The sequence below is a fragment of the Globicephala melas genome, chromosome 9 (assembly GCF_963455315.2).
Source record: "Globicephala melas chromosome 9, mGloMel1.2, whole genome shotgun sequence".
In the NCBI taxonomy this organism is placed as follows: domain Eukaryota; kingdom Metazoa; phylum Chordata; class Mammalia; order Artiodactyla; family Delphinidae; genus Globicephala; species Globicephala melas.
Window position 1 is genome coordinate 35,116,458 of NC_083322.1, and position 72,089 is coordinate 35,188,546.

Below are 72,089 nucleotides of genomic sequence, written 5' to 3' on the forward strand. Positions count from 1 at the left end.
TGTATATTGCCATATACTGTGAATTTTTTTGTTTTATATTTATGTGTATGTACGTGTATATGTATGGATGTATAGGTGTTTGGTTCTGCCTCTGATCCTTAAACTAATCTTGTCTCTAATCAGAGGAAATGTATAAGATCCTAGACTCGTAGCACAGAGCCTTAAACTTGTCTTCTATTCTTGACACCTTCAGGTCTTATACCTAATTTTAGGGATGGAGTTTTTGTCTCGTGATCTACTTCCAGGACCTTCTTGTCCCTTTTTATTTCCATTTTGGCTACATGGGCAGCATTCCAGTTCTGCCTTTTGCATAGTCTTCTGCTATGAAATTAAAGTATTCAAGTGTGTGAACTCGAATCTTAAATATGTGAATCTTCCAAGTATTCAAGTTTACACAAAGCTCAGTTTGATCAACCGCTCTATCATGTGAGAGAATAAATCTAAGAAACTTTTCCAATGGTAAGACCTACCAGCTTTGGTGACTGATTGCATTGGGTGGGGAGAAAGTACTATCTACATTGCTACTATCACTTTCTCTCTAGCTAGATAGATGGGATATTGACATGAGCCTGCTCCACATTTCTGGCCTGAATTGTTGGATGAACGTTGATGCCTCCATTTGAGATACAGAAGGAATAAATAATAGAAGATGAGGCCAAGAAAAGGACTAAGAATGAAGCCAGTCTGCTGACTGGCTGGCTGGTCGTGCCATCAACTAACTAAAATAGAAAATCTGAAAGAGAGAAATGTTTGGGGAGACTGTAGTAAATTATGAACATAATTTTGGACGTAAGTTTAATATGCCTTTGAGAATGAAGGTAAATATATAACTCTTGACTTTAGGAGAGGGTTAGTATTAGAAAGATATGGGAGTTATTCACACATGATTTTATGTGTCTACAGTGGCAGTACCACTGAATGGCTTGAGGGAGGGAGAACATATTAATTCCCAGTAATATTTTAAACTGTTTCTTACATAAAAATATGGTTGACTCTCTGCATCCATGAGATGAAGAAACTGTTGATACATAAAGCCGACTCCAGTATGCCATATGAAACTCCAGTATCGTCGGATTTTGGTATCTTCGAGGTGGTCCTGGAACCAATCCCTTGCAGATATCGAGGGACAACTGTAATGATAATATTTTTCATGTGAAGATTTGTGTTTTCTTAAACTTATGTAAAAGCCAAATAAAATTTTATAAAATATTCATGTTTTTATCCACTATAATTAACAACCCAAATAAAAGTAGTGTACTTGCTCTGCAAATGGAACTTCAACACAAGATCCTTGGCTTAACCAGATTTCTGTCCTAAAGCCCCACTTATGTAGAATTTCAAAGCCACCATTGATGGTGTTACATATAAATTTCTGGGCTTCATTTTCTTCAAGATATTCAAGACTTTGCTGGTTACAAATTCAGTATAATTTTTTTTTTTTTTCGCGGTGCGCGGGCCTCTCACTGTTGAGGCCTCTCCCGTTGCGGAGCACAGGCTCCGGATGCGCAGGCTCAGCGGCCATGGCTCAAGGGCCTAGCTGCTCCTCGGGATCTTCCCGGACCGGGGCACGAACCCGTGTCCCCTGCATTGGCAGGCGGACTCTCAACCACTGCGCCACCAGGGAAGCCCTAAATTCAGTATTTTTTAAGAGGAGGTTCTACTTTTATTTGCTGTTGAACAGTATATGAGATAATTCATGAGGACGGTAATTTCTCCCTAAAGGTATGGAGTCAATACAAGCAGAATACAAGTACAGCATTATTTGTTTCTGAAACCCAATCTTGTCCCCACCAGTTGCAGTAATGATGAAAGTTATAGAATGTCATTGATTTAAAAATACTTATAGATGATAATTTTAATACTTTATTGGTTGGTTGATCAGACAATATTTGTTTTCAGTCATAACACTATTACTCTATAAGCTAGTTTTTCTACCTGCCTCATTTCCATTTATATCCTGTCACTTTGTATTCAATAAAATACATTTTACATAAAAAACAGTATTATAGGTTAAGAGAATTTTTACTCAATAAATGGAAAATGATTATTTACATATTATACCTTCAGAATTGTATTTTGTGAACTTTTCTTACAATGTTATGAAATTAAAGAATAATGAGTGCAAACTTATAAACTTAAAAATACCTATTGGACAGGTGATTAAAAGTCTTAGTGATTATTGTAAATAGAATTTCAATAATAAACATGTGTGCCAAAATATACCCTATTCTACCTATAATCTTTCAATAAACTTTCCTATACTGGTCATAATCTTCCAGCATGTTTCTTCTCATGGAATGCAAGGGAGGTACCATCTGTGACTCTCTGAACAACTGGATAGATGGGACTCTGATAAAAGGATTAGTCCCGATTTTACTAGGAAATACTTGACTTTCATCATTTGGAAAATTATTTTTTAACCCTACTCAGTGATTACAACTCTTCTTCCCTTCTAAAATGTGTGTGCTGCACTGCAAGCTAAGCATTTTCAATAGTATGCTTGTATGTTGCCTGATAATAGGGAGTGTGTCTTTTCCATTTTTGGTAACACCTGGCACAATTCATAGATGTAATAGGTGCCTTATAGTGCCTGTCAACTAATGGAAGAGTTTTTTTTTTTTTTTTTTTTTTCAGATTTATTGAGTTTGATCCATAATTGTCAAGTGTTCTTGTTGCTGTTGCTGCCTATTCTCTGGTGATATAAAAATGTGCCCAGTTTAGACAAAACCCATGGTTGTGCATTTAAACTGAGCCGATCCTAAAAATATTTTAACAAATATTCCTTTCTTCCTTCTAGATTCGGCACAAAGGTTATCTCTTCTGGGAAGCATTTTTAAGTCAGAATCAATCATTCACCTCTAGCTACTCAGCAAGAGTATAATAGGATCTATATGTTGATTTATTTACGTGGCTTACTCTTTTGCCTTTCTGAACTATATTCCACCAAAGAGATCCTTCTGCTTTGATTTGGTTAAGGTTTCTTCCAAAAGGAATGAAAAGATACAGTTTGAGATAGTAATAAAGGTTCAAGATTAGAATTTGTAGCAAGGCCATAGTCTGGAGCTCAGTGATTGAGAACTGGACTGTCCAAATTTCATTATTTATTATTAGCATAGACTTAGGAACTTAGTCCATAGATATTTACATAAGCATTCTAGACAGGAAGAGGATGGAAAAGAAGGCTGTCCCTTTCAAATCTTGGAGAAATGTGTCAGGAAAAGAGAGATGTGGGAGAATATGATGAACAGATCTATCCTTTCTATGAATGAATATCACTGGGAGCAGCGTGAGGCCTCACCCCCATCCCCATTTGGGACTTTGGGTGGAGGGCCCCCTCATACTTTTCTTTGTACCATCCTGTCGGGGACTCAGCCATAACAGAATTATTTTAAAGGCACAACTTGATATTTTATTTTTCCAATTCACTTTTACTCTTTCCTGTGTAGCACAGGCCCTTGGATGGCTAAGAGAAGTGTACTTCTGTGAGTGGACCACCTAGGCTTGTATTGAATGCGACATTCAGCTTACTGTTTATATCAGCAATATGGGCAAAACTGAGGCTGAACCCACTAAGGGAGCAATCTGTACATTGTAGATGCCAAAAGAATGGTTCACAATTTTCTTGCTCACATTTTAGCACTGGAGGCCCATAGAGCATCCATAAACTGGGCACTCAAGGAACACCACCAGGAGGCTGGAAGAGCCAGACTACTTCACCAAGAGAACTTCCCACCCCTGCCACCCTTACGCCACACCCAGATGCCCTGTTGGAGATGAACCTGAGAGGCAGAACAAAGAGTAATAAGTCTGAGAGGCTGATAACAGTTTCTTGGAGTTCCTGAATAGTACCCCACTGTATTACTTCAATTGTTGGATTAAGTTTTAGACTGGATTAGACAATTAGTTAATGCTTCTCTCAATAAACCAGAGCGGGGGGGGGGGGGCCTCTTGAAGAAGACCATATCAGCTATAGACAAAAGTAAAAAACTGCATGCTCTCTAGGGATTAAATTTTGTAACCCATCTTCATATTTTTATTAGAAAAAAATTAAATTTATTCTTTCCAGATATTTGATTTATACATCTATTCTTTTCATATTCTTTTATAGAAAATGATACATGTATCTGTCTTTGCACTAGTCTTCAAAGCTGCCCTAAAGAATACCACAGACTGGGTGCCTTCAACAACAGAAATTTACTTTTGCACAGTTCTGGAGCCTGGAAATCCAAAATCAAGGTGTTAGCAGAATTGGTTTCTGGTGAGACCTCTCTCCTTGGTTCCTTCTCACTGTATTCTCAGATGACCTTTTCTCCATGCATGGACCCTCCTGGTGTCTCTTCCTTTTCTAATAAGGACACCAGTTGTATTGGATGAGGGCCCCACCCTTATGATCTCATTTAACCTTAATTACCTCCTTAAAGATCCTATCTCCAATACAATCACACTGAAGAATAGGGCTTCAGCATAGGAATTTGGCAGGGGGTGGGGGGAACACATTCAGTCCATAGCAGTCTCCATTACTATATTAGTTATCTGAAGACAGGGACCTTATCATTATATCTCTAATCCCTAGCTGACACATTTTAAGTGCTTAATAAATAATGAATAGACACAAAGGAAAGTAATACATGCAAAATGCAGTATAATGTGGTGATTAAGGACACAGACTTTTGAGGCTTTTCTTCAAGTTCCAGCTATACCTCTTATACAAACCCAGTTTTTAAATCTGTAAAATAGGCATATATAATGCCTCTCTTTTTTAATTGTTAGAAGATTAAAGGAGTGTGCTGGTAAATTACAAATGCTCAATAAATGTTAGTCGTGATTGTTATCATTTAACTGTGCTTCATTTGATCAGCCTATTTTCATTTGCATGTCAGCTAAAACCAACATCGTTCTTGTCTGAAAAGCAGGATCAGAGCACCCTAGGTTGTAATCAAGGGCTGCAGACAGGAGAGTAGAGTGAGCATGTCACAGAGCCATCATCCTGGGCAGTCATTCTCCAGGGATTGTTTCTGTCTGCTTGGGGGCGATACTTCAGCTCTTGTGATGGGTAATATTCTTAGTGTTTTCAGGCAAAGTTAGGCTGCATTAATTTTAGAACTGACCCACTTACATATTTTTAAACTTTGGGCTACGGCAGCTGAACAGCTAAGTTGGACAATTTACAAACTGTATTATGGCTTATATGGGGCAGGCCACTCTCAAAATAGGACCAAGAGGCTCGGGAGTCCAAGTGAGTGTGGTTCTTGACCAATTCAAAACATCAATTAAATACTTAACCCTTAGTTGTCTGCTGGAAATCTAACACTTTGGAGGAGGAAGTAAACATGCTATAGGCTGTTTGAGGAATAAAAAACAAACAAACAAAAAAATCAAATCTAGAATGTCACAGAATTGTTATCAAATAAATATAAATTTGGACAAGTTTCAATTACACTGAACTATATTCACTTGCCAAATTTTGATTTTAAAAGTTGAATTAACGTTGTAAACCTGCAGGCTCTTCAAGTGTTCAGGGAATGATATAAGACTGATTGTCAATGTGAAAATAGTACTATTTCTTCAAAGAGCTGAGACTTATATAGAAAGTTTTATCCATTTTTCTTAGAAAATATATTACAAAACACATAACCATACAAACTTTACATGTCTAATATCACAAAGGACTACTATATTTAGAAGGAAATTTAAAGATATTAGAATTTTGTCTCATCAATCAAACTAAAGAATAAATTTACCTCATATGCTAGGATTTATTTAATGGCAAATAGTTTCTTCCTGTCAAAATTCTATTAGGATCTGATTTTCTAAGCCTATTAAAAATAATAGGTAAATCAATAATAATTTAGTGAACAACTTCTTTCCACTTCAACATTCTTCACATAAGATGAATAAGAACATTCCATTTGACCACTTATTGAAAGAGGGATAAAATCATAATCTATTGACATAGAATCAATGTCTCCTGTTTGCCTTGGACTTGCTATTTTACCTAAAGCAAGGAGATATTACCTTGTGAAAATATTTTGGTTTAAGTACATGCATTTTTTAATTAATTGGTAAGCCTTTCTAGTCAACTAAAGAAAGTCATAAAAGGGACACTTTAATGATGCCAACATTTTGCTAATAGTGAATACTGTTGTCAAAATTCCTGAAGTTCTCAGTGTTTATCAATGGCATTGGATTAATATCTGATTATGGATCACATTTTGATAGTATGTTACTAGTAACAGCTGTACATAGTTCTTCTAATACAGGGAAAGAACAAATTGCTTCAAAGACATGTTCATAGTTATTGGAATTTATTGATAGGTATTATCTATATCGTGTGAGAAACACTTCCCAAATACTTACCAATATAGACTAAAACCATTAATCACTAATGACTGATGGAGCAGATTGCCTAAAAGCACTTTTCAGTGACAATACAAAAAGTCTATAATTAATAAATGGAAGTATAAATGCCATTCAAATTTAAAATTACTGACAAAGTAACACAAACCCTTCTGCATGTGGAGGCTGTTTTCATTCTTAATGGAGAAATCATGGGATAATAATTCACTTTGTTAGACCTGCGCGGTCTCCTAGGAGTTTCGACTCGCCCAGGAAACAACAAGAGTCGGAAGTCGATGCAAAACGCAAGAGGTTTATTGAAGGCCGGTGCACCGGGGTTCCTTGGTCCTCACGCAGGAGGTCGAAGAAGGAACCCTTTTGGGCGCGAATATGTCAGTTTTATAGGTTCCCACTTCCCCGTATGTAAATTATAGATTTGGTTGTGTTCTCCTGCTGATTGGTCCCGGCTTAGGCTCGGACCAGAGAGGGAACTTGTCCCCAGCTGCCTGATTGGTCTTTGACAGACACCTTTTTTACATTTTGTTATCTCCCTCCTTCTCCCCAGCTGCCTGATTGGTCTTTGACAGACACCTTTTTTACATTTTGTTATCTCCCTCCTTCTCGAAAGGGGGCCGGACATCCTGGAAATTCACCCATTGTCTAAGAAGCCCCTATTGTCTGGAGAGTTCTTAATCATTAGCTGGAACAATGTCCCTCGAGTCCCACAACTTCTTCATTAAAATATCAGTATACCACAACTTTTATCTCCTTTAGAAAAATAACTTTGAAAACTAAAATCACATCCGTTCTCAACTTTGTGTTTTTATTACTGTTAAAAAGGAAAAGTGCTATATTACTTGGAAGCTTGATGAAAATTTTAATCTATACCAGCTGTAAAGTTGTGGATGATATTTTTATATTTTTTTTTAGGTAAATGAATTAAGTGTATAAAAGACAGAAAGATACCAAAGGACTCTAGAACATCAACATTCAACTCTCCTCTGCCTTGAGCCCTGCCTTGTTTTTAGTCCCAAATCTGTTTTCAGTTCTTTCTTTGCTCTTAGGACATATTTTGAACTCCATATGAAGACCTTACAGGGAGTCCAGGCATGGATCATGACTGCCACATGCTGGGCAAATAGAACCCACTGTAATTATCTCTATTTTATAATGGATGAAACTGAGATGCAGAAAGGTTAAGCCATTTGTGAGAAACCACATATAAGTAAGCATTCTTTGAGATGGAGATAGAAACCTTTAATCAAGAAGAGGTTAAATGTCACGATTCCAAATCTGAAATAGATGGTCTGAAATGGCAGATTCTTAAGAGAGAATAATTAAATAAAGGAGTTGATGACTCATTGTCTTTAACGATATTCCTTGCTGTTCCCTCAAACCATTGAACAGATAAGAGGTGAGCAATAGGTTTCAAGCTGATCTTTTGTGTCGCTAGATAATTTAGACAAAAGCTCATAGGGATGGTGTAGAAAGTAAATTCACCTGCCTGGCCTCCAAACTCCTCAACTTTCAGTAGAGGGTGAATGAGTGACACCTGGACACATAGAGGAGACTAAAATGACTCTAGATTTTTATTTCCTTTTTGGTATTTGCAGTGTTAGGCCACAGACCATGTATGCTGATTGTAGTAACTTGAATCCTGGAAACCGAGATTGCTATGCCACTTCTGAATTTTAGACTGGGCAAATGAACTTTATTCATATTCTATTTTCACTTCACCTATGCTCAGAAGACTTAACCTATAATTATATAAGATGGTTAATCCTTATTCTTTGCTGCAGTAATTATAATTTCTGGTGTTTAAGGATGGAAAAAAATATTGCCTTCCAAGTAAGCTAGGACTTTTTTTTTTACCCCTCATGTCTGGGAAAGTTCTGGATCAGAAACCTTGTAAACCTTCCCACCTCCAATTTAAGTTTTGATTAGTCCCCTGGGGAAAGGAAATGGCCAGACCTAAATTTAAAACTTTTACAATCAGGTGGAAGTAGTGACAGTATGTATTTATCACATCTTCTCTAACGATTCTAATTCCCTAATGTCACTTTTTAATGGATCATTTCCTTCACATCTTTATATTTTATTTAAAACTATACTTGAAAATGATCTAATGTTAGTCTGCTTGTCCATGTATTCATAATTCTGTTTTCTACTCTATTCTTTAAAGTTTCTTTTATCTTTTGCGAAGTCTATATACTACATGATGCAAATTTATCCCATAGGGCTTCTCATATAAATGAGTATGGTAAATAGCTTCATATTACATTAACACATGCTTATTGTTCTTTTAAAAGGATTTCTTCAGAAAGATAAAAAGCACTCTCCTTTAGACTCCAGATAGGCAGTGGAGAAATCGCCTCCAAGTGAGGATAAGCAGAAAAATGATGACATATCAGTGTTGTAGGAACCCTTTATCAATTGAGGAATCATCTTTGTACTTTCTCACTGCACTGGAATTTGATAATTATCCCAGTGTGGTTTACTTCGATTAAGAGGCTAGATACCACTTCCATTAAGGGGACTTGATTGATTCTCAGAGTTCCATTTTATAGACCATCCCTGTCTCAAGTATGGATACAATAAAAATATCTAGAAAAGAAGGGTTCAGCTGCTACTGATCTGGAGGACTCCTTCAGGAAAGGCACAGGGACACATTTCAAGCAGTCCTCTTAATTATTAAACAAGATCTGCTTAATGAGTTTGAGGGAAAGACCATTGAATTGTGAGCCAGCTGATGAAGTGCTGGCTTTGCCTATGCTGCTAGTGCACTCATAAAAGGAGGGGGGAAATTCCCTTCTCTCCTATAGACCTGCTTCTTTCCATAATAAAATGAAGCAGAGGATCAAAATGCTCTCTAGAATCCCTTCCAGTTTAAACATGTTCTAGTACACAAACATCTTCTAGTAAGGCTCTGTACTTGGAGCTGTGGGAGACATGATATCATACGAATGCTTTTCCAGCCCTTCAATAGCTAGCTCTCACTTCATCATATGTGAAAATGATGGAGATGAACTGAAATTTTGAGCCAATCCTATAATACTATGCAAGTAATGGAAAAGAGCTCATAATGTTGTCTGATCTGAACCTAGTGACAACTATGATACTATCTTCATAGTCTGTTTCTTGGATATGCAGATCTCCTAATAAGAATAAAACATCATTCACCACAGCAATCCAGTGTACTTCAACCTGATGCATATTTGATGTAGGCAACTTACCTAAACAACGTGTGGAAAGCTATGCACTAACATTTTAAAAATTAAAAGAAAGTCACAGGCTGATAAACTTTTAAGGAAGTAAAAGCATGAACTCTAATGATTGCACACAAAAATATTTGTCTAATTCACAATGGAGAAGTTATTTAAGTTACATTTTCTGTGATAAATTGTGGTGCCCTTGAAGGCAAGGGCATGTTCTTATTCACCCTTTCATGAGGTTAGAGTATCAATAAATATTTACTGAAGTGAATCTTATAAAATGGAAGTCCTGGGGGTCAATCAATAGTGCCTGTCCCAGCACATACATGTACACACACAATCAACAAATTGGCAAAATTCAATATACAGGTTTAAGCACATTGCAATAAATTTCATGGGGCATAGAGTCAGAATCAGAAAATTAAAAAAGGACCTTGGAGATCAACTAATTGTTTTATGATAGTGAAATTTTGTTTTAATGAGAGAACATGATGAGGAATCACATTCTCTTTCTGTGGGAGCTGGGGATGAGAAAGAATTTATATTTATCCTTTCTGAGGGAATTATCAAATTGAAATAAGTTTAAATTCCAGAAGCGTAAAAAGGGTAGTATCAGAGCCTTCCTATCCCCACCTCTTTACACTTTAGGCCTGTAGGAAGTTCTTGTGTTCTGTTAGGCTATTTTGGTGTGGTTTGAGAGTATAGGTGGGTGTTTTTCAGATGGGCTGATGGGATTTGGGAGTGGAGATAGGAAGATTGGGACTTAACATCTTCAATGAAACAAGATACAATAATTAGGACTCTTCTTCTATGGTTGTTCAAGTACAAATTAAGCACTACAAGTTACTGTCTTTAAACGAAAGCTACACAGACAGAAACAGAATAAAATGTTATAAAAGTGATAATATGTAATGAATATTGTGCTTTAAAAAATGTAATATTTTTACACGAGTTTAAGGCAATGGACTACCTTACTTTTATTTTTATTTATTTATTTTTTGCGCGGGCCTCTCACTGTGTGGCCTCTCCCGTTGTGGAGCACAGGCTCTGGACGTGCAGGCTCAGCGGCCATGGCTCACAGGCCCAGCCGCTCCGCGGCATGTGGGATCTTCCCGGCCCGGGGCACAAACCCGCGTCCCCTGCATCGGCAGGTGGACTCTCAACCACTGCGCCACCAGGGAAGCCCAAAATTACCTTATTTTTAATTTCCTGTACATTATTGCTAACTGAACACCGGCTATGTGCTAGGCACTGCGCTTGACCTTTAAAAAAAACACCTCATTTAACATTCATAACAGTATAGTTATCATCTTTGTTTTACATATGTAAAGAAAATGAGAATCTTTAGAAAAGTTAAATACTTGCCCAAGTTCACATGACTGGTAATATATGAACCATAGTTTGAACAGAACTTTCCAGACTCTAATGCTCTTTTCATAATATGCTGCTCTCTCCCCAGTGGATTTCAGCTGAATTGAATTTATTGTAAAGCAGTGAGCAGATAAAAAGTACTAGCTCTGGGACTAATGCCATCCTTTTACTAACTAGCTGTGATGGGGTCAAGATATGCCGTGTACCTGCCCTTTAATATCTACATCTCTAAAAAAGAAGGGTTTTAGCTAAAGTTCTTTATTGCTCTAGAAATATGTTCTATTTAATTTTTTTCAAAGACTTTCTTGCTGGAGACCATCTAAAAAACATGGAAATAGCTTTTAAGTTTTTTTCTTTTTATCAGAACAATCTCATAGATCATCATTACTAGTTTACTGGAAGTTTGTACTTGTATGGGTGAGGAAGTTTGGAAATATTGCACCTATAAATCTATAGAGAATATAGATGTTAGAAAATTGTATCCTACCTAGGAATGCTTGTTGTAACAAAGCTGAATGCTATAACTAATACGAAAGCTGGATGCTATAGCAGATGAAAGAAGCTGACAAGAATAATATTATCTTACATTTAGGTTCATAAAATCAATTACACTAATACACATTGAGGGAGAATTGGTATATTTAAAAGACAGAAAAATTAATTTCCCTTTCTGTTACGATGCCATATATCTTGTGGCAGACTAATTATCCTGCCAAGACCAATGAGAAAGAAAGAAAAATGGTTATCAGACATGGATTTTAAAATCGCTGTGAACATAGTGTGAGAAAATAGGGCAAGATGGAGAATTTCACCAGAGAATTGTATCTTTAAAAATTGAGACATAATTCACATATCTTCAAATTCACTCTTTAAAGTATACAGGTTAGCGAGTTTTTAGTATTTTCACAGATATGTGCAACATCAGTATTATATAATATTTTCATCACTGCAAAAAGAAACCCAGTGCCCATGAACGGTTACTTCCCATTCCCCTTACCCTCAGCCTCTGACAACCACTAATCTACTTTCTCTCTCAACGGATTTGCCTATTCTGGACATTTCGTGTAAATGGAATTACACAATATGTGGCCTTTTCTGTCTGCCTTCTTTAACTTAGCATAATGTTTTCAAGGTTCATCCATGTTGTAACATGAACTTCATTATTTTCTATTGCCGAATGGCATTTCATTGTATATACCACAGTTTCATTGTATATACCACATTTCATTGATACACTGCAGTTTGTTTATCCATTCATCTGCTGATGAATATTTGGTTTTTTTTTTCACTTTGGGGCTATCATTTATGAGTTTTTGTGTACATAGATGTTTTCATTTCTCTTGGGCATATACCTAGGAGTGAAATTGCTGATTCATATGGCAACTCATATTTAACCATGTGAGAAACTGCCAAGCTGTTTTCCAAAATGGCTATAGCATTTTACATTCCCACAAGAAATGCATGAGACTTCGTATTTTTCCAAATCATCAACAACACTTCTTATTGTCTGCTTTCTGATTATAGCCATGCTTGTGGGTATGGAGTGGAATCACATCGTGGTTTTGATCCATATTTCCTTAATTACTAAGGAGGTTAAGCATATTTTCATGTGCTTATTGACCATTCATAAATCTTCTTTGGATAAATGCCTATTCAAATCCTTTGCCCATTTTTGAATGCGGTTATTTGTCTTTTTATTGTTGAATTCTAAGGGCTCTTTATATATTTTACATATGAGATCTTTATCATATATTATTTGCAAATATTTTTCTCTCATTCTGTAGGTAGTCTTTGCATTTTCTTGATAGTGTCTTTTGGACACAAAAGTCTTTAATTTTGATGAAGTCCAGTTTATTTTTTTCTTTTATCATTTGTGCTTTTGGTATCATGTCTAAGAAACTATTGTCTAATCCAAGCTCATAAATATTTATGCCTATGCTTTTGTGTAAAAGTTTTCTAGTCTAAGCTCTTAAAATGTAAGTCTTTTTGAATTAATTTTTGTTTATTGGGAGGTGGGGTCCAACTTAATTCTTCTGCATGTGGATATCTACTTTAACCAAGGTTAAATTTCATACTTGATGGTGAAATATTGTAATCTTTACCATATAGATGAGACTTACACAAGGATGCTAGTTACAGCCACTACTATTGAACATTGTACTAGATTTTTCTTTTTTCCTAGTGCAATAAATCAAGAAAGTAAAGCAACAGATAAAAATATAAGAAACTAAGAAATAAACTTCCAGTATTCACAGATGATGTGACATTGTACACATAAAACACAAAATAAACTAAATAAACTACTACAATGAATAAATGAATTTAGTGAGGTCACTAGCTACAAGGTCAGCTTACCAAAGTCAATTGCATTTCTATATACCAACAAAAGGGAAAATAGAAAATAGAAATGGAAAAATAGAAAATTAAATACTTAGAATGACATTATATACACTAGCACAGCAAATTAAATACCAAGAAATGAATCTAATGATATATGTGAAAGGACTCCTCACTGAAAACTATCAAGTATTATTAAGAGAAATTTTAAAAGAGCTAAAAACATAGGCCACACAATGTTTACAGTTTGGAAAACTCAGTATTGTAAAAGTGTCATTTCTCTTCAAATTCTCTTCAAGTAACCTATAGGCTCAATGCATTCCAAATAAAATCCTAGCAGACAGAATTTTTTGTAGAAATTAACAAACTGATTTTAAGGTTTAAATGGAGTTACAAAGGGTCAAGAAAATTTTGAAAAAGAACAAGTTTGGATTCACTTTAGAGAATATGAAGACATTATGAAGCTACAATAATTAAAATGTGATATCAGCACAAAAATAGTAAGATAGAACAGTTTTCTTTTTTTTAAAGATTTATTTATTTATTTTTGGCTGCATCAGGTCTTAGCTGCGGCACTCAGGATCTTCGTTGAGGTATACAGGTTCTTCTCTGCGGCGTGCGGGCTTCTCTCTAGTTGTGGCGTGTGGGTATTCTCTTTCTAGTTGTGGTGCACAGGCTCCAGGGCACATGGGCTCTGTAGCTGTAGCATGCGGGGTCCAGAGGCAGTGAGCTCTGTAGCTTGTGACACACGGGCTCTAGTTGAGGCACGCGAGCTCAGTAGTTGTGGTGCATGGGCTTAGTTGCCCCACGGCATATGGGATCTTAGTTCTCTGACCAGGGATGGAACCCGCGTCCCCTGCATTGGAAGGTGGATTCCTTACCACTGGACCACCAGGGAAGTCCCTAGAACAATTTTCTAGATTAGAGAGTACAGAATCAGACTCTCACACATATGGTCTCTAATTTTATTACAAAAGTGACACCATGGTGTAGGGAGAAAGAACAATCTTTTCAATAAGTTATGCTGCACACACTGGATATTTTTATGCAACAAAAATAAATCTTGATTCTCCTACCTCATATTGTATCCATAAATCAATCCCAGATGGACTGTAGATTTAAATGTGAAAGGTAAATCATAAAGAATTCACCTCAAGGACTGGCAAATGAATTCTACTTAAAATAAATTCCATGTATCAAAAGACACCACTAGGGCTTCCCTGGTGGCGCAGTGGTTGAGAGTCCGCCTGCTGATGCAGGGGACACGGGTTCGTGCCCCGGTCCACGAAGATCCCACATGCCGCGGAGCGGCTGGGCCCGTGAGCCATGGCCGCTAAGCCTGCGCATCCGGAGCCTGTGCTCCGCAGTGGGAGAGGCCACAACAGTGAAAGGCCCACATACCGCAAAAAAACAAAAACAAAAAACAACAACAATAAAAAAAGACACCATTAAGAGTGAAAAGATAGGTCACATAACAGGAGAAATAATACACATATAGACATGCACACATGTATTTATGACAAAAAAACAATATCTATCTATCAATCGATCTATTTATCTGACTTGAACAGTCACTTCACAAAAGAAGACATCCAAATGTTCAAAAAATGAAAAGATGCTTTACTTCATTAGACATCAGGGAACAACAGTAAGATACCATTTTATAACTACCAGGGTGACAAAGAAAACTGTTGACAATGCCAAGGGCTTGCAAGGACTTCAAGTAACTCAAACCCTCATACATTGCTGTTGGGAGTGTATATTTGTCCCACTGCTTTGATAAACTGCTTGGTAGTACCTATTAAAGGTAAATGTACACATATCTTAAGATCCAGCAAATGCACTCCTGGGTATATACCTAACGGGTGCATACACCTGTGCACCAAATGACATATACAAGAATGTTTACAGGATAACTGTCTTTAGTGGTTCATCTATTAACAAACCCATGTCTTTCAACAGTAGAATGAATAATAAGTTATGATCTATTCATAAAATAGAAGAGTATACAACAGAGAGAATGGATGAATCTCAAACATATAATATTAAGCAAAAGACAGTAGGCCAAAGAGTTTGGTTCCAGAAAAATTAAGCTTAAAAACAAGAGAAACTCATCAGTGGTGATTGGAAGTCAAGATAGTGGTTACCTTTAGAGGCAGCTATTGGGAGTAAGTATGAGATGGATTTCTTGCTGGAGTTGGTAATCTATTTTTCAAACTAGTTGGTTAAATGGCTAAGATCACTTTAGGAAAAATTCAGTGGGCTGCACACTAATGATTTGTGAAGTTGTAGAATAAATGTAGTACTTTTAAAAGTTTTGCTTCAGTTGACACAAATTTTTATGAAGACTTTGGTTAAGGCAGTAAGTTCTTACGAAGATATCAAATCCTGCTTCTGAGACAAAAATAAAAATAAAACACAAAAACTAATATAAATTAAACTGTAGCACAGAATAATAGAACTTTTATTAATTTTTTAAAGTAGAATGTGATGCCTCATGAAGCAGTGAGTTTGTTATCACTGGATTTATACAAGGTAAAGATAGAAGCATTCCTATTAAATAATCTTAAAAGGGAGTCTTTAAAGGGTGGACTTTGGATAAAATGATTTCCAAGGATCTTTTCAACTCTAAGACAAAATAATGTCAACCTTACAATGAACAAACACAACCTCCCAAGTGGGTCATACCAAACAATTTGCCAAACACTGTTCATCAGTGAGCAAATCATTTAAACTATCAAGCTGATTCCACTTAAAAGAAAATATATTTCTCACTTCCTTATATGTTTGACAACTTTTAGTTACATAATTTAAAATATATATATTAAACTACTGAGTTAAGCAATACATTAAATTATGCCTAGATTTTTTTAATGTTCTTAACAAAAACCTAAAATAATCTAGTGACAGTTGACTGCTCTATTGGTCAAAGATGTTTTGCCATGGGAAAATTTAGAATGTTGCTAACTATATCTATTCACTGTACCAGGACTGCCTTATGAAAAATTAAGCAAGTTCTATTTATTGCTCACCTAAATAGTCAGATTAGATATGCATAATGTGTATATGTGTTGATATAAACACCATCGTGTATTTTTCACACTACATAGCAAAGAGATATTTATAATGGATACTGATTCAGTTTGGGCTGAACTTTAGGTGCATGAAAGGCAGAGACTGGCACATATTCTACTTTTAATTCATAGGACCAGCTCCTCCTGGTTGTCAAACAATTATTTGCAGATATCAATAATTCTTAAATTTTTTGGCTCAGGACCTGGAATAAAAATTGTGTATGGTCAGCACAGTAAAATGTAGACATGAATAAATTTAAAATATAATTTTAGAGACTTTTCAGACCCTTTGTTTTCTACCCACATACCTGGCAGTGTCCTGTACACATATATCACAGGTCCTGGCCTGGTTAACTAAAATAATGTATAGTTGGCACAAACACTGACAATGTTGCTGGCTTTGTTATGATATTAAACACTATTAGGCATCCTACCCTGCATGGTAAATTCAGTTTGAGATTCTTTAAGTTGTTGTGGAAGCATTAAGTATTTATCATCACCCAAAATTGCGCCAAGCATTGAATAAAGCATTTACCTGTCTTTGAAATTTTGAGAGAAATCCACAGTTAATGCTGAATTTTTGCCTATATTAACCAACTCAAATGACATAAGACATAAAAATGTACGTCACATATATTACAATACTACCTTGTAAGTAGATTGGAAAAAACTGTAGTTACCTACATGCTTACTTCTGTAGGCTCCCATAGTAAAATCCCAGAAACTCTTAATTTCCTTCCATGCCCTATGTTGTTTCATTCTATCTTAAACAATTTATTGAATTCAATGACTACAAGGAAGGACTAGTATGAAGTGGAGAAGAAGGCAAAAGTCTTCTAGTGGTTTGAACCTATGGTGACACAGTGGAAAGAAAATATATACCTCTAAAATAATGTAGCAGAAAATGAATCTGAAACAACTAATGCAATTCTTTCTTCTGCTTTTATCTGGATGTGCACATAATAAAACGTCACCAACCGCATGCATTGGTATTTACATTCTGTTTACTATGGGAAGTATCCAGCCTGAACACAGAATAGAGTACTCTGCTTAACAAATTATTTTGGCAGATGGAGAACTGCCACATATTCCACATATGAATAATTATTTTTAATAATTTAGGAGTTACTTCAGGATCTTACATTATAAACATTGATTTTTACTATATTGCAGAAGTATAGAAATAGTAATAAAAGGTATACTTGAATTCCAGGAAGATGATGGCTTATGTTGAAGTCATTCATTCTGCCTACCACTCATCCACCCATCCATCCAGCTATCCATCTGTCTTTCTATCCATCCATGCATACACCCACTCATCCATTTTACATAATATGGGATATAAGGAAATACAGTGGTACACAAAATGGATAATTTTTCTTATGAAACTGTCATGAATAAAAATGTAAGAAAAATACACAATGACTATACTAGATGATTGGATTTTTAAAAATTTAGTGAGATATAATTGACATATAACATTGTTCAAGTTTAAGGTGTACATGTTGATTTGATAAATTTATATTTTGCAATATGATTACCACCATAGCGTTAGCTAACACTTATATCATGTCACATAATTTAGATGATGAGATTTCAAGTGATCTTTTTCCTTGTAAATTTTAACCACCATAATTGTATATTTTTTATTGCTTCATAAGCTTTCCATTCATTAACTATTTGATCCTTGTAACCACTCTTGGAGGTAGGAACTACTAGTATTACTTATTGCACAGATGCAGAAATAAAAGCACACAAAGGTAAATAATTACCTAAAGTCACTCAGCTAATATATAGAAGCAGGATTTGAACATATGCAGTGCATCTCCATACACTGTGTTCTCAAATCCCACAGTTGTATTATCTCTCAAGAATGGAGGTATGTTAATATGATCAACAATATTGCAATATTAGCATCAGCAAGAATAACAATAATGATATACACAATTTTTATTGTTTATATAGACTTGTCACTGTTGACAACTGCTTATACACAAGTCCTAGTTTAATCTTTACAACAACCCAATGACTTAAGCATTATTGTGCTCCATTCACAGAATGAAAAATGAGGCACAGAGTAGTTGAACATCCTGCCCCAAAGCAAAAAGCTTATAAGAAAAACAGCAGGCATTTGAACCAGGTTTGTTTGACTCCAAAACTTACTCTTAACCAGTTTATTAAACTTCCACCATTAAATATGTTCAATGAAATAAACATTTGTGTCTGAAAAATACGACAAATGTGTCAGAGTGAATCTAGATAAACATTATCTAAAATTTAACTACTACTAGGGAGGGTGGGAGGGAGGGAGACGCAAGAGGGAAGAGATATGGGAACATATGTATAAGTATAACTGATTCACTTTGTTATAAAGCAGAAACTAACACACCATTGTAAAGCAATTATACCCCAATAAAGATGTTAAAATAAATAAATAAATAAATAAAATTTAACTACTAGAATTTATAACTTTAAGTATTAGGTTAATATTTAAAATAATTTTTTGATAATTCATATTAATATAATTAGGGGAAAAACCCTTGAATTTGCTTTTCTTAATTGTGTAAAGCAGCAATTCTAGGCTAGGGCTATCTATATCATACCAAGGGATATTGCGCTCTCAGGTGGACTCCTAAGTATTTCTTAGCTGATTCCCTCACCTACAGGAAAAATGTGGGGCGAAAATTGAGCAGAGCAGGTTTGGTTAACATTCTAACACTAGAGTCTCTGAAAAAATAGTCAATAAAATTAACAAAGTAAATAGCAGCCACAAGAATCAGTATTTTGTAGGATGGGGAGTCTGAACTTCTTTTAAAAAAGGGATAGATCAGTCCTGGCTGCAGATGAAAGAATTTAAAAACCTGTCTACGAGACAAGAGTCCAATTCTAACACAATATACTTCTAAAACAATAAAGAGAAGAATATTGTAAGCCAAGTTCCCCAAATTTTCCAATCAATGACTAAGGATGTTAGGGCAAGAAAGTGAGCTATATTATGATGAAGGGGACCTATTGTTGCCTATCTCTCCACCAGATGCTAGGCTATTGAGAAAAGATTGCATATTTTATATTTAACTTTGTAGCCTTAGGTTCTAGCACAGTATGTGGCACAGAGAAGGAAGTCAGTGTATGTTTGTTTCACATACAAATGGCAACTTGCAAAATAAAAGGCTCAAGGGTTTGCAGATTCCCAAGTTTTAAGGAGATCTTAAATAAATATCTGGGTATTTATACAAAGCAGGTAAATAATTTCCAATGTTATACAATTTCCTAGTGATAAACGTGACTCCAGAATTCAGGCCTACTTACTCCTAGTGCAGTGTGCCTAGCTGTACTTTTTAATATCAAAACACATACACTATGAGCATGCTTTTTATGGGTCAATCAGCAATTTACTAAGATATTATCAGATGGTATCTGTCTTTCAGAAGTTTACAATATGATTTCCTTCTAAGGTTAATGCTGAAATCACCCACAACCCAAGGTAAGGATCCAGTTGACCACTTAGATTTCAATTTTCTTATATGTAAAATGAAGGGGGTAGCCCTGATGCTTGCTTGCTAGCTGTCCTTAAAACTCTAGATTTCTATAACTACTCTATGCTTACATGCCTTTATTTTGATCAAAGGAGATTAAAGCATATTATACAATACATATAAAATAAGCACGTGGTGCTTGAGTATGTTACTAGTTTTTCTTTTATAAATTAAGCTAAAGAATCTAGATGCTGCCTTTGGTGGCAAAGCCTTCTGCTGTAACATGATCAATTACCTATACTGAATTATTCACCTCTCCACGGAATAAATGACACATCCCTTTAAACATTTACCTGCATATGGCAAAGTTTTCATTTTCTGCTGACTTATCTGGGTATGCTTTATTGGTAGATGTGTACATTTTCAAAGGATTTTTTTTTCCAGTGACTGGGATCTGATGAACAAATCTGCGTCTCAAGCTATGTTTGAAGTAGGACCCTTTAACAGTCCTTTAAAATAATAAATATCAATATTAGTTCTAAAGAGATCATATAATTCATTTTTATAACTGAGACCAGTAATTACCAAATAGGAGTATAGCAAAGTCTCTGAGGGAGCAAGAGAAAACAGTGTAAGATATTATATTTACCAAAGGAGCATAGGTTAAAAAAGGTTGAGAGACTCTGCCACAAATAAAAACTATCTGGACACCTCTGGAGATATTTCAACAAATGGAAAAAAGAAAGTTCACAAAAGTTAATTGATTAAAAAAATAAACTAGATCTAGAACAAAACAAATTTTAATGACTATTTTTCAAAGAATGATTAATTTGTTAGTTATGAGTTGGTGTATGGATGGTATAATGTGGAGAATACAGGACTGAAAGCAAGAGAGAGCTGAGTTCAAGTCCCAGCTCTGTTATCAAATGATGGGGTCCTTCATTGCTCTGGATTTCAGTTTCCTTATGTGAAAATGAAGGGACTAGACTAGATGATTGCTAAATGCCTTAAAGTTCTGATACTCTGAAACTCAACTAAATTTTTATGTCATTTTTTTGGTAAAAGTATTTTATAGCCTCTGTATAAAAAAAAGCATGAGGTATGATAGCTACATCTCTTTCTAACTAGAACCTAAGTCCTGGACCCTATGGGGATCATGCCTTGTAACCAGTCTGTATACCAGAATCACTTGCGGGGCATCATCAACCTGGAAGCTCACATTCAGTAGACCTGATAGTGCACCTGAGCCTGTGGAGTCTGAACATCTCACTCAGTGATTTTTACTATGTATCTCTTGTTAAGAATCACTGTTCCAGGTTCTCTTTTGACAAAATTTTCTTGAGTTTAGGTTGCAGACAAAGACATGCTAACAAGGGAAACTAATGCAACGTTATAATTAATCTCAAAAAGATCATTTCTTTCTTAGTCATCCATGGATAAGCTCAATATTTCTTATGTGGCTGGATCAGAGCTTAAAGATCTTAGATATTTGAACATTTTTTGCTAGGATAATAAAAGATCAGGTAATAGAAACTCAGTTGGCATTGAGATGGAATATGTATGAAGAAAGAGCAACACATACATATGCTTAAATATAACGCATAAGCAGATAAAGATAAGTAAATACAAAATCTTAATCTCCAATATCTTTTGTTTGCTCTTCCAAACCCACTCACCACTTTTTTCACCCTTTTCCACCCTGCTCTCTGCTCTGGGAGACTGACCTGAATGAACTGTAATAGAACCCATAGCCTCTGGCCAATGGGTAGCCCAGGCAGGATAGTGTAGGAAAGAAGAGTGAATTCAGTGTATTTTTGTCCATGGATCACTCCTGGCAAGGTCATCTTCAGCTGGCTGTGTCCCTTGACCAAAGATCACTGATCCCCTTCAGGCCGGTATATAGTTTATGGCACTCTGTGCTTTCAAGTTTTGATGATTGTCCCCTTTCCTCTTCCCTTGAGGAATGTAACAGCTCTGATGCGATTGGCCCCAGTTTACTGCACTAACCCTTGTGGCTTTTCTGCATTTACACGTTATAAATAGACCCTTGTAAATAAGCCCTCCTGGAATTATCTTATTTTGAGCATGACATCTACTTCCTGTTTACAGGGATCCTTATTGAAAGAGCCTTTTATGTTAAAGGTAACGTTGAGAATGTTTGATTAATACAAAGGAAGTGGAATGTGTGGAAACTTGAGCTGCCGTTTGGTAAATGAACAAATAAATAAATTTTTTAAAAAGTCATAACTCTGATAAAACCGGTGTACCTAAGGTATTGAGGAAGAGTGTGGTAAAAGTCACGTTAAAACTGAGGTAGTAGTGAGTATGAGAAAATGAGATGTTGGTTTGATCTATGATATGGAAAAAAAGCAAGGAGATGTGAATTTTAACTGATACAAACACCAAGTCACAAGGCTGAAATTGGCAGAGTTTCTTTACATGCCCCAGAGACACTCGATCTATGCTACTGCATTCATCTGGGGGCAGCTCATTAACAGAATAATATAGGCAAGCTGGAAGGAGTTCACAGAGGAGTAACAAAACCATAAGAAGTGCCAAAGGACTGACATGTGAGAAGAGACTGAAAAGATGATATCACTCTGCTTTAGCTAAGTGGTGACTAAGGGGGAACATGTCAACCGTCTACAATTACGCAAAGGTTATACACTCCAAAAGATAGGCAGTGATTATTACAAATCAAGGGAGTATTGCTCTGTGGGAAGAGAAATTAAGAACAGGAAAGTTAAGCTCAAATACAGGACCATTTTCTAATGTAGAGCTATTTTATGTCTTGTAAAGCTAAATGTTATATACTATAGCCTTTAAAAAAAGACAAAAATGACGCAAATTATAAACCATTACTTAATATTGTATAGGTAGATTCTCTATGTCTGTCCGTCTATCTATCTATCTATCTGATCTACCGGTGTATCTTAAAATCAACCTTTCACAAATGTACATAGAAATAAAAATAATGATTGCTTCTATTACTATAAGTTTTGTGCTAAACATTTTAGCAAGCATCTCATTTAATTGTTAACATTGCATTTTAGCAATCAGGGAAACTTAGGGTAAGAAAATTTGAGCAACATTTGAAGGTCACCCAGCTAGTAAGTGTCACAGCCAGTGTACAAACCCAGGGGTCTTTATCTCCATGTCTCTGCTTATAATCCCTGGATGTACTACTTTAGTACATTATTCTATCTGCAAATTTTCATTATTCTATTGTTTATATGACTGTATGGATTAGTTACAAATTCTATGGAGTACTTTGTTATGAATTTCCTTGACTAGCTAATGACGTATTTTAGGTACCTTGGAATATGGCTACTCATGGCTCATGGGCATTACATTTGCAAGGGACAGTCATTTCCACAGCCATTTTCCATTCTTGAACAATCCATGTGGTCATCACCCATTCTAGCTATGTGGTAAAGCCTAAATAATTTTATTCCCTTATCCTAGACACTATTTATTTTTAATTTCAAAAATAATTTCTTGATCCACTACTGTATGCAATTCAAACTATTCAGTAAGTTATAATGTATTTATAAAGCAGTAATTTTAAAGAAATTATGCTATTGAGGTCTCTTTTTTACAAAAAATAATCACCTCACACTTATTAATTTGAGTTGAAGATATATTGAAAGAAAACCTTTCTCATGGCTAATATTTCAAACAGTACAGAGACCATAAACTGAAATGAATGAGTCCTTCTCCCTTAGAAGCTTCACCCTCTGTGGTTAGAGATAACCACTGCTAATAGTTTCTTTTGTGTCTTTCCAGAAATTTTCTATGCACATATTTGTTCACACTTGCCTTTCTTCACTTAGCCATTTATTTTGGTTGCCTTTCCATATCAACACATAAAGTGGTACCTTATCCTTTGTAATGACTATAAAACATTCTACTGAATGGGTGTAACATTATTTGTTCATTTCCCTGTTGATGGATAATTTAGATAGTTTCTAGAATTTTAAAAATAATCCAATCCTATTATGAACATACATCTACATTTATCTTTGCATACTTATCCCTACTGATAGGGCAAATTCATAGCATTTTCTGGGTCAAAGCATATGTATGTTTAAATCTTTTAAGGTTTTTCCCAATTGCCAATTCCAAAGTGGGTTTTACATTAATACAAAAAAATATGAGAGTCTAAACAGGCTGCTCACACTTTAAAACTCACATAGAACCCCAACATGTCATGGTATTAACTTCTGCTCTGTGGGCATAAAATGGCAATTTGCCAAAGAAGAACATTTTATTCTACATAAATATTTTACTCCTGGGCCGGGTTTACCATTGCCCACTTATATTTTCAAGTTAATTAAACATTACTTGTTTGTATTTTTCCATGGCTTAATTGAAAGAAACAATAATGTTTAAAATAACAGATTTGACTAATTATTTGTTCTAGGCCTTGGCTTATGCTATTTCTTCCACCTGGAAAATCCACCTCATTCCAACCCTGGATGTATATATTCTACCTACCCTTCACGGTTTATTTCAAATGATACCTTCTCCACCTAAATCATGTTTATTTCCTCAGAACTCCCAGCACCTCTATTTAACCCTTTAGAGTTCACATTATATATAAGTCCATGATAAATGGTAGCTATCATTATTATTAGACACTGGATCTTTCCAGTTCTATAAATGTTCTCATTCTCTCCTGTGTTCCCTTGCCTGCTCCAATGGATGAATTTAGCTCAAACTACATATTTAGTATTGTGATATTAATTTTATTGTCTTTTAAAATAAATGGTTCAAGTTTTCATTTTTAATATCAACTGGTTAAAATAATATTTTTATTCTAAAGTTTCAGATTGTTGAACACAGCAGAAAATGATTTAAGATGTCTCTTTGGAACTCATAAACATATGCAACTTTAAAAACTGAGAGTTAAACCTGAAACATGCTGGTGAGAGTAACATGGATGCTATCATATTAAAGGCCTTTGGAGGCAAGCGAGCATAGTTTACACGCCATCAGACCTATTTATAGAGCTGACTCCTTTCTGCAATGTCAACTGTAACCTTATACTTATTTTAAGCCTCAGTGTCTCAAGTATCAGCCTCTACTAGTCGTACAGTTCTCCCTTATTTGATATCAGAGAGCCCAATGGAGCCTTCTGAAGAACCTAGTCAGATTAGCAAAGATAACTTTTTAGAAGTTCCTAATGTACCTGATTCTCTTTCTGAAGATGAAGAAGTTAAAGCTACCTTCAGACCTGGTTTCTCCCCTCAACCTAGCAGACGAGGTTCTGATTCATCTGAAGACAGTTACCTGGACAATCCACCTTCAGGTGCAAGAAGAGTTTCATTTGCTGACAACTTTGGGTTCAATCTTGTGTCTGTTAAAGAATTTGATTCCTGGGAATTTCCGAGTGGTTCAACTGATTTTGACTTAATGAAGGACATTTTCCACACAGAAGAATATGTTTTATCTCCACTATTTGACTTGCCTTCTTCAAAAGAAGACCTTATGCAACAACTTCAAGTACAGAAAGCAATACTGGAATCAACTGAGTATCTTCATGGATCTACAAGTATGAAGGGCATTATTCGAGTTTTGAATATTTCTTTTGAGAAGTTAGTATATGTGAGAATGTCCTTAGATGACTGGCAGACATATTATGACATATTAGCAGAATATGTCCCAAATTCATGTGATGGTGAAACTGACCAATTCTCCTTTAAAATTTTATTGGTTCCTCCTTATCAAAAAGATGGCAGTAAAGTTGAGTTTTGTATACGTTATGAAACCTCTGTTGGTACATTTTGGTCAAATAATAATGGCACAAATTATATACTGGTTTGTCAAAAGAAAGAACAAGAGCTGGAGCCTGGAAAACTACAGGAAGAAGTTCCTAACAGACAAATAAAAGGCTGCTTAAAGGTAAAATCAAGGTGAGGATATATCTTACATTCCTTACTTTTTTATAATCTTAAGGTTATTTAAGGTCATTCTTTATTTCACTGGTTGTAAGAAATAGCCATTCTGTTTAAAAATATATTTTTGTTATGTATAAAACAATGGTGCTAGGCTTTAATAAGGTCAGTGCTATTCAAATAAAAGCACTGTGTTATCTATCCTCCAAATGTAAGGAAAATATGGGTATAATGTAACAGATGGCAGGGGGACTGCAATGTGTATGTTGCCTACCTAGCAAGTTATAAATTGCTTAAATTCAAACCACAGAATCTAGATTCTTAACATATAAAACTATTTATTTTGTCATTTAATGTATATTTATTTTCAGTGGTTTTTAAATACTTTTGCCGTACTTCAAAACATTTCTGATTAACATAAAACTGTATTTCAGTATGTATCTAGTGCTCAGAAATTCACAGACTTCCCCCCAAAGCTGTAACGAACTTTTTAACGACTGATTGAGTCATACAGGGATGTTTGGAGTGATACATATTAAGTTAAATTGGAAGAGCTATGACTTTAATGATAAGCTAAGAGAAAGACAGAAGTATATGAGTGATGGATGAATTACACATAAAAGTTTATAATTATAACCAAATGTAACATTATAGAACACAAAGTAGTATAATTTAGTAAAAGTAAATGGAGCAGAATAAAAAAATGACCCAAATAGAAATAAGGATATTAGCTTTATAGATTAGAGATTTGGGATATGACCCCTCATTAGTAACCTTGCTCTCTTGTTAATGTAAAAAATAAAGAAAACTGAGTCTTCAATTCTATCTCTTGTAGAGTTGGCTAATTTCCATGACAGTAGGCGAGTAGATAAAATATCCAAGAGGAGACGGATGTCTCCTGTTCCTCCGAATCCACATGCTCTACCAGCCACAGGCAAATGTTTGATTATCCTCTGGATGGTCCACCATAACTGTCACTGGACCCAAGGATTCTAGTAACTGCACCAGAAATCGTGTAAGATGATGAAAAGGGAACTGTATTAAGAATCAAGACACCCAGATTCTAAGTGGAATTAAATAAAAACATAAAGAATTACATTGGGAAGGTTCTAACCTCTTATGCTTTAATGCCTTGATCTCTTATACAGCAATAAATAATAACTACTAAATGTGTTATTCTAATGCATTAATGAACTAAATATAATGTAGGTGAAGCAATTCAATCATATAAAATATTTCTGCTTTCATTATCCTTTAAAGTCATTTGAAAGATTGGTTTATCTGACTTTGTGAGATATGCTACATTTCTTAGTCCAAACAAAAGTTTCTCAGGTTTTAACTGATGCTATTGAGAGATAATATAATCATAATCTCTATGTGCTAAAGTAATAGTTTATTAGTTTATGAAATTATTCAGCAACATGTTAGCTATATAGATAAAATAAGTTCAACACTATTTAATAAACTATTTATATACATAAACATACACATATTAAATACTTTACAAATAAGATCATCATCTGTGAATATCTAATATACATGCTGCAAGTTGCCCTATATATTAGAGAAAAGTGAAACTTAAAAAAGGCATAGCCTTATTGTCAAAGACCTCATAAAAGAAGCAGCGTTTAACTCTGGATTTTTCTGCAAGTTAAGAAATGCAGCTTTAAAATTACAAGCATTACATGCTGAACTATGGTAAAGATAGAGGATTCCTTTGATAGAGCAAACTTGACTTGATAGCAAGAACAAAAAAGGATAACTGCTAGGCCTAATCTATCCCAGTCATGATATTATTGAAACTTCTCCTAGTCTAAGATATGTATAACTGGATATATATCAATACCCACATTTGTATTCAGAACAGTAACCATTGGATTCATGGCGGACACCATTCAAGTTTTAATATTGCTTTGGGGAAAAACTTGAGAAGATCTAAACCACAAAATGGTCTAAAGGCCTGTAAAGTTTCCTAATGAGTTATAAAAATGGAAAAAATCTCTCTCCTTCAAAACCACAAATACATTTTCTGCACTTCTATAACTTAAAAATGACCAACATAATTCAAACCACATTTTGAAAACAAGCATTTGCCTCTGGAGGAGGCCTTTTGTGCTGAATTTCAGTCCAACGTGAATTTTTACATCTGATTTATATACCACTCAAAATGGAGTGTATGAAGGAAATCCTGACAGATCCTTAGAACAGCATGTGCCTTAATAGAATATTTATACAGCTTTTCCATGATATAATTTATATGCAATGGGGTTTCAAATATTCCTAAAACTCACACAAGAGAGCATTATCAAATTTCTAAATGAATATTGCAGTTGGATTTCATTGTGAAGAATTTGGTTAGGGAAAAACAGCACACCTTATTAGTGTTCTTTTACAAAATGTGTACTTGGCTAAAGCAAAAATGGACTAATACTTATTTGATCAAAAAAGTTATAGCTTCTAAAATATCTTCCTCCCATCAAAAGTTACAGAATCTAAATGGGTCTGTTTTGAGCATTTCCACACTTCCTATTTAACTTAATTTGGAGGTCACTTCTTTGAGAAGGTAAATGCAGAAGAGAAATGTATGTGAATTTTTACTTCACACATGCAAGTAGATTAATAGTAGTGTGTAAAAAAAGTCAGAGTTAAACTGAAAATAAGTCTGTCTTAATGTAGAGAGTAACAACTAACTTGAATTCCTCTTGATACCAAAGTTAATTTGCTATCAGGGTCTCAGAGATTGTATCTTCCAGAAGTGTCAATAATCCCTTCTAATAAGTACAGAATGAACTGTGGGAACACACTGAGTGAGGTAGGATTTCTGTTATGTTTTCTCTACGGAGATTTTTTTCAGGTCAGAGTTTGCAAACCTCCACATCGATGTGGTTGTCTCTTTTCTTTGATTCTTGTTAATCTATCCACTTTAGACAGAAAGAAATATCTAGAGGGAGAGGGAAACAGTTTGTAACGCATAGGCATATGACTGAGAGTGACCCAAAGGTATTTAATTGCACTGAAAGTCATGCATCATGAAATACTTGGTAAGTGTCACCACATATGTGGCACTGGTGTATGTGTTAGCGAACAAACTAAGCAGATTTCTGATCTACATCTCAGGGCCATTATTTCAAAATAAACGACCAGGGGCTTCCCTGGTGGCACGGTGGTTGGGAGTCCGCCTGCCGATGCAGGGGACACGGGTTCGTGCCCCGGTCCGGGGGGAATCCCACATGCCGCGGAGCGGCTGGGCCCATGAGCCATGGCCGCTGAGCCTGCGCGTCTGGAGCCTGTGCTCCGCGACGGGAGAGGCCACAGCAGTGAGAGGCCTGCGTACCGGAAAAAAAAAAAAAAAAGACCAAAAGAATTAAATGACATTGATATAAATAATATTAAATGTACATAGATAAATAAACTAAAAATAGCATGCATAAGTAGTATAACTTCAAAGTTAAAATTTGGGGCTTCAGAATTAAACATGTCTGGGTTTGAGTCCAAGATGCACCACATGCTAGCTGTGTGACTTTATGCAAGTTAAACTTGGTACCCCTTCTGTTAATTGTGAATAACAATAGTACTATCTCATAGACATTTTTAGAGATTTCCATAAAATAATACATATAAAGTTTTGGCATAGTGTCTGGAACATAGTAAGTTATCAGTAAATAATAAATCCTGCAAAAAGACAAGGCTAACTCTAGCTTTAGGTGGATCTGAAAAACCCTAGAAAAGCCCAAACTGCCCAAAAGTTCCTTTTCTCTTTCCTCTCATGGGTTCTAAATTTTTACCTTTAGAGAGCCATTTCTTTGTCTTTTGCAGGCTTTTAATCAACAAGGGAAACTCATTGAATTCTAAATTTTCTTGAGATGTAGTCACCTGATATCTAGAACATCTTAAAGTTGGAAGAGATCTTAATGACTATTAAAATTTCCATGTTTAATAGATGAAAAAATGGAGGACCAGATCAAAAGGGTTAAAAAAGGCATTGATTATGGCATTGAACAGACACACATATTAATCCCAGGTAATATACATTTAACTATGTGGCCATGGACATATTACTTTACGTCTCACAGCCTCAGTTTATTCATCTGTAAATAGGGGTAATAGTGCCTGCCTAATGTTGTGATGATTAAGCTAAAATAAAATGAGATTATATTTTAAAAACTTCTAGTAAAGTGTTGGGCACATATAAAGTAGTCATTAAAACCCAAATATAATTGCCGTCATTATTACCAAATTGTGTTCACCTAACTAATTTCTTGGTTCTTGGACTTGTGTTTTTTCTCCTGACATCATAGTCTTCCTTGTTCAGGTTTCAAAATTCATTCCACAGGTGTTTATTAAGGGCCTGTGTGTCAGGTACTGTGTTGTTAGGCATATGGCTGGAAACATGACCCCGTGAAGACCAGAGGCCCCAAGGGAACAGGCCTCACAGGGGCAGAGAGCAGTTGGGGTGAGGGGGGAAGAACACCAAAACAAAGCTCAGATTCTCTGGGTATACCAGGGAAGCCATGGATGAAAAAGAACTATTTACATTACATTTCAGGTGTTCTTGGATCTGTGATCTATAACTGATCTTGTGTTCTGGACAGCGGACTGACCTTTTCAGCATCTCTTTTTTCCTCCCAACAGCTGCTAAATGTTCCTAACCATTGGGTACACAGACTGACTTCATATGGTTTTGTATTTTGTTAAGTGAAACCAATTTATTATTATAAGTAATGAAATGGCATGATATAGGTGTTGGATGGTATTTATAACTTGGCCAAGTGAATGCAAATAAATGCCCGAAAGATTTCAATGCCAAAGGAAAAAAACTGACCAGTCTTCAATTTTTGTCCTTGAGGAACAGAACCAGGTACATTCAAGAATGGGAAAGAGAGAGATACTTTCTAAAGCATGACTTTAAGATTAGAGAGAGTTTATCTTTCAGGGTGGGAAAATCATTAAAATGAAGCCAAGAAAAGCACTGGAAAATGGTGCCTAAGATATGGTCCTGTTGCATGTTCCAGTCAGAGCTTTAGGATTGTGAGACTTCCTTAATTTTCACTTACAGTATAACCTGGGGTCCTGGAAGTAGTGCAAAGTGTCAATAGCCCCATGAGGCCTTTAGGACTTAATGTATTCCATAACTAACCTGTTCTGAGCGCACGCTAATTGTGGAAGCCGGGTCTGTTTAAGGGAGGGACCTCTGGCAGGGCCATATGGAAACCCAGAACACAGCTGCACAGGACCCATCAGGAGGACTGTTTGGAAGCTGCCAGATGGTTGACAGCAAGGAACCAGCTAGTTTAGAGTTTCCTTGGAGATCTACCAGGGCTTTGTGGCTTCCTGGTCTTGTGGGAAATCCATACCCCTATAAGCCTAGACTTTCCCTAGAGTAGTTCTGAATCTTTTCTGAGAGAAGAGGAAGAAGAGGGTCTCACCACTCAGGGTTTCTCTCAAGCCCTAGCGGAAGGGAATCACTACGGATGCCAGGCCTCACATGGATCCTCTGGGATCTCTACGAGCCTAACTTCCCACCTGAAGCCCATCTGCAGCCTGTAAAAATGGAGCAGGGACCAAGAACTCTGAGCCAATAACGCTCCAGGCAAAAGATGACTGTGAAGTGGGACACTTCAGTTTTTCACCTTCTTCCAATTCTGCTCACTGTGACTCTTGTCCTTGTTCCAAGGTTTTACCCCAGCACCCCAACAGGAATAGTATAAGAGAAGTTACCTCAGGGGCAGTCACCTGAAGTAGGCCTGATTGTCTACTGCATTGTCAGACTTAAAAGATCATACATATATAAGTGTGTGTGTGTGTGTGTGTTTATATGTGTAAGCACATATTTATATAATACACACACACATAGAAATTCCTTTCCTTAAATGCAGACCTCTAGGCTGGCAGGGACTATCACTATCTTACACCCAATTAAAGTCAGCTGCACAAATGGGCTTTGAGTTTGGATTGAGACAGTGGAAATGGATAATTTTAGAGCAGGGAGCACTATGGTGTACAAGGCAGATTTGAATACAGAGTTTTGGTAGGAGATCCACAGAAGCAGGAGGACCCTGGGGGTCTGGAGTGTGTGTGTGTACTTGGGAGGGAAGGAGGATTCCAAAAACAAGGCATATTGGAAACAGCATGGGCTTTAAAGTAGGGCAGATTTGGGCTTTCATTCTAACTAATTAGTAGCTGTATGAACTTGGATAAATTACGCTTTGTATCCATTTTATTCAGTTATAAAATAGGGATAATAATCTCCACTTGGAAGAGTTGCTATGACAAATACATTAGCTAACATATATAAACATCTATCCCAGTTGCTGACACTTAGTAGATACTCAAAATGGCATTGGTGATAAATTCCATATTTTAAAATCTTGTACATGGCTAGTCTTATGCCCAAGATTAATGGAGAGATGATTTTTCCCCTCAGTATCATTCCTGCTGCCTGGATCCAGGTTAGTACAAATACATAGTTTCAAAATTATGGGTTCAATAAGCTTTTGGGCACTAACCAGGGAAGCTAATATTTTATGGCATTGCTACTATGGGGAAAAATGATTCCTAAATTCCAGCAACTTCTGGGTTACAAAAAAATTTTGGAACATCGACTGGATTTTTTAGGTATTTTTTTAATGAAGTACAACATGTTTTTTCTTAAGGTAGTTCTTCTTAAGATGGTTCTTTTGGAGTAAAAAACTGAGTTAGCTATACACAGTTTCACCTTATCATCCCTGTATACATATGAATAGAAATTGAATTTTTTTATTATATCTCTATTGGAGTATAATTGCTGTACAATGTTGTGTTAGTTGCTGCTGTATAACAAAGTAAATCAGCTATAAGTATACATATATCCCCATATCCCCTCCGTCTTGAGCCTCCCTCCCACCCTCCATACCCCACCCCTCTAGGTCGTCACAAAGCATTGAGCTGATCTCCCTGTGCTATGCAGCAACTTCCCACTAGCCATCCATTTTACATTTGGTAGTGCATATATGTCAATGCTACACTCTTACTTTGTCTCAGCTTCCCCTTCCCCTTCTGTGTCCTCAAGTCCGTTCTCTACGTTTGTGTCTTTATTCCTGCCCTGCCCCTAGGTTCATCAGTACTGATTTTTTAGATTCCATATATGTGTGTTAGCATATGGTATTTGTTTTTCTCTTTCTGACTTACTTCACTCTGTATGACAGACTCTAGGTCCATCTACCTCATTACAAATAACTCAGTTAATGAAACTGGATTTGATATAATTATTTCCTCTAAGAAGATCTATTATACACCATTGAATTTTGGTCATTTCTCTGCTTTTGAAGCATTTTCTGTACCCCACCACCACTATATAAAAAGAAAAAGCTCCTCAGGGCATAACTCTCAAATCTCTTCTGGTTTTTATTCTGCTTCCCTAATAGCTTTACTTGGGTAACTGGCATGGTAGTGTTATTATCTATTATATAAATAATAACTGGTTTTTAACCTCAGTTTATAACCTCAGTCATACTATCCTGCTGTTTAGAGATTTTATGACAAATAGAAATAGATTGCTAAATTGGACAGTTATACAGCATTGTTTAGTGACAGAGACCAATTGTACATTAAACAAACCTGCTTTAGGAAATATTACTGTTCCCTCCCCCTCTAGTTATTCTGAAAATGGTCTGTCTGTGCTGTACATCAGTGTTATTCAAGTCACAACTACAAATGGGATTCTAATATCATAAGACAATGATTGTCCTGGGTGTGGTTGTAGATTTGAATTTCATTCACCCCTTTTGAAGTTTGCAGTAGTAAAAAAGATCAAAATATCCCCCAAATTTAAATCTGTAAAGCATGCCAAATTGTAGATGCTTTTCCTAATTATGTGAAACAGATTTTACACCCATTTAACACTGATGGTACTCTGCTTGTTTTACAGAATTAAACCATGATACAAAGCTAACCTATTGACTCTAAAGCTGTGATAAAAACCCTAAGCTGATTTTCATTCTTAAAAATTACTGTGGATGTATTCACACAATTACAAATTACATAGAACTGCTCAGGTAACTTTCAGCTTCATAAGCCACATATGATATAAAGCTGAGTATTTTCACATTTTACTAATATCTCCTTCTGAGGATTAATGTTTATAAATAATTTTATAATAATATATTGTTACAACTTAAATCTCTTGAGTATTTGCCAATGGAAAAATCTCACCGAATTTTAAAATCACATTCAGGCACAAGCAGAAGAAAATATGATCTTCACATATAATCTTGAGTAAGTGTATAAGACTACTGTGCTTAGTGTAAATAAAGTTATAATCATTTTTTTCCAATGCTAATACAGCACTTGATTTCTGAAGAGGCTTCCTTGAATTGTATTGTAGAAGAGACCATCTAATTCTATCCTTTGCTTTCAGGCAGAATTATTCTGAAAACTACCAAGCCAAATGCTTATAATATTCTCTTTTTAAACATCTCCTGGGAAGACTGTGTTCTTTAGTAAAGTATTCGATCAGGAAATTCTATGTTTTTCATGTAGCCATTCATGTTGTTATATACCTTTAATCTTGTCATTTGTTTACTTCGATTCTCAACTGAATTAAATGTTGGAGTTCCTATACTTATACTTTAAAATTAAAGTATTTAATTTCTATTTTCCATGTCAAATAAGCTCAACAACATTAGATTTCCCCCCTGAGTTCCTAATGATCAAACTAATAAACTAGTTTGTAGTATTTCAATGCAAAAGTCAGAGAAGAAAAAAATCATCACCAACCAGTGAATGATAGCACTGTTACAAGGACTGTGCACTGCCGCAACCAAGGTATCAGGGCAGCTGGATAGGTTAATAGGCTAGCTAAGAAGCTTTCCCAGTCCTGCCCTCTTTAGCTCTGAATCCTGAGTATTGGACTCCTGTGAGAGTCAGAGAAGGGAAAGAGGCTTTATTTCACTAAATCACAAAATTAAAAGTACTTCAGAAGATCATGTCATTTATTTCTCAATCCTACCTAAAAAGATAGCTGCATTAGAATTGTTGAAACTCTCTTAGACAAATAATGAATAATTTTGAATAATGGCTACACCCTTTTTTAGAAAGCTCATTTTTAATACAATTTCATTCAATAATATAATTTTGTAAGTACATTGAAAAGAAATTTTGAATAGATTTGTAAAAACCAAATGTAACACTGACCAGCTGAAATTTAAACTGTTGTAAGTGTACCTTAAGATTAATACTGTGCTCACAAGCAGAAGTCATTTGAATATATGTTAAAATTATTGATTCTGTGTGTATGTGTCTATGTGTGTGTACAATTTTAACTAAAAGGCATTGTTTGAAGCAATGAATATGTACAGAGGACTGGTACAGTCAATCGAGCTGATAATTTATTTAGTAAATTGAACATAGGGAGCAGTATAAGTAATATTGCCCACCTCCATTCAAGTTATCCTTGATGCACTGCTTTTTTGTGTGGAAAGCACACATGCATATGTATATATGAGCTTTTCACTTTTCACAAAGATAGTTCATAATTTTCTAGTATTTTATATTGTTTGTATTAGTAATACCTCATTCAAAGTTACCTTTGGCAAACCAAGTTAAGCTTTAGACAATGGTAATTATGTGAACATTCAAGGCACTTGTTTACAAATCTCATAAAACTCGTGTAGTTCACCAGGGCTACTCCTACTGTCGATTTATCCATGTTATGGAACTTGCTTTTGCCCTTTCATAGCTTCACTATACTGCCTTAAAATTACCAGCGTTTCTGGGAATATTTTCCCATGGAGTAGCTACTCCTATGATGCAAAATAAAACAACTTTCCTTAAATGAAAGGGTTGCTGTTTGCCATGTTTGCATCTGATGCAATTTATAAGCAAAGAAATTAACATTCAGTGAAACTTACTGTTTATCAGATATTTTTATTTGGAAGAAGAGAACTTTTGTCATATGTCCCTCTATATCTGTTTAGCCAGAATTCTTCCAATGGTGGCCTTTCAAATGGTGGCCTTTTCCTGCACTTTTAAAAACTTTTATGTGTGTGCCATCCTCTCAAATGGATTGCAAGATCCTTGAGGTCAGCAGTGGTATATTAGTTTAAGCATTATTCCCCACTGTGACTAACAAAGGGTTTTGTGTGGAAAAGCTCTGAAAAAATATTGATTAAACCTGATAACCGTAGAGCCTGGTAAAATCCTAAGGTATTCATTCTGAATACTTAAAGAATGAATTATGCTTTTTATAATTTTAATGATGAGTGCTTTTATTGTTTTCACAATCTTTAAAAATCAGGGTCCTACTGGTCATCTCCATCTGGATATCCATGTGGCAAATTAATTCCCTTACGTCCCAAACCAAAGTTAGATTTCCCTTTCAATCCTAATCCTTCTTCCTCTATCCTGTACTTTGTTTAAAGTCATAATCATCATTCCAGTCATGCAAATAAGAAACGTCAACATAAGAACTGATTTCTCTTTTGCCAACTCCTATTAATTCTACACTCATATTCGATTCCATTGCCACATAAGTAATGATTGTTCATTTGAATAAAAATAAACATTGTTTCTGGGGCTTCCCTGCTGGCGCAGTGGTTAAGAATCCACCTGCCAATGCAGGGGACATGGGTTCGAGCCCTGGTCCAGGAAGATCCCACATGCCACAGAGCAACTGAGCCCTTGTGCCACAACTACTGAGCCTGCGTTCCAGAGCCCTCGAGCCACAACTACTGAGCCCGCATGCCACAACTACTGAAGCCCGCGTGCCTAGAGCCCATGTCCTGCAACAAGAGAAGCCACCACAATAAGAAGTCCATGCACCGCAACGAAGAGTAGCCCCCGCTCGCTGCAACTAGAGAAAGCCCGCACGTAGCAAGGAAGACCCAACGCAGCCAAAAATAAATTAATTAATTAAATAAATTAATTTAAAAAACACATTATTTTAAAAATAAAGAACAGAGTATACAAAAAACATACACATTATAAAAACAACAGCTAAGAGGGAAATTTATTTCTTCAGTAACCACATATTTGTTGTCTAAATTGACTCAAAATTAAATATAGAATTGAACATATTAACCATATTAACATCTTGTAGTAGTCTAAATTTACTTGCAGTTACCAGGGTATCAAAGAAAGATCAAATTGAGAAATAAGTTAATATAGTTGACACTTTATTTAGTCTTTCCTTCTTTCCTGTCTTCTAATGAGCTGATTCATTGAGTCAGTACAATGTTACTATTCTGTAATATCAAGTAATCTTAACATCCCAAATAAAAGAAATACTCATTGGTCAGCTTTTGGCTTCCTTCATATCACAATCCAGACTAGTGGGACAAGAGAAAAATCCAACAGGCTGAATAATAAAAGACCAAAGGCAGATATTGAATGTCCACTGATCAGAACTGAGTCATTCATTCTTTCTCTTTGCCAGGGCCAGGACCAGGGCCAGTACTCATGTTAGTTCTGCTGCCGCTGCTTGTGGCACTCACTGATTCTGACACCTGTGGATTCTGGGTCTGGCTGTTGTTCTGTCTGCTTTTCTTTACCTTAATGACTTCCTTTGACTGGGCCTTTTGCCTCTACCAGATTCCTCCCCTGTACCTAAACCTAAACACCTAAACCACGTCCTCTCTGTCTTGAGATTGCAGATTCTTGGCCTTCGCTTATATGAAACCATAAAAACAAAAACAATTAAAGAGAAAAAATGCAGTGCATGTAAATGTTTAACCTTAAAACCTACAAAAAGGTAGTATGATGAATCTGCTACATTCTGTTGAGTACTTTTTTAAAAAAATATTTCTTTATTTAGCTGTGCTGGGTCTTAGTTGTGGCATGTGGGATCTAGCTCCCTGACCAGGGATTGAACCTGGGTCTCCTGCATTGGGAGCACAGAGTCCTAGCCACTGCAGGGAACTCCCTATTGAGTACTTTTTCAAAAAATTACTTTAATATAATTTTAGATTTAAAGAAATTTATAGAAATAATATGAAGACTTCCCATATGCTTGTATATAAATGTTTTAAAACTATATAAGAGGAGTCCAGTTACATTGATTCTTATAGGCAAAAGCTTTTACCTTTGAAAACCATAAGCAATGGTGACTTTCTAGTTTGTAGCTAACTGCTGATTTTTGCAGAATATAAACTACAATTAAAATGTTTTGTGAAAATATTAACAAACTCAGATGGAAATAGTACTATTATTATATTATAATGCTTTAAATTTTAAAATTATATTTTTCTTTTTATGATATAAGAATTGGGAAACAAATATATGTTTTTAGGAAATTAGCATAAATAATTACATATTTTATATGGCAAAATAATAATATACCCCGTCTATAATGACACATCAATTAACTCTTACATCACTACCCTCAACTATCATCTCATAGTTTTCATTAAGAGTTTTACTATAATTTTCCTAATATCCTAAAGAGCTTTATTGTATAAAACCTGAAGTTTCCACCCAAAGTATAAATGTATTATTGAGGTAGGAGAAGAGTTAGGAGACTGTTTACATAGAATAAAAAATACTTGTGGACACGGCAGCAAAAAAGATAAGTCGGAGATTTTGTTGTCAATTTGACTGCCTGGAATGGAAAGAATTGTGAGAGCCAAACTTGAAGAAAAAGATTGAAAAAGAATTGCACAATCTTGCTAGACCAAGGATTTTGAACTTTAGTTCCTATGCTCAAGGATAAAGTATTATTTTAGTTATATCAATCCAGTAAGCATATGCAGAATAGAGTGAAAAGTATGAAATATGTCACTGTCCATAAGAAGGGATATTGATTTTCTATGTTCATAATTGTTTTTTACTTACTGTTTCTGTATGTTAGAATGTTTAAAACATAGGTTTTATCCTTTTCTCATTATCAATATTAACTGAATTCTGCTATAGGTCATCTTTAACATAAATAAACACACATATATATTATGGCACTAATTTTTAGGTATTTCTATACTATTTCATGGGTGATTTATTTTACTACTCTGGTGACACTTGGGGGAAATTTATTTCTATAATTCTTTCTCACCCAAATTCTTCCTTCAAAATCTAAGGTTTACGTTTTAATTTAGTGAAAAAGATTAGTCCAGGCATCTCAGTCTTTATCTTCTTGGATGGATACATGGAAATTACACTAGTATATTTTTTTCTATAGTACCAATGACCTCAAGATTAAGAGGGTATGAATCTTGGTTCACATGAAAAAAAAGAATCAAAATATTAGTATCAAAGTTCTAACTATGCTTTTCAGCTTGTGTATTAAAAGAGAGTAAAAAAAAAACATCGATGACTAGAAGAAATGAATACAGGATCTTCATACATTCAACAAATCTTTGTTGAACACATACTATGTGTCAGGTACTGTTCTCAGTACTAGAGATACATCATGAAAGAAATGACAATCCCTGTCCTCATGTAGCTTACATTCTAATGGAAGAAAAACTAATAAGTAATAAACATAAAGAATAAGTAAGTTATTTTAGAAGATGACATATGCAATTGAGAATATACAAAACAGAGCAGCATGAAAAGAATAAGGAATAAAGACTACTTCATTGAGAAGATGACAATTGATCAGAGACTTGAAGAAAGTCAGTCATGAAGAAATCTGGGGGAAGCAAGTTCCATGCAGAGCAAAGCAACCAGTGCAAATATTCTAAGTAAGTTCAAGTGATGGATCTCCCCTTCTGTTTACATTAGGTTCTCATGCTCTTTAGGTCGCCTGTACATTCTTGGGCTTATTTCCCACAGGACCCATCACTACCCACAGGGTCTCTGAGAGAAAGGGGCAGGGTAGCAAAGGTACAGATGAAAATATGTCATCAGCAGTTTGTCTTTGACTCTAAAGTCTTTTAGGGTCCCTTTCTGCTTTCTCTGGCTGCCCAAATCCCTATATCCAATCTTTTAGATTCATCTTTGCAACTGAAGGACTGAGTTGCAATTTTGTCTTGGTGAAGGTGCAGTTGTGTTACAGGTAATCTAATCAAAGAAGAAATTCCACATTGAGTTATCTTAAAAAGCACTGAAAAATTCTATCTATTATTATTTTATTTCAAATTTTTTTGATTATCCTGACAATAGACTATAAGTACTGTAGATACGGGATAAGTTTATGTAAATTGATACCTGTAAGAAGAAAACATTTTTCATAAATTAACACTGTATATGTATAATAAATCAAGCAAACCATTGTAATGATGATTTGGAAAGAAAGCAAGTGTAATCTTGCAAGTGCCTTTACTTATGTAGCAAATGAGGAAAAAAGAAGACCGGAATATAAGCAGTTTTGATCTTTTTATATGAAACATTATTTTACATATTATAAACTCCAAACACATTAAACTATCAGCATTATCCACAACTTACATTTAAGCCACTACATTGCGTGTTCTGCTTTTTTAATAACTGTCACCTCATCGCTACCATTTTCATCTCAAGACTAATTGTCTCTTTTATGGGATCTAACCAACTAGTGTCCTTGGCAATACACTTTACGGTGCTTGCATTTACAATAATCGTTTGGGCAATTTGCCATAGTACAACTGGAAAACATTTTACCATCCCAGGTCTAAATCTTAACAAACATGATCAGTGTTAGGGTAGAAAAGATTAATGTCTCTTACCCTAAACAGCATCTAGATTTCATTTCAGTTAAAAAAAATCAGTAAATTTAAATTCACTGATGTATGGATTGGTAATTCTCATGATGAATAAAAATTAATTGTGGGCTTCCCTGGTGGCGCAGTGGTTGAGAGTCCGCCTGCCGATGCAGGGGACACGGGTTCATGTCCCGGTCCGGGAAGATCCCACATGCCGCGGAGCGGCTAGGCCCCTGAGCCATGGCCACTGAGCCTGCGCGTCCGGAGCCTGTGCTCCGCAACGGGAGAGGCCACAACAGTGAGAGGCCCGCGTACCGCAAAAAATAAAAAATAAAAAAATAATTGTTTAATAGACCTAACAGTAGCAGAAGTAAAATCCCTAAAGAATTTACATTATTGCTAACCTGCCTGATTATGTATACCCTCTCCTCCCACCCCACAGAAAATCTTAAGAGCAGAGTATTTTCACTGAAGGATTTATTTTCCCACTAACCATACTTTGATATAGTAAAAGCCAGGGTAGAATAGTAGTGTAAACCAGTGTTTCTTAAACTTGGGTGTGCATAGGAAGGGGAAAAATAAGGCACCCACACCTAGATCCTCCTATAAGACCCCAATTTCATTGGTTGGGGTCAGGTTGCAGGCACTGGTATTTTTAAAAAGCTCCCCAGCTGATTCTGATATGCACCAGGGTTGAGAATGATATAAACAAAAGACTAAACACATGTGTTTTGAGTTGTAACTTTTTTTTAAATTTGAAAATCAATTAGTCTCAGTATCCACCAAAAGAATAATGCTATTAAACAAAGAAAAATTAGCAAATAAAATAATGCTTTTGCAAATATGGCCTGAGGGATTTTTAAGCATTAATAGCAACATTAAGTACTATGGGAATTACGATACAAAAGATAAGCTTTTTAAATAGGGCATCTATTAAAGAAATTTTGCCCCATCATTTGTGATGACTTGGGGAAGGCGAAAAAGACACTTTAAATAGCATGGTAAAGTTAATTTCCATTTAGAATGAAGTAAACTTTCAGAAAGTATTTACTTTTCTTTTTGAAAAGTATATATTTTACAGTTCAGAAAAGTCAAACTTTTAAATATGATTTGTAATCATGTTAAAGGATATGATCTTCCTTCAGTCTGCTCTCTTTACAAGCCCGTGTATATACACAGTTGCTACTGCCTTCCCTGAGTTTGACTTATGGATTTTATTACAGTTGACCCTGTATGGATCCTGTATGGACCCTGTTATGGATCTTATTACAACAGGGATATCAGGGGTGCTGACCCTCTTTGTAGTTGAAAATCCGAGTATAACTTATAGTTGGTCCTCCATATACTCAGTTCCTCTGTATCCATGGTTCTGCATCATCAGATTTAACCAACTGCAGGCCACGTAGTACTGTAGCATTTACTATTGAAAAAAAAAATCTGCATATAAGGGGACCCACGCAGTTCAAACCTGTGTTTTTCAAGAGTCGACTGTATTTTCTTCTATAGCACTCCATGCTTCCCCAATCACGAAATGTACAGCTGTGATTTTATACTGCCAGTTTTCATTTGTCATTCTTTAGACTGTAAGCTCTATGAAGTCAGAGTTGGTTCAATCTCAGGTTGTGCTAGTAGTTTAACGTCTAGCATGATGCCTAGCACAGATTAACTACTTGCTGAATGAATACATACTAAATTTTGTCCAACATTATTCTGACTTAGCATGATGTCCAGTAGAAGGACTGAATCCTTTTAAAGCCACTTGATAGCTGTATTCTTCAGAATGTTGACTGTAAAGTCTTGTGCTGCCTTGTTAAAAGTGTGGCAGAGATCCCCATCTTTGGCAACATAACTGCATCCCTTCAGGATTCAGCCCTTGCATTTGACTCCTTCAGCAATCCCAGCCTGTGGCCCAACTTCTTCAGTCGCCTGTTTCTTGCCTTTTAGTTCATACTGGTTCTCAACTTGTCCTTCCCAAGCATCGTATTGCTCTTCTATTAATCTCTAACCATAGTCTGTCTTAGTGAGACCTTCACACTTCATCTTCTTAGGTTTGCTGGCAATGAATTTTGCTTTACTTAATCAGGGATCCAAAAGCCTTCAACTGGGAGAGCCATCTTGGCAGTGATGAGCTCCTCCTACCTATTCCATCTCTTCCAGTGAAAGGCACCAACCAGAGGAGTAAGGTGGTGTTTGTACTGTAAGCTTCTTAAATCAGTTGGACTTCCTTTCTTGACTCTATAGGTTCATTTGCATCATCCCTGAATCTGCTTACATCTTCTCCAGTCTAGAACTTGGCTAGGACCAATAACTGGTGGACATTTTCTAGCATTTTAGTATTGAAATTAACATGAGCAAGAATATGAAATGTAGTTGGTTGCATGTGATAACTACACTAATAAAGATTATTTATGTTAAAAACAATATTGCCTCTTATTTAAAGAGTTTTAATCAAATAGATTCTATGAAGGATCTCTGCAAGTTAGCAAAGACCTTAAAGCTAATTTAAAAATTCTATTACTTGGACATCGTCCAGATTAAGAACTCTTGCACCCAAAGACACAGTCAAGACAGTGAAAATGGGAGAAAACATTTACAAATATATCTAATAAGTGACTTATCCAGAAGAACTCTTACAACTCAATAATAAAAAGACAGCCTAATTTTAAAATGAGCAAAGGACTTAAATAGATATTTCTCCAGAGAAGATATATTAATGACCAATAAGCACATGAAAAAGTATTCAATATCATTAGTTACTATGAAAATGCTAATCAAAACCACAATGTGATGTCACTTCACGCCCACTATAATGACAACAATCAATAAGACAGATAATAAGTGTCGGTGAGGATGTGGAGAAACAAATTATAGGATTATCATAAACCCAGCAATTTCACTTCTAGGTATCTACCCAGGGGAAATGAAAACATGTCCATGCAAACACTGGTATGTAAATGTTCATAGAAGCACTGTCCACAAGAGCCAAACGGTGGAAACAACTCAAATACCCAACAACTGGTTAATGCGTAAAGTGAGTGTATCTATACAATGGAATACTATTCATCAATAAAAATGAAATATTGATACATCCTACAACACTGATGAACCTCAGAAACATTTTCCTCCATGAAAGAGGCCAGACACAAAGAATGCATATTGTATGATTCTCCTAATATGAAATATCTAGAATAGGCAAATATCTCAAAACAGAAAGAAGATTAGTGGTTGCCTAGGACTGGGGATGGGAGTAAAGAGTGACTCTAACGGGCTTATTCTTTTGGGGGTGCTGGAAATGTTCTAAAATTAGATTTGGTGATAACTGAACAACTCTATAAATATATTAAATATACTAAATGTCACTGAATTGAACACTTAAAATGGGTGGATTTTGTGGTATGCAAATGATACCTCAGTAAAGCTGTTAACTTAAAAAATTATTTTACGGGGCTCCCCTGGTGGCGCAGTGGTTGAGACTCCGCCTGCCGATGCAGGGGACGCGGGTTCGTGCCCCGGTCCGGGAGGATCCCGCATGCCGCGGAGCGGCTGGGCCCGTGAGCCATGGCCGCTGAGCCTGCGCGTCCGGAGCCTGTGCTCCACGACGGGAGAGGCCACAGCAGTGAGAGGCCCGCGTACCGCAGGAAAAAAAAAAAAAAAAAAAATTATTTTACTAATTTTGTATGGGGATACTAATATTTTATGATAAACAGATATAGATTTCTATAGACGGACTGTAGAATTTAGGGTTTATAAGTTTAGGGTCTGAAATTTCCCCTGAAATTTAGTAGAGAAATAGTAGTAAAAGATTGTTTTGTATTTTAGATGAGGCTAGAATAAAATGGCAAGAAAATGAATACAGGTTGCATACATAGTCCCAGATGAAAAATTATATTTCCCATACACGGTATGCGTATAAGCTTTGAAAGATACTTGAGTACCTTTCCATGAATTCTGTAGATAATTCTGCTGCAGGAATAAGGACTATAAGTTTGATCCCCTTCTTCAGAGTATGTTAATTCAAGGACTGAACAACTTTCACTCCGTAACATTTTTCTTATTGTTTCAACAGGGAATGTGGATATTAATTTTATCTTTTTGCAAAGTGTTGATGTAATAATAATAGGTAATGTTTATTGATTGCTTGCTGTATGCCAGACACTGAGCAGTTTAAATCCATTTCCTCATTTAATGTGTTACATTGGTACGAACACCTACTCTTCTTAGTTTAATTAAACTTTTCTTTCTTGTGTCCTCTTTCATGGCCTTTCTCTGCTCTCATTTTCTTTTTTCTATTCTACTACTCTTTCCCTACCCACCTTCAGAGCAAAATTATTCAACTGCTGGTTACACTATTCATGTCTCAGAATCTCATTTTTTAAAAACAAGTGATTCGTTCACATTGTTCTGCCTTTAGCCAAAAAGCAATTTGACATTGCAGAAAAATAGCAAATCAGATTTTGTGCTGAATCTTGACTGATTTAGTCAAAATGTTCAAGTGGTTTGTATATATAAACCTGCCTTAAATCAAAGAAATGTGGGCTGAAGGGGAGGAAGTCTTTGAATATGAAGTGGTAGATTCCACAGGAGTGCAGAATCTTTTGTGAAGAAATCCACAAGAGGACAGAAAGAAAATACTAATTCACAAAAGGTGTGAGTGAAGGGCTGGCAAAGAAAACCTGTAACACAAGACGTGGACATTTGTGAGTATGCCTCAGTGCATTGCATTAATAATTTGCATATTAAGAAGTCATGAGTCTTCACGTTAATGAATCCCTAACTAGTCTCTGACACAATAGAATGAGTGTCCCTGGAGGAGTCATTATGGCCTATCATGTCAATGATCCGCATATTAATGACTCTCTTACAGGCTCATCAACAGGTAGCCTAATAGGCTTCCATTGAGTTCTTTTTCATTTGCTTTTTAAATGTATCCTCTCCTCCCTTCCTTTTGTAATCCAATTGTGAAGATTCGACAAAAAGGTGCATTAAGATGATTTTAATGTGTGACGTAAGTTCACAAAAGCATTAAATTTAGAAATAATGCTTTAAGACTTCCTGAGTCTGCCTAGAAAACTTTTCAAATGCAGTTAAATACAAATCCAGTTCGATAATAGGGTTCTTATTTGGAATTTAACACAAACCATCCAACCCAATTTACCATATTTCTCTTTTCCCTGATATATCAATTTATGCTGTGATTAGCATAAGTAGAGTAGGTAGTTTAAAAATGTTTGTGAAACTGAATTTCTTGAAAATGGAAATGAATTCCAATGGATTTCACATGATAGAGGTTACTAAACACTTATTAAAACTAAAAAGCAGTAGCTGATAATATTAAAAAATTTTAAATATAAAAGAATTTTAAATTTAGAGAAAATATGTTTATTAATTGCATAGCCATAAATAAAAGGTCCTAGGATTTTGAAAAAATGATTTCATAACTTTAAAATTTAACATTTAATTAAAAGCAATAACAGGAAGGCAGTACTTTAACATTTCTAACTTGATTTGGCATGCCCTGACTTTTGTTGGCCCTAATTATTATATTTAAGATACTTGGTGATTTTTCTTATGAACATAAAACCTACCATCTCCTATACGAAATACTGAAGAACTGCTTTACCAATATTTTACTGAATTATACATCATTTCACCTGATTTACTCTCCAGATAAGGGGAAGAGTATTGATACATGCTTGAAATTCTCTGTCAAGAGCCAGGAAGAGGAGAAAAGCTGGGGAAAGAGTTGGAGAAGTTTGGCACTTTGTTTCCCATTAAAGAAAAAACAAAACGAACAACCCCATGTAAACTTTACTATCTTGGGGAACAATAGAGGGCACAGGTGCTCAGGGGAGTGGCTGCCACCCTCAGCTGGGCAAAAGATCCTTTTGAGAAGTGTCACTTCGGAATGATTTGATTTCAGTTTGTAAGTCTCATGCTCCTTTGTTTTCCTTCCTGCTCCTAGCCCTTCCAAATACAACCTTTCCACACATACACTGGGAATATCAATTTACATTTTAAATTACTTTTTCTTAAAACAGTTTTCAAAACAATATTTAATACAAATTCTGTAGAGCTTGGATGTCAAATCTCAGTATTTAACAGACCAAATATCTTAGGTGATACTTACATGTAGATTTCACAGAGAAAACATGTTTAATCAGGATTTCCTTAATTGCAGTTAGTTAGCTCATAGTCATGATTTTGTGATAATGACTTTTTACACGAACACAAACAAATCAATATCTTTATGAAGGAAATAATGCCTGAAAATTAGTATCCTTAGGAAAAATAGATATTAACAATTCTCTGATAATTTTCAAAAGATGGATGCTGTATAAAGTTCTTAGAAATCACTTTGTAGGGGAATTGTGGAGAATCAGAATGTCACAATTCTGAAGTAGTAAGAGTCTCAGCTGGACAATGACTAATTTTTCTGTCACCCACATGCTCCACTGATAACAATTACTTCCATTAAGAACTCAGGTAAAATAAGGACTTTACACCAATAAAGTTAAGAATTCTTTTCTGATATCTGTCTGATGTATATTCTTTAGTTTTTCCAGTATCCATCACTTAAAAACATTTACATTTCTCTCTTGGTAGAATATAATTGGCAGATTGTGGCAGAGAAGTCCTTTGGGCCAGGTTTACCTATAACTCTTCTTTCACTGAAAATTCATGGATTCTGCTTGTAATTACATCTCTCCCAAAGCAACCTACAATTTTTGTTGTTGTTCATACGTGAACCTCCAAGGTTTGACTTAATTAAGCACTAGATTCTCGCAATTTAGTACTCCTTTAGAAGACACTCTAAGGAGATCCCATCTCTACAAAATTGCACATGATGCCCAGATTCAATCACAGAATTAAATCCAAATAATGTTTTCTCCCTAATTTCTGTGGGGTGGGTGAGCAAGAAAAAATAGCACACACTGCTTTGACATGACAAAGCAGATTTGAAAACAGCAATCCTTGGCAGAAGACAAAGAGTTAGGAAATGAAGCAACTTTGGAAAAGAAACTTACCAAAGAATTCTTCAACAAGGTTATGCTTTTTTTTTTGCGGTACGCGGGCCTCTCACTGCTGTGGCCTCTCCCGTTGCGGAGCACAGGCTCCGGATGCGCAGGCTCAGCGGCCATGGCTCCCGGGCCCAGCCGCTCTGCGGCATGTGGGATCTTCCCGGACCGGGGCACGAACCCGTGCCCCCTGCATCGGCAGGCGGACTCTCAACCACTGCGCCACCAGGAAGTCCAGGTTATGCTTTTTAGTTGCTTCTTTCTCTGCTATTGAAATTTCCTGCATCAAGAAGGCATCATACCATCGTTTTCAATATGTTTTCAAGATCAAGCACTGAGGCAATAGGGAATGTTCTAATTTAGTAAAAGAAATAGAGAAGATTTTTAGGAACATAGCAATTCAGGTTTGTGGAAAACAGGAAAGTGACTCAATAAAACCATCTGGTCACTAATGTGGTGATATGTTCTTAGTTACTTGAATACTTGAGCAGTTCACTAGACTTTACTCAAGGGGCTTGTGGTTTGCCGTGGTTTATGCTTACATTTTAAAAGTAATAAATTAACTTATATCATATGTATTATCCAATATATTCATTTATCCCAATCATTTGTAGATATTGATAATGTTCCACTATTTGAAAAGTTTTATCTGGACATAGTAAAATAATTTGGGAATAAATCATTGTATAATCTGCATTATAAATAATGTAAGTCTAGCTCACAAACTGTGTGGGTAGGATTTCTGTAGGTATTAAATTTGAAATGCTGACCATAAGATTTAATTGAGAATTTATCTTTGTATTGCAAAGTTAATGGTTATTTCTATTGATCCTACTAGCATTTATATCTTTTGAAAACAAATTTAAGAAACTTCCAAATTACATTTCAAAATTATATTTATGGAATATTATTAGTTACATAAATATGGAACTCCTAAAACTGGAAAGCATGTTATTTAATGTCAAAATTGAGAAAGGCAAATTGTTTCCATTTTGAGCAATAAAGGGGTTGAGAAATAAAGGGGTAGTGGCTGCCTGATTGTATAGAGAAGGATCACAGTGCTCAATCTGGTCTCAGCTAGGAAGTCCCTTGATCTGTTATCAGTGCTTGCCATGGGTGCGAGAGAAAGAGGCCAACATGAGAGTATTGTATTTGATATCCCTAATCTAATCCAGAGCTTTCACTTTGAAGATGAGGAATCCCACAAAAACCATGTTCTTTACCATATTAGTTATTAGTCTCCAGATTCAGCATCTAAAGGAAATAGAAGCCATTTAAAATATTTGATGTTTTTTTCTTTGAGATTATTTCTTGCTTCTTTCAATCCCCGTTATTAATGCAGAACTGTCTTCATTTTGTTTTCGTCTGTGGAATTATTATCAAGGAACTGAATTTTAATTCACCTTTTCATCCTAGATTCCTTCTTGCATTATGCCTTTAAACTTTTTCCTTAGACACTTCTGTTCACAATTAGACATTTATTGCTCTAATTGTCTCTCTTTTGATCAAATATTTCTCTTCTGTTCTGGTTTTATTCCTGATCAAAAGACTATTGGTACTGTAACACCAAAGGAATAGATACTAAGCCCTAGTAGTTGGTTAATGTATTATGAACTTTACTTCTCATTAAGTACAAGTTTCTGCTTTCCTCCCTCCTCCAATTCATGGCTATAAAATGTCAGAATACTAGAAAGTCCATTTTTAGAGAAATATCACCATAAAATTATGAAAATAAACAGTACACAATATGTAATTATTTATTCCAGGAAAACCTTTTCAGTATTTCTGTAAGTATCCACTTAGCAATGCCAATCCTGATATATTCTTCTTAAGTGTCTTTAAAAAATTTTCAAGTGAGGTACATAATATTTTTAACTTAAAATCTCTCCATTCATTTAGGGAGAGTGGGTAGAGGAAATCAAATGAGAGCACAAGCTTCGAAGTAAGAAGGCACACTTAACGTCTTCTTGAAGAGTTCAATATTGACTTTTTAGCTGTTTATCAGAGTGAGAGGTGATGCCTAAGAATTCCAAGTTGGTTTTCTTTAGGCAATGCTGAGTACTTTCAAGCAGAGTGTTAAAGAGACACAAACGCAATATTCATGACTCATTTTGGAAATGATCCTTTTTTTATGCCAACTTTTTGATTCCTCTTGGAACAGAGTTACATTTCTGCCACCTACAACCTAATCCTCACATTTACCCTGACTAGTTGGGTAATTCCACCACTTCAGACTTAGACTGGGTGGAACAGGTTTTACTCATATTTTAAGAGACATATGGGCTTTTAGCACAATAGCATTACAGAAACCCAGGAAAAATGATATTATTACTTATACTAAAACTACTATATTTTGACAGTGTTAAAATTAACCATAACTCCAAAAGCATAAGTGCCACATACCCAGAAACTGCAAGAATATTAACAGGGTGCCTAAATTCTGACAGTGAATAAATCAATTGGGTAATAGCAGAAAGTGTGAATTTGCATTCACATGCACACTGTATTTGTATTTTAAATAAAAAGTTACTTTCACTGATGATCTAGTGATCTTTCTTTGGAGGGTGGTCCTGATAATAAGAGTATACTTTAGAAAGACTAATAAGCTAGTATGTCATCATGGGCTGCAAATTTTACTCCTGAAAGTAACTTGTGGAAAAATAAGTAATTTGTGAATTAAAGATATGAGAGAATGGAGTAAACTTTAAAAAAATATACATAATTCCAAGTAAAAGGAGAAGCACGGGAATCGGGTACTGTGGCAGTATAGAACTAATGATCAGTGCGGTATTTACTACATGTCACTAATAATAATGGTAATAACAGTAGTGATAATACATTTATTAAACACTTCCGCATATTGAGAATTATGATAAATAATTGCCCTGTGTAAGGACTAGGCAATATTTTGGAGAAAAATGAGATACAGAGAGGTTAAGTATCTTGTTGGAGGTTACATGGCTAGTAAGTGACTTAGTAAGGTAAATAACAGGAAAGACTGTGATTTGAATCCAGGTCTTTCTGCTCTTTTTCGCTATGAATTGACTAGAATAAAAGCCAGGAAACTAGGTATAACTTGCTGATGCACTGTCCAGGCACATGTACCAGAGATTAGAGAAAAAGGCTGAAAGGTGTCTACATGGGCACCGGAGAAGCAGATTACCCAGTGTGCAAGACATCAGAAACCAGCCAGCAGACTAATTCAAGACCTTACCGACTTAACAGTGAAGGAGCCGCGGTTAACCACCAGACTTAACTCTCTCTTGCTTAGGTCTTGGAAAGGGCAATACTTGATTTCTAAATCTCATGAACACAGCCAAGGTCAGGCAGAAAGAAGGCATTTTTAAAATCTACATTCAGGGAATTGATCAACAAATCGCATTGATGCTACATCAAAAGTTTAACTCAAATTTGATTCCTTTTCTCTTTCCTCATTGCCATCACCTTTAACAGTCATTATTTGTGCCTGAAATATTGAAGGAGCCTCCTGACTTGTCTTCCTGCTTCACTATGGCTCATCCCATCCAGGCTCTCCTAAAATAGATCCTTAAATGTACTTGCAGAGATTGGTCCCTAAATGTAAATCTGATGGTGTCTCTCTCCCATTTAACTCCTCCACTCGCCTCCCCCGCAACGGGAGCACTGCTTTAAAAGTACAGAAAGAATTCAGTCCCACACTTCCTGGCATGCTAAGCCGTTTAAACCTGGCTCAAACCAACCCCAGTTCTATGCTTTGGCATTCTTTCCTCAAAACACAGTCCAAGCCCTCTGAACATCTCATTGTTCCTGGATGGTTCTCTTCTTTTTGTGCTTTCTTACCTGTACTTCTTTGAGCACTTCTTATTCTCTCTGCCTGAAATGACCTTACCATTCTCTATTTGAGGAACTCCTATTTCCCCTAAAACCTAATTAGAATGTTACTTCCTTTGTGAAAAATTCCCTGATTCTTCCAACTGAGTGCTCTCCTCATTTCTGTTATTTTTTCTCTAGAGAATATCATATCCCATTATTATAATATTTATCACATTATAATAATTGCCTGTTGATGTGTCTATTTCCATCGTTACATTATAGCTTCCTTGAGGTAAGAGGCTACATATATATTATTCACCTTTGATTTCCCAGTGTTTATTAGAACTTATGGCATATAGTGGATATTCAAAATATCTATTAGAAGAATGAATGACCCCTCTTATGATTAAATAATACTAGTGACTATATTATATGATTTAAGGTGCACTAGAAATGAACTCTCCCTCCACAAACTACATACCTTTTTGACTTTTTAATTTCTAACTTTATATTAGAAGATTTTAAAATTTTTGTTTAGCTATTTAAACCCATAATTAAAAGCACTGTTTTTAGCTTTAGAGTGGGAGGTAAACATTATAAGACACACAAAAACATGCACGTTTTAATTTATTAGAATCTTTTATGAAAATAAACTTTAATGAGGAAAGAAAAGAAGAATAATGTTATGATAATTTTTTTTTTTTTTTGCGGTACGCGGGCCTCTCACTGTTGTGGCCTCTCCCATTGTGGAGCACAGGCTCCGGACGCGCAGGCTCAGCGGCCATGGCTCACGGGCCCAGCCGCTCCGCGGCACTTGGGATCTTCCCGGACCGGGGCACGAACCCGCGTCCCCTGCATCGGCAGGCGGACTCTCAACCACTGCGCCACCAGGGAAGCCCTGTCATGATAATTTTGACAAGAGGTGGACAGAAGGGAAGAGTAGAAAGGACACTGTGCATTTATTCAGCAGCATTTATTATGCCACTATTATGTGTCAGGTAATGTATTAGCCACTGGGAATACAGATCAATAAGAAATTCCCCTACTCCAAAAGGACTCAGGGAATATAAAGGGGAGACTAGAAATCTTCACTAGCATATTTCACTTATACCACAATTGTATATAGTTGTGGGTCCTATCTTCATCAACCATCAAGTTCTTTGCCTTTTTCCTCAAATTTTCTGAAGTGGTTTTAATTAAACCCTTTAAATGTAATTGGTCATATAACAGACACTTTGGATTTTGGAGTGGGATTTTATCTATAAACATTCTGTAATTTTGGCCAGACAGCAACCCATTTGTCTTAATAAATGATCTAAAACTAGAATTTAACCATTTAGATATTTTAAATAATAAACACCTGCAAAACTACCACTCAAAACAATCGATTTCTCACCATTTCCTTTGCTCATTCCTTTCCTCTGACTCACCCCACTTGATGTAAGCATAATCTTGAAAATCAACCTTTCTTGTTATATTCTATATATTATATTATACATATTCCTTGATAAATATATTTAAATTATTTTAGTAGGTTTTAGCTCAATAAAAAAGAACCTCCTCTGATGTAATGTTTTAGCACTGTTCATTCAATATTATGTTGCTAAGATTTATCCATATTGTTGTATGTTTCTGTAGTTTATTAATTTTTAGTGCTTTATAATATTTCTTTTGTGGTATTCCAAGTTTTGTATCTACTCTTCTGTTGATAGGCATTTGGATTGGTTCAATTTATGCAGTTGACAGCAATTTTTACCAATTAAATAAGTATAAGATAGCATCTCCTTGTGATCTTGATTTGCATTTCTCTGTTTTCTAATAATGCTGACCATCCTTTACGTGCTTATGGGCCATATGTATTTTCTCTTCTGTGAAATGTCTGCTCCTCTCCCCTGATTCTATTGAAATGTTTGTGCTTTCTTACTGATTTGTGGAAGTTCTTTATATATTCTTGATATTTATTTTGTGTTGATTTTGTATAACATATGCATCTTCTTCCAGTTTATTTATATTTTTCTATTATAAAGATGTCTTTCAATGAACAAAAATTTTTAATTTTAATAGAGCTAAACTGACAATCTTTTTTATAGTCACTTTTTTTTTTCTTATTTAAGAAAACATTTTCTACTCTGAGGGCTGAAAGATATTTACATATTCTACTAAGAATTTCAAGGTTTTTGACATTTAAGATCTTAATCCATGTGGAATTGATTACCAAATATATGTTTTACCTATTTCATATTTTTTCCATGAGGGTAGCCACTTTCCCCATCTCCATTTACTGAAAAGTCCCTTATTTCCCTGCTTGGTGACATGCTATATTTGTCATATACCAAAGTTCTATATAAGTAGGGATCTGTTACTAAGCTCTCAATACTTGCCTGTCTCTGTACCAATATAACTGTCCTAATAACTATATCCTCATAAGAACTATTGAAACTAGGTAGAGCAGTTTCCTCTACCCTTCTATTTCTCTGTAGTCTAGCTATTTTCAGTCTTTTATTCTTCTCTTTAGAATCATATTTTCAAATTTTGTGAAAACATGTTTTGAAATTTTGATTAGAATTGAATTGAATCTGTAGATCAAATTGGGAGATAATATCTTCACAATCTTCTTCCTATCTATGAACATGGTATATCTCTCAATAATTTCTAGGTCTTTAATATTTATTGATACAATTTTATTCTTTTCCCTGTAGAAGTCTTACACATTTTCTATTCATTTTTTAACATATATTTGATATAACATTTAAATATCATCTATTTCAGGTTCTCTTTCTTGTATTTACCCCTGAATCTAAGATTTCCTTCCTATATTTCTGTATTTATATGTTTTTGTAAGAAGTCAATATAATAATACATGGTTTGATACCTAATTATTTGTCCCCAAAGTGAGCTAAAAGCAGGTTTCTTTCCTTTTGATGCAATCACTTTAAAAATTAAAGCATTTTAGAGAATTTAGTAAGAAAAATGATTAATAGCATTTTGCTTAGGCAAAAAACAAAAAGCTTTAAATGGTTATGATCTTTCCCTCTACAAATGAGATTTTCAGCATTGCTATGGGACTAAAGATAAAGAAGGGATAATTAAATGCTGTTTAATGGTTTATATATTTTTAAGAGTACACAGATTTTCTATGTACTCTATGAAAGAAAAATGTGTCAGCTTGCAGTTCAATTCCACAAAAATTGAATCTTTGCATAATTATAGGCCTCATAAACAATATAGATTTATAGATTAAAGCAGTATCACTTATTGGAAGTACAATATTTTTCTAATAAAATTATACTTAGGTAAAAACATTATTTTCATTTCTGGGCCCACTTCAAGGTATCAAATAGTACCTTAGTAAAGCTAAAATTAAGCATCATAAAATGTACACAAAGCTGAATTACTTCTTACATGGTCAAGATGGAAGAATTTGCAATTTTCTTGTGATTTGCTGAAACAAGATTAGCCTTCCGGGGATTTGAATTAACATTGTCCATGCAACGAAAACTAGGCTCTATTACACAAATTTATCATCCATTGTGAACTCTCTGTATTTCTTTTATTGCAGAAAAAAGTCATTGAGAAAAGTCACTAGGAGAAAATTCAGCTGAGACAGTACAAGAAAATGGGGAGACTGGGCCAATCATTTCTGATAGACTGACTTGTGACATAACTATACACAAAGTGAGCTCTTCACTAACTCTTTTCTTGCTGAGTGTCATGGACAAATCTAAATTCTTATAATTCCACAAATACACCTACAAACATTACATTTGGAGGAAAAAGTATTTATCTTTCTCAATAAGCATGCAGAATATGAGAGAAAAGCTAGTATAATCTGAATTATTTTAAAGAAAGAAAATGTATGCTTCCATATGAATGATCTAAAGCCTTGGTTGTAAAATTGGCCTTTGGCGATACATGAAGTCTTTAAACTGGATATAAATTTAGCTGCCTTTCAGTTTCTAGTAAGTTTGTTTTTTTTCTCCTTTTCTAGAGAGAGAGAGTTAATAATATGTCAGTTCAACTGGAAGAATTTTGAGTAAAATGGAACACAAAAAAATAACTGGAACGTTAGAAAGTAATTTCAATGACCACAAATGGACTGTCAGTTCATAAAACTTCATAATTTAAAAGAAGAGAAAAATGTTTTCACTTGCAAAGATTAAATTCATGAATGATGGAATAATCTACACTTACATATATATTTTCGTTTGGTTATGTGTTTTAATATGAGTAAAATAATTTTATTTAGAATTATGGAATTGTGTAAATAATTTTTACATTTTTCTACAACTAATATATATTATTGCATCATTCTAAGAGATCAATTTAATTTAAAAATATACAAAGTAATGCAAGAAAATGTGAAAGGTTATATAATATTTGTTTGGCTTGTAATTGGTTTGAATTTCCTCCTCTATAAAAATACTTAGAAATATAGTCCCAGAAAAAAGTATAACATTTTGTTTTAAACTTAACAGTAAAGAAGAATCATTGGTAACATCAGATGAGAATAACTCTGAGAATTCAAAGATTACAGGTAATATTTCTTTAATTTTTAAACAGAATATATTTATTTTGTTAAAGCCTACAATTATAACAATCTTACATAGGTGCAATTATCTTAACTTTTCAGACACCTATGTCCCAACAATTGTTTTTTCTCATGAGGACAAGCAAGACTTGGAAACCAGTAATCAGAATGTAAAAGATGTAAACACGGAACACGATGAACATAATGAAAAAGAATTAGATTTGATGGTAAGTGTTCTGTTTGCCTCGGTATTAGAGAAGATGAATCCATTTATGCTTCAAAGATGCTGCAATGCCTGCCTTTCAATAGCTTCAATTAATAAGTAATTTGCAAATGTGAAAGTGCAGCCTATTCTGTCCTTGCATCTCTAGCTTGATCAACAAGGCACTTTGATTTCAGTATGTTGCTTCCGGTCTCTGCAATGGTAAATTAATGACATTCATTTCTTACCTATTTACCAGTGGCTCTGAGTAATAGTTTGTAGGAATTACAGAAGAGGTAGTACTATCCTGATGTGCATTTCTAATCTTTGTGACAAGTGTACACTTATCATAAACTCGTCTATAAAATGAGAGGGCTGGGCTAGATGATTGTTAGGGTTCTGTACAGCTCTACAAGTCTGATTCTTGCATTTAGCAGCATTTTTTTTTTTTTTTTTTTTTACTTACTTACATCTGTGAGAATCTCTAAGCTCTATATCATTGGAAAGTATTAAATTACCAAATGAGGATAACATAGCCTGTGCCATATTTTTCAAACAGGAAACAAATTCAGAACTGTACAATTTAGTATTAAATTTGTTATCATAAATTTCACACTTGGTGAACATTCAATCTATTTGGGATTTTTAGGGGGATGGTTTAGATAGCATTTTTATCACAAAGGAAGAAATAGGAGTAAATGAGTCACATAATGCAATTTATCCTTTACTGTATTTGGTTGGAGCTCATATCATTAGGATACATGGATTCATAATCATCTAAGATTAAAATGACATTTGCCTCTTCAAGTGTCAGTGCTGAAACAGAAAAGAAATGGAGCTCACCTCTTTCCCCACACATTCCACCCTTTCTATAGTGATATGGAAGCTGCATCACTAAAGTATGCAATTTACTTTGCTCCAACTTTAAGAAACTACAAAGTTGTCATCCATTGTGAGAATTCTCACCAGCTGAAAGTTAACATCGCCATCTTTTTCAAACCACAGAATATAATGAAAGGGCCCTGAAAAATCACATACTTCACCAATATACCTCATTACAATCAGCAGGCTCAAATATAAAAGTTTGTTTAGAAGTTACTGAGATTGTACATCCAATAAATGAATAGGGAGCTGTAATTTAGATGCTAATTTGCTCCATGCTGATGTTAATGCATAAAACAATGAAGCTCTATAATAGATGGAAATACAACCAAATCTGTGGAACCCACAGGCATTGGCTTACAAGACAGCTGTGCAGTTGACAAGTAACATGAGCCTTATGTGAGAAGAAGGGGAAAACGTAAGATTTGCATATAATTATTGAGATCATGCAAATGTCAGTTATGAGGGAAAAAAAAAAAACACAGGCATCTCACTGTTAAATCCTGACAGTTGGCATCACTGAAGAGCTCAAATACATTTGAGCACCAGTTGGCAGAGGGTCATTAAAACAGAATTTGCAGAGACATTAACTCCCTCACTTTTCTTTGAGTGACGTTTTGCTATTAATAGTTTGCAGAGGCTTTGCAGAAAACATATTAATAAGAGAAACTGTAATAGGGGCACCTACAGCAAGTGTAAATGCAGAAAGGGGCATCTAGGAAGCTGCTCTCTAATTGATTAGCATGGAGCTATCAATGTGTATATCCTAAGTGAGGAGAAAGTGCAATGACAAGCAAGAATAGTTGAATAATACAATGTGATATTTGGAAGCTAGGAAAGAGAGTGATTAATTTTGGCCCCTTTTCTGATTAATCTCATTCCCAAGTCATAGCCTACATGGATCCCCTCAAAACATCCAGCTTCCACAATCTGTGCAAAACCCACAAATGAAATGAATCAAGGATATATACCAGATAATTACTAGCCAAGTTAATGAAACCTATCTAATTTGCTTTGTATATTTAAAATCATTTGATCATTATTTTTTGTGTTTTTATCCCTTAAGATAAATCAACATTTAATAAGAAGTACTGCTTCCAGAGATGAAAAGAATACAGTCAATTTTCCAAATAAAGCTGAGGGGTTACAGAAGAAGCAAATCCATGATGAAGTATACACTGACTTGTTTAACAGGCCTTTGTCTTCAAGTTCATCAGCAGAAAGATCCTTAAAGGGAGAGTTTTACCACAATGAAAAATATTCCTCAGGAAATAAGTGTAGTTATCAACCTTCAGAGGAAATTACTTCAGATATGGGAGAAATCAAGCCATCATTGGGAAATACTAGTAGTGATGAATTAGTGCAAGTACATATTGGTAGCAAAGAAGTACTGCATAATAATGCTAATCCAGCCCAAGGGAGAGGCAGAGTGCAAATATCTTGTCCCTCTGCAGATCAACTAATGGCAGACAACCTTAATCAAAAACTTGAAGGAGAAGCTAAACAAACTGAAGTAAAAGATTGGGAATGTTTAAGAAGTGATTTCCGTTTGGATTTCCATTCAGAAGAGTCTAGAGAAAAAGGATCTTCCAAGAAAGCTTATGGCAATGGTAAGAATGAGGAGGGGCAAAGAATATGTTTAGGTGTTAATGAAAAACACAGCAAAGATTTACAGTCAATCTTACATGACCAAGAAAGGAAGATGAGCCACTCTGAAATAAGTGTGGAAGGGATGGGAGCCAGTAACAGAGACCTAACTGCTCTGCCGAGTAAGGATACCCCAATTCATGACCAGTCAATCAGAGCAGATATATTTCATTCACCGAGGACAAATCTAAGCTGGGAGAAAGCTGTGTTAACAACCTCAGACCTTGATCTCTCGACTAGTGAAGGCACTATTTTAGGAGGGATGCCTGGTCAAGCTTGTTTACCAAGAAATAGAAATGTTTTGAGGAATGAGTATCTTTTCCAAGTTGAAGAAGAAAAATCAGCTTGGATTAATCCCGAAGATCAAAATAAGAACACCCAGCATAAACAAAGTTGGAATGTTCTGGAAAGTCAGGGAAGAGCAAGAGAGAGTAAGACAAATATAACAGAGCAGACCAAAGAACAAGCAGATTGTGGAGACATGTGGGAAAAAAGAGATAATACAAGGAATTTGAAAGCTAATCCTACAGAAGAATTGTTTACCTGCCAAGAAACAGCGAGCTGTGAACTGTCTTCTCTAGCTGATCATGGTATTACTGAGAAAGCAGAAGCAGGTACAGCTTATATAATTAAGACAACATCAGAAAGTACTCTAGAAAGCATGTCTGCTAGAGAAAAAGCAATAATTGCTAAGCTACCTCAAGAGACAGCACGAAGTGACAGGCCCATCGAGGTAAAGGAAACAGCGTTTGATCCACATGAAGGGAGAAATGATGATTCACATGATACCCTTTGTCAACGAGATACAGTAGGTATAATCTATGACAATGATTTTGAAAAGGAATCATGTTTAGGTATTTGTAATGTACATGTAGATGAAATGGAGAAGGAAGAAACCATATCTATTTACAATCCTGGGGAGACACATGACAGGAAGAAATGTGTCATTGGAAATACAACATCTGTAGAAGAATCCTCACAGGTCATTACAGACTATCAAAAAGCAGCCTCAAAACTAGATTTACATTTGGGAATGTTACCAACAGACAAAAAAATATTTCCAGAAAATAGAGATCACGGGCAGATCCAAGAATTATCAAAGAAAACGAATATAGATGCCATTATTCATTCTGCTTTAAACTCAGACACTAATAGAGCTTCTCAGAATGGCTCTCACATTTCTAATCACCATGTTAAAACTTCACTGCCATCTCATGAACAGGCCACTGCTATAGAGAATGCAATTACTACCATGACTCTCCAATCTATTTCTTCTAAATCAAAATATAATTGTAATCCAACAAGTGAAATCCAGGGTTCTGAGAATCACCATCATCCTGCGTCTACACCTGAAGAAGTTTCCAAAAGTTCAAGAATAGTGACATCAGGTAGTAGGAGGGAAAGGTGTATAGGCCAGATTGTCCAACAAGGAGAATGCAGTGTGGAGAAATCTCTAGGGCCAACAATTTTACTCAGTGAAGCTTTTGAGAACATGGAAGAGGCAAGGAATGAAAAAGAAGGATTAATAAACTCTGGACAATCACTGTGCTCTTCAGGAGACAAGGAATCTGAGAGCCCTGATTCTGACAATCTCCCTGCCCAGGAAAGTCAAGCTCAAAGGGAATCTCTGCTTTCGAAATACACCAACTCTAAAATACCTTATTTCCTTTTGTTTCTGATATTTCTTGTAGCCATCTATCAGTATGACTTAATGACCGGCTTGGCATTCTACGTTTTTTCATTGTACTGGCTGTGCTGGGAAGGGGGAAGACAGAAAGAGTCTGTCAAAAAGAAGTAACCTCAGCACTATTATTATTCTCTCTTAAAAGATAAGCTATTTAGCCCCAAACATTTGGATTGGTTAAAGAGACTATTCGTTGTTCAAAGAGCCAGCGCAGTTTTTCTCTTGAAGGATCATTTAGAAAGGAATGCGTATGAAGTTTGCTCCTTCATATAAGTAATTATTCTATATAGGACCATTATGTTTGGATCATTAAATACCTATATGAATATGAGATCTGAAGCACGTCAAGTTGAAATTAGGTACAGCTGTTGCTCCTTAGCAGGCTATGAAGTTTCAATGCTTCATGTCTCTTCACTACTTAAAGTGCCATTTCTTGCATTCATTTCTTTTGCAGTAAAGCTTCATTTTTTTTTTCCTGAGTGTATTTTTCCCTCTACTGTTTCTAAAAATAGATAAAACATGGACAATGGCAGAGGACTTTTTTTTTGTCTTTTAATACTGACCATGAAATTTGCATTTACCACTGTATCATTTATCAGCACATTTTGATAAATCGAATCTTTCAACTTTGATTACATATTTTTAAGAACAACACCCATGCATATTGAAATGTGTAGATTTAACCTGAAGAAACACATTATGCACTTGAATAACACTTAATACACATACACATGTTTTATATCCTGCATACCTACAAAGTCAGGGCATTCGTAACCCAAATTTGACAAAGACTGAAACAATCAAGAGATGATCTTTCAGTTCTACAAAATTTGGGGGATGGCCTGTCTTTAAGCAATATTTTTCTCCTTTACAGGGAGACTGTATAACACAGTTGAACAATTTTGATGCCAACTATTATTCAGTTGGAAATTTAAATTAAAAGTTCCAGAAGCATTGCTTCAGAATGAATTTGTACCTATAAAGCATAAAGCATTAAATGATAACAATAATTAAAAAAAGATTTCCTAATGAACTATTTTACTTGGTAGTATTTTTTGTCTTCAAACAGATTTTTAACTTTTCTCATTATAAAACAATAAATTATTCCCCAAGGTGCATTTAGAGAACAAACAACTAATCATTGGTGATATTTATTATATAGTTATCAGGTTGTTAAATGACAACTCAAATTTTTAAGGAGACAAATAGGTAGATATGGAGATCTACTGAGAGAGAAATGAATATCCAGTACAGCAGTGACTTCAGTTACTGTTATTATCTATGGCTAAGTATGTGAAATAATGGAACTAATCATTTTAGCCACATAGTGGTAATGCAAATAATCTTACACAATTGATTTCAACAACTATTTATTGAATGACTAATATATGCAAAACCTTGTGCTCTGTTCTATGGCAGAGCACTTCCTTTGATACCCTGAATGGCTAGTCCTCAGGGAGGAGGCATTTCTTTTGACTTGGCCAGAAATATGGGAGAAAGTCACATTGAGGGAGCCCACTTGGATGATTTCTTTTTAACAGGAACTTCTTTTATGGAGAATATAACATTGATCTTCAGAGAGAAAAAGTAATCTATTTATTAACCTGTAAAGGTAAATTCAATGACTAACACTTGTATATATTATCCTACACTCCTAAGAAACATGCATGCATGGGAAGACAACATGAGAATGAAGCATTTAAACTGACTTTCATGTGGTAGTAAATGATTTCCTTAATTTTCATTAGGTACACAACTATTTCCAAATCCCCTAATTGCATGCTTGTCTTAAGTCCCATTGAAATTGAATGCTTGACTTTAACTTTCTAGTTGAACAAATACAAACATCCTGAAGTAGAACTTAGGGCAAATATTTGATTGTTTGAGAGAGCATATTTTCATTTAATACAAGTGGGATACTGTAGGCTGTACCTAGAATATTATCTCTAAAATTGCTATCTTGATAATTTTGTTGACAGGTCTAGATTACTACGAAGTTAGGGTTAGCATTTCTTCAGTTCCTAATGGCTTGGTTTTTGCATTCTACCTTTAAGAGTTTCAGTCAATATGCCATATCTTATTAATGCAAAGAACACTATATTACTTTATGAACACAGGTGCACAAACTGTAATTGTTCCCTTATACATAAAAGAATGTACCTTTTTTTAATCTCTTTTATTTGACTTTTGGTAACATTAACTTACTATACCTTCTCATGCATATTTGTAATGTGACAATAGAAGTTTCAAAGGATTTAAAATACTCCATTGCGTACTTTTCTGCAGGCAAAGAAGAAATAATTGGTGATTTAACTGACTTTCCAAACATTACTTATGAAGAATTAGAAATAAAGTCATAAGAGCTATGAAACTATTGCCAGGTGGAGAGGTAGATTTTTGCAACCTGTTTTGGTCACATCACTATGTTGAACAAGAAAAGTGGATCTCAGGAAGAACTGGCAGCCCCTGGTTAATAAAGATTTGACTGTGAATCATCATGACAAGGGTCAACTTTATAAGCAAAGCTGCCTTCATCGTGTCCCCTCAAGTACTGGTTAAGGGCCAAAAGGGTGTGGCATAAGAATAAACAAAAAGAAGTATATTGTACATCTGCTTCTATAGTGGGTAAGAAATGTGATGTAATAACCATCACCTTTTTATCTTGCTGGGCTTCTGACTATTAGAAACAAAGTTCTAAAAATTAATTGATGAGTCAAGCAAGTGTAGGTAGTAAAATCAACTATCTCAAAAAATCACATCTGTATAAGCCACCAATATCTCAACAGATTTTTCAATGTAAGAGTAAATAGGTCAATGAGATGACATTCACCTCTCAATATTCAAGAACATTGGCTTAATGCAATTGTGTTTCCCTGCTGAGTTCCAATATTTTGATAGTGAATTTTTTCAAAGAATATATATATATTCTGCACCATTTTGTGAGAGAAACAGGATCATCTTTTGTCATCTTAAACCAGTCTTCTGGTTAAATGGAAAACTTAAAAATATCCAGACCAAATTTGGGGAAATAAGTATTTTTCCCAAATAGCATTCATGATACTTTCTTAATAATTTTTTTCAGTCATGAATATTATTTTATCTCACTAGGCCTGTTGTCTTCTTTATTAGTCTCAATTTTTACATATAAATTTTTGCAAAAAAGCAAACAAAGCAAAACAAAAAACTAGCAGGAAAACTAGTAAAGATGCAGGCAGGAAAGCTGTCATCCCCAGAGCCAGTACATCTACTGATGTCTGATGTCATGATCTCTGACTTTTTAAAATTTCACTGAGTGAATACAGAAATTGAACGATGCAATAAAGATCGTGGTTTGTTAATTTAAGTCCTGTCTTAGCCAGTTCCATGGAACTGAGGAATAGGACTGACTCTGATTCTGAAACAAGGTATGAAAGGACTATGACAGGCCACGCTCCTCCAGCATCTCCACAGTTGTACTCCTACATAAAGAGAACAACTAAAAAAGTTACTTTTATTTATTGGATTAAATTAATTTGCTTAATTTTTTTCTACTTAATTTTTTTCTACTTTCAGAAATAATTCATAATAAAACTCATGGCAACATAAGTTACTTTTCATCTTTTAAAAATAGATTCAGTCATTAATACATTTCCATAATTTTACCCAAACCTCTTTAAATAGCTAATCAAATTTTCACTAGAATTTCAGCTTAGTTTGAACATGTTTTATAAGAAATATTATTACAGTGTGTTAAAACCTTATTAAACAAACAACTCTTTAAAAAGTTCAGCATTTTTATTTTGTGTCATTTCTGTATTTGTTAGATACATACATACTACCTTCATTCATCAAATATGAAGCAATGTAGTACGTGAAAATTTAAGGAAAAATTCCCTAAGTCTTTTCTTAATATATTCAGCTCTTTGTATTCATAATAGTAAAGTAAAGAGTATCATGGGTAAATCAATAGTGGATCACCAAGAAATCACTTTTATTTGTCTGAGACGATGCAAAGATCTGATTTTGCAGCATATTTCAATGCCTAATTAAGTTACTGGTCTTGGTTGGAATCAGTGCATCGTCCTTCTTATCACCCCATCTGAACCACGCAGCCCTAATTCCCACTGCTCTTTGCTTCAAGTCCTCTGTCAGTCAAGCAAGTCACGCTGTCCCTAGAACATGCCATGCTCATCCATTCCTCTGTGACTGCTCGTGTACGCCCCTCTGTCTAGAAATCACTTTCAGTTATCTTTCCTCCTCTCTTCCTACCCAACTCTGTACATTTTTCTATGTACTGTTTTAGTCCCCATCCTTTTGAAGTCTCCTAATATTTCTGTTGGTGGGATCTCTTCGTTTTCAGGTCTCTTATGACACTAACCATCTTGCATGTGCTAGGTATTTGACTGATTATACTAACTGGACCATCTGCTTGTTCAAGACAGGAATGTGGCTTCTTCCCTCCAGTCACCTCACAAGGTCTAGTTTATAGGAATCCTCAGTCAATACTTGTGGATAGAATTGAATTGCAGTGATGTCTCCTTCCTATGCTGTCCCTGAAACGTGGACAGGATACTTTGAGGTCTGATTTTAAAATGAATAAACTTAATCAAAGCAAAGCTGGAATGTTTTCATAAACTACCAAAGACAATGTAGAAAAAGGCAAAGAGAATGCAGCTACAAGACAGAGTGGTGCAGTGGATCTGGGATGTGGGAAAAAAAGAAAAAAATCCTTCCTCTCCATTCTTCTTAACAATTAAATTAGCTTTCTATATATATTAATTCTTCCTAGCACAGGCAACATTCCCTTCATTCTATTTCATGGGAAATACTATACAGATTATATATTAAAAGAATAATAACGCATAACTTAATTTGCTGGCTAATGTGAAAATTAAGAGAACAAGGCATGTCTTCAGATAAAGAAGCTTAGTAGATTAAAAACCAACAAACATCACAAGATATAAAGTGTAAGAAACTCAATCTTCCCAACTGCTGCCATGCCCTTTGAAAATGGCTGATCTCTGAATTTCACACCTGTTCTGCATGTCAACTTTTAGGATAAGCAAACAGAACAACTAGCAAAAATAGTAAGTGGATTTTTAAAAAGGAAACATTTGCCTGATTAGCCTATATATACTGAAACACACACACATATACATGCACACATACACACAAAGGCACACACATACATACATGTATTCCAAGATCTGATAAATGACAATATGGCAGTAAACAGTCTACTAATACTATGCATAGTGAATATATATAATGTAATATATAAACGGTTTATCCTTTCTTTGAAGAGATTCATTCTATCATATTTAGATATGAAATTAAAATGATAACACAAAGATAGCCTGTTTGGGGGGCAGAGTCTAAACGAAAGCAGTATATGGCCTAGAGATGTAGTAGCATGCCACATAACAGCTTAAGACCATTAGCAATTAGTCTCTTAAGACTTAAAGAAAAGCCAGATACATGTCTAGTCTATTGTAGAATTCATCAGTATCATGCATCGGTTGAGTTGGTTCTGAGTGGAAACATTTAAAATTTCCTAAAGACACACTCTATAAAACATAATAGCAGAGAGAAAGTTTAAAAATCACTAAACGAGGTTAGAAATTCTCTTTGTAAACACTTAAATAACCCATAACCTACTTTTAATAATAAATTCTATGTAGGTTTTAATGTACAGTTTATAAAATTTTTAGTGTGGGGTATTTATGAATATATCACACATGTAAATCATTTTTACACATACATTCTACAAATGATATTGATATTTTGTTACTACACATTAAGTGTCTTTTCCCAGTTAATCCATAAATCTTTGGGAAAATTCAATTGTCATTTTTTACTATGCACATAAACTTTCCCTGTGTTTCTCACTTCTCAGTCCTGCCTAAGAAAGAGAATAAAGGTTAAAGAAAGGATAATTTATTTCCTACCTTCACAGATATGAGTGGGTATATTTTAAATACATTTCTACACTTTGAAAGTTGGAAAGGAAAATGAGATAAGAGATTATAAATGTCCTTCATATTTATTTCATAGTCTTTAATATTTGGGATCAGGCATATAGACTTCAATTTAAGTCAGTTGTCTTCTCCCATATAAATTCTTTGGCCTACATGATCTTACTCCCATGCTTAAATTAATATTTAAGTGCAACATGTTGATTTTTCATTATGTGAATAAGTAAGGAAACCAGTTGCAGCCTGAATCTTTGAGTATAACAGCTACATCTGTATCTTTATTGATCTATGCATGTGAGGTTCAACCTTTAATAATAATAATAGTAGTTGTAATAATTATTATTGTTATAAAAACATAATTGCCAACTTTTGAGTGTTTACAATAATTGGGCACTGTTTTAAACTCTTTATGTGAAAAACTCATTTATGTTTTATGACTTCATGAGAGAAGTGTTATTACTTTCCCATTTTACAGATAGATGCACAAAGGCTGGTTTTCCCAAGGTCACATGCTAGTCTAGATTCAGACTCCACCAGTCTTTCCCCAGAGCTGAGCCTCTTAAACTCTGTACCATGTTGTTCCTTCAGTTCAGATATACTAAGTTATCTTACAAATTGCAGTTATATGTTAGCATGCTGCATGGTGCTATACTAATACATAAGTACATTACATACTATGAGATATGAGTATACCACTATATCTTGCACAGATAATCCTATCTTTATTAATGCTCCTAAAAAAAGAAAGCTCCTAAAAGTATTCTGTTCTTTTCAATTTATTCAAATGACCTCAAAAAATACACTTTGACTTCCTTCCAAGACACAAACATTGCACTAGTCCCAAATCTTGCCTAGCTTGAGTATAGCGAAGGAGTTAGAGACCAGTAATTGCAATATCTTGTGACCAGTTCAACAATAGAGGTAAGATCTAAGCACAGAAGTGGCACAAAGAAAGGAATGTTTGGTCCTGTAAGCACTTTGCTTCTTATATTTCATAAATGTGCCATCTTTTTTGCATAATAATTTTAGGTATCAAGGAGATCAGAATAAAACCCTCCAAATGCCTCATTACAACTGGCGTTTTACAGACATAATAACTACAATGAGAATACATCTTGATGTGACTGGTATAGTATTTATTTATGCCTGATGTCCCAGTGTAATTATTAATAGCACTCCTTTCACTTTCAAAAGTAAAATGATTTGGATGAAAAATGCTAAGGTCAGCCTAAAAGTCCAAGAAAATATTTTAGCCAGCAGGTGTATATCACTCTGTGTCACAAGAATAAAAGGGGAAACTTCCAATATGAATGCCATCTATAACCTACCGGCAGAATTCTTGTCCTTAGGGTTGTAGAATATAACTCAGATGTACCAGTCCCTGGTCAGCCTAAGTAAAGAAGAGCAACATTTTTGCAGATTCAGTATTGCAGAGGGCAATGATTTTTTTAAAAAGTAGGGACATTTTGTAAAGAATGTGCTGGTCAAAATCCATTAGAAAGAAGTCATTTACATTACTGACACTGGATAACCATAACTTTGTGGAACCTGATACTATAGCCTATAGCCTATTCAGAGGGCACAGGACATGATACTTCCACCATCCAGGATAGTCAAAGTGGAACAACATGGAAGAACCTTTAGCAAAAGTTGTGGAAGCCACTGTGTGTTACTCAAAATTATAATGGCGTTATGTTTCTGGAAGCTGTATTATGAGTGTACATGCTGCTCATCATTTGTAAGAGAAACAAATATTTTTGGAAATTAAGCTACATATTACTGGCATTTAACAATCATGAGACAAGCTAATAGTATTTCAGTAGCAAAAATAAATTAAAATATAAACAAATGAGCCAAGATTTCAATAAGAGACAAGGACATTTTAAGGCAGAACCAGTGTCACTCCATCTAGTTGTGGCCTTTGCAATAACCATTACTTTTGGCCTCACTTCACACAGGTGTGCTGTGCTGACACTGTGAATGACGATGGATCAGCATTCCCTTCACTTCTGCTTAAGGGATATGTGCACTGGAACCTTATCCAAAGAACTACTACCATAATTTAAGACCACAAAATATGTTCATACTGAATGAATTCCAAAAGGCTAGCATAGTTGCCCTAAAAGTGTTGTGCCTCTGGTGACTTCAACCCAGCCTTACACTTACAGGGTGTAGAAGAACAGTTTTTAAATAGTGGTCTTTCTCTATGTACTCTTTGTTCATTTAAAAAATGTCACTGGGGTCACTTTTATGTACCTATAAATCTGTTCTATCACTGAAGGTGTAGAGCTCATGATATTTTATAAAGTTGCATATTATCATTTTTAATTGTTAGGGACAAGGGAATTTTGCTAATAGTCAATGTGCATTACTCAAAGCCCTTTGGTTGGAAATAACCAAAACCTTTCAAAGTAGTTTAAGCAAAACAAAACAAAACACACAGAAAAAAACATATCTTAAGGAAACAAGACCACTACCCCAGGGCTAGATGTGAAAACAGGCATCAGTAGGGACAGAAGCCGGGTCATGAAAAGCCATCAGAAATGGAATCTCTCCCGACTTTCCTGTTTTCCCATCTTTTTTTCCCTTTTCTGAGTCTACTTTATTTTTCTGTTTTTTGCCAGTGGATTTTCTCTTTCAACTTACTCAAGATGCATGGTCCCTGAAGTAGAATTTTCCAATGGCAATCTTGCATCCTGATTATATATGTCCAAAGGTTAACTGCTTAGAGATACCTGGATCTCAGTTCTAAACTCTTAGAAGACAGAAATTTATACAGTTGTTCGTTCTACATGCAATCCATTGTTTCCCCGTAACTGGAGGCACAGGGTGATAGAGGGACTCACTGTAACGGAAATGTTTGTAGGTTCTCAAAGGGTAGGTGGGAATATGGAATTTGTAATGTGTATCTCTAACGTGCCAATTGTCATATATTTATGGATATATTTCTGCTTCTCTTTTTCCTTTTGTAGATCTACATGGCCCAAATTTCTGTAGATTTATAGTAGATCTTGATATTAGGTGAGGCAAGTTCCTATACATTTTTCTTTAAAACTCTGTAACTCTTGGCCCCTTGCTGTTCCATATGAATTGTAGGATCAGCTTACCAAGTTTCATGAAAAAACTTGATTTTTAATGGAATTTTACTGAATGTGAACATTAATTTGAGGAGAACTGACATTTAAAAATATTGAGTCTTTCCACCCATGAGAATAGTATATTTCTTATTCATTTTTTGTTCCTTCAATTATGATTTATAATATTCTCCATGAATACATTGCATATTTACTATCAGATATACTCCTAAGTACCTCATGGATTTTGTTACTATTTTGAATGAATCACTTTTTCCTATTATATTTTCTTTAGGGAAATTATTGATATTTCGTAACACTTGATTTTTATTTGTCACTTATTCAACTATTTTGCCAAAGTTTCTCATTAGTCCTACTAGTTATTAGTTTGATATTTTGGTCATTATGCCAATAATGTATAAGAACAGTATTGATTTTTGTATGTTCTTTTATGCATCTTGCCAAATTCTATCATTAATACAACTAGTTGGTATTATTTTTAATTCACTTGCTTCTATTTTCTTTTTCTTGTCTTCTTGAGGTAAATGTATGTCTTATTTATTTTTAATCCTTTCCCTTAAAAAAGTTCATATAATACTATAAAATAAACCAAATATTTTTAACTACATTGAATTGATTTTGAGATAATTACCTGTAACTCAAAAATATATGTGTGAATACATATATATAACATTTTAAACATTTTTATTCCCTTTTATTTCCTGTTTCCCTCTATAATTCCCACTGTAATTTAACACATGAGTTATTTAACAGGACATTTAATTTGTTATGATCTTTAATAATTGGTACAAATTACATTAGACTATTGTCATAGAATGTGGTTGACTGCCAATTATTTGAAATGTGATAATACTTCCTTTGTGATCCACTGCACTGTCAATGTAATTATTATTCTATGTATTCATTCTTTTGGGGGGTACAGAGTTCTTTATGTATTTATCAGGTCATGCTTCATAAGTCTGTTGTTCAAAACTATATTCTAAGTCCAGAGGTAATCTCACGCACCTGTGGTCACCTACTCTATGGCAAAGGAGGCAAGAATATACAATGGAGGAAAGACAGTCTCTTCAATAAGTGGTGCTGGGAAAACTAGACAGCTCCATGTAAAAGAATGAAATTAGAACACTCCCTAACACCATACACAAAAATAAACTCAAAATGGATTAAAGACCTAAATGTAAGACTGGACACTATAAAACTCTTAGAGGAAAACGAAGGAAGAACACTCTTTGACATAAATCACAGCAAGATCCTTTTTGACCCACCTCCTAGAGAAATGGAAATAAAAACAAAAATAAACAAATGGGACCTAACAAAAAGTAAAAGCTTTTGCACAGCAAAGGAAACCATAAACAGAATGAAAAGACAACCCACAGAATGGGAGAAAATATTTGCAAATCAAGCAACTGACAAGGGATTAATCTCCAAAATATACAAACAGCTCATGCAGCTCAATATCAAAAAAACAAACAACCCAATCCAAAAATGGGCGGAAGACCTAAATAGACATTTCTCCAAAAAGGACATATAGATGGACAACAGGCACATGAAAAGCTACTCAACATCACTAATTATTAATGAAATGTAAATCAAAACTACAATGAGGCATCACCTCACATCAGTCAGAATGGCCATCATCAAAATATCTACAAACAATAAATGCCAGAGAGGGCGTGGAGAAAGGGAACCCTCCTGTACTGTTAGTGGGAATGTAAATTGGTACAGCCACTATGGAGAACAGTATGGAGTTTCCACAAAAACCTAAAAATAGAGCTACCATATGATCCAACAATCCCACTCCTGGGCATATATCCAGAGAAAACCATAATTTGAAAAGATACATGTACCCCAATGTTCATTGTAGCATTATTTACAATAGCCCGGACATGGAAGCAAACTAAATGTCCATCAACAGGAATGGATAAAGAAGATGTGGTACATATATATGATGGAATATTACTCAGCCATAAAAAGAATGAAATAATTCCATTTGCAGTGACATGGATGAACCTAGAAATTGTCATACTGAGTGAAGTAAGTTAGACAGAGAGAGACAAATATCATATGATACTGCTTACCTGTGGAATCTATAAAAATACATTCATTTAACCTATTTACAAAACAGAAATAGAGTCACAGATGTAGAAAACAAACTTATGGTTACCAAGGGGGAAAAGGCGGGGAGGGATAAATTGGGAGATTGGGATTGACATATACACACTACTATATATATAAAATAGATAACTAATAAGAACCTACTTTATAGCACAGGGAATTCTACTCAATACTCTGTAACGATCTAAATGGGAATAGAATCTAAAAAAGAGTGGATAAATGTATATGTATAACAGATTCACTTTGCTGTTCAGCAGAAACCAACACAACACTGTAAATCAACTATACTCCAATAAAAATTAATTAATAAAAAAACCTGTATTCTAACTAATATTTAGTGTGCTTTGACTACCATTACTTGAAATCTCCTAATATTATGAAACTATCCATTTCTTCTTGTAATTGTGTCAGTTTTGCTTTAAATATTTAAGACTTAATTCTTAGCTGCAAATAAGCTCATTGTTACCACTTCTTAGTGAATTTGTCCTTTATTATTATACATGATATTCTTATTAATATTCATCTTAAATTATATGCCATCAGATATTAATATTGCTGCACTAGTTTTCTCATGATTAATATTGACATAACATAGCTTTCCTCATAACTTTATCGTATCTCTTGCCAGAAACTTATAGCTATATTTAAAAAAATTCAACCTATAGTCTGTCCTTTAATAGAGGAGTTTGAGCCATTCATGGTATTTCGATCAGCTAATACATTTGGACTTATTTTTACCATGTCATTTTGAGTTTCTATTTTATATTTTTCTCTCCTTGTTCTCTGTCCTTCATTCTTAATTTCTTGAATTATCTTTCCAATTTACTAGTTCTCTCTTCTACTTTGTTTAATATAGAATTATTTTTCATTTCAATAACGATGA

The 72,089-nt window shown here is 35.0% G+C and overlaps 1 protein-coding gene across 1 annotated transcript; it reads left to right on the forward strand.

Moving 5' to 3' along the window:
- The first annotated feature begins 24,933 nt into the window (after positions 1–24,933).
- PPP1R3A (protein phosphatase 1 regulatory subunit 3A) lies at positions 24,934–60,156 on the forward strand. The gene is made up of 4 exons (XM_030857600.2): positions 24,934–25,721; positions 55,575–55,633; positions 55,730–55,854; positions 57,778–60,156. The coding sequence occupies exons 1-4, from the start codon at positions 24,934–24,936 to the stop codon at positions 60,154–60,156; spliced, it is 3,351 nt and encodes a 1,116-aa protein (XP_030713460.1).
- Positions 60,157–72,089: the final 11,933 nt, after the last annotated feature.

Bases quoted from the DNA above. Each gene is read 5' to 3' on its own strand.
- PPP1R3A (XM_030857600.2), top strand. From the start codon at position 24,934: ATGGAGCCTTCTGAAGAACCTAGTCAGATTAGCAAAGATAACTTTTTA. The intron at 25,722-55,574 runs GTGAGGATATAT...TAAACTTAACAG, and splicing joins TGCTTAAAGGTAAAATCAAG to TAAAGAAGAATCATTGGTAA. The intron at 55,634-55,729 runs GTAATATTTCTT...TTAACTTTTCAG, and splicing joins TGAGAATTCAAAGATTACAG to ACACCTATGTCCCAACAATT.